Source organism: Callorhinchus milii, unplaced genomic scaffold (assembly GCF_018977255.1).
Source record: "Callorhinchus milii isolate IMCB2004 unplaced genomic scaffold, IMCB_Cmil_1.0 Scaffold11, whole genome shotgun sequence".
Lineage (NCBI taxonomy): Eukaryota > Metazoa > Chordata > Chondrichthyes > Chimaeriformes > Callorhinchidae > Callorhinchus > Callorhinchus milii.
Genome location: NW_024704752.1, coordinates 5,420,438 through 5,481,385, shown reverse-complemented (window position 1 = coordinate 5,481,385; position 60,948 = coordinate 5,420,438). Strand labels below are relative to the sequence as shown.

Genomic DNA, 60,948 nt, shown 5'->3' with positions numbered 1-60,948 from the left:
TCTCTCAATCACTCTTTCCCCATCCTCTCTCTCTCGCACCCCTCTCTCTCAATTATTCTCTCTCACTCCCACTCTCATCCAAACACATTCTCGCACTCTCCCCTGACTCAGTCATTCTCCCTGCTCTTTCTCTCTCTCATACACACTCTTTCTCCCTTTCCCTTTGTCAATCATTCTATCTCCCACTCTTTCTCTCAATCATCCGCCTGAGTCACTATCAGTATGAACGTTTGGCTAAATGCAGTGCAGAGCGTGTTTATACTTGAAGATAAGTTGGCACATAGAACAACAACAACAATAACAACATTACATTTGCATAGCGCCTTTCACATCGGGAGGGCGTCCAAGGCGCTGGACAGACAGTGTTACGGACCCAAGCTGAGGGTCGGGGTGGGGGAGGACGGGGGTGAAGCAGGGAGATCGAAAGCACGGTCGAAGAGGAGGTTTTCAGGTGGATCTTGAAGGTGGCGAGGGAGGGGGCAAGGCGGAGGAACTGCAGATGGAGATGGAGGGACTGCGGGATGGAGTTCCAGAGGGTGGGTGCAGAGTGGCGGAAGGCTCACCCCCCGATAGTGGGGTGAGCAAGGCGGGGGACATGAAGCAAGCCAGAGACTGCTGAGCGGAGGGAGCAATCAGGGTGGTAGGGTGTTAGAGGTCAGAGAGGTAAGGGGGAGCAAGACCGTGGAGGGCTTTGATAGTGAGGACCAGGATCTTGAACTGTAACCTTTGTGTAATGGGAAGCCAGTGGAGGTGGGCAAGCATGGGGGGTGATAGGGTCACAGAGCCTAGTGCGGGAGAGGACACGGGCTGCAGAGTTCTGGATGAGTTGCAGCCTATGGAGGGAGGAGATGGGGAGACCGACAAGTAAGGTGTTTTCATAGTTGAGCTTCGATGTAATGAAGGCGTGGATGAGGGTTTCGGCGGCCTGCGGTGTGAGACAGTGTCGGAGACAGATGATTTTGCGTAGGTGGGGGAAGGCAGAGTGGATTCATGACACAGATGTGGGGTAGAAAGGATAGTTGGGGGTCAAACAAGACCGCAAGGTTCTGGACTGGCTTAGTAAGGTGAAGTGTGCAACCATGGATGGTGATGCTGTCAGCGCCTGAGGTGAGGAGGTTGTTGACGTTCAACGGAAGAAAGTTAGCTCTCATCCAGGACTTGAAGTCTTCCATCAGCACAGCAGTGATACTGGAATCAAGGGTGAAGGCAGAGAGGTAGAGTTGGGTGTCATTCGCAGACATGTGGAAGTTGACCCCATGTCTCTGGATGATGTCACCAAGAGGGAGCATATAGATGTCAAAGAGGTGGGGACCAAGGACAGAGCCCTATGGAACGCCACACGAGACGATCCGGGGGCTAGAGGAGAAGCCATTTGAGGAGATGAAGTGTAGGCAGTGTGAGAGGTACGATCTGAACCAATCAAGGACTGCACCATGGAGATTGAGGTGAGAAGAGAGGCAATGGATAGAGTGGTCGACAGTGTCAAAAGCAGCAGCAAGGTCAAGGAGTACAAGGAGGCAAAGGGAGCCCTGGTCGCGGATGGACAGAATGTCATTTCTCACTTTGACCAGGGGTGGTCAGACCACTTCTGTGCTGTGGGCGGCACGGAAGCCCAATTGGATGGGTTCAAGAAGGGAGTGGTGGGAACGAAGCTGAGAAGCAACAACTCGTTCAAGAACTTTGGAGAGGAAGGTTGGAGATGGGGCGGTAGTTAGGGAGTAGAGAAAGATCCAGGGAGGGTTTTTTAAGGATAGGAATAATAACAGATGTTTTAAAGGGGTGAGAACAGTACCAAAGGACAAGGAGAGGTTAACGATGTGGAAACGTGAAATTTCATCAGCACATAATAAAGGAAGCATGTTTGTATTTCCTAACCCTCGCTGGCATATCATATTCTAACCACATGGCACCAATGCACCACTTCTAAGCAGACAAAAGCCCCTGAGAACTCCAGAATGGTAAGTGGAACTTAATGCTGTTCAGTGAATGTCAGACTCATTTGTTAGTGATGGAATTTAATTGTACAGCGCCTTGGGACATCCTCCCGACGTGAAAGGCGCTCAATAAATGGAATCTTGTTGTTGTTGTTGTTAATATCTGGGCTTTGCGAATGATCAGGGAATTGGATTTACAGCAGGTGGAGTCCCATAGCATAGTGCTTAGTGTGCTCTCCTTCCAAGCAAGAGGACCTGGGTTTAATTCCAGGGCAGGGCATAATCATAGGCAAGTTTCCTTACAGCTCATGTCTATGCTTACCTAGCGGATTGGCTGATCGCTTTCTAGGGGTAACAATCCCTTCAAAAAATGCATATATAAATATTTGGTTACTCAATCCACAACTGTTTGTGGGATGCTGCCGTCCCAATAGAGAAAGAGCTGTCTAAATTAATTCTACTCCTCCGCGCTCTCCCATAGTCCTGCAAATGTGGCCTCCCTAAATATCTATCTACTTCTATCTTGAGATGCATATCATTTTAAAGGAGATTAAAAAAGTAAACCCAGATCGATGCTTTAGACAATAGAATGAAAGGACACAGGTTTAGAATTGTAAAGGGTAATTTCAGGACCAATACCAGGAATTGCCTGAGGGCAATTAACGACTGGAACCGATGACCAGGAAGGGTGGCTTAGGGCAGGACACTGAGGCTCATTTTAAAGCATAGATGATTGTTAAAGCCCAGCACTATAGCAAAAAAAAAACATGCTTTGTGATAAGTATCACCATCCCACCCCAAAAAATTAATTCTCCCCTTTATTTTATCCCTTGCACTGCCCTACCTTTCCTACTTGCTCACCGCCCACTCGAACTACCCGCTACCTTTGCTCGGCTGGCTCTGGCCCCCTGTTCGTCCCTCACCCCTCTGGCTCCACCATCGGCGGCCGTGCTTTTAGTCATTATGCCCTGAAGTTCTGGAACTCTCGCTCCCAATCCCTCGCCCTGCCCCCTCGCGCCCCCCCCACCCCAACCCCCACTTTCAAATCCCACCTAAAGACCTTCCTTTTTGATCAGGCTTATGGTCACCTCCCACCTCGTTCTCCCCCTGGCTCAGGGTCAGACTCCACCACTGGTAAGCGCCCCGGGATGCTACCCGGTGGGAAGGGAGCTACATAAATGCAAGTTGTAGTTGTTATCTGGCTCAGGGTTTGGCCACTTTCTGTTTAAGGAACTGAAATAGGAAGTCAGAACCACAGTATTTGAGCAACTTTTTTGCACGGTTCCTGTTGCGAACACACAACAAACGATTCCGGTCACATTTACAGTAACAGACAGAGTAGTTCTAATTATAATAATATTTACGTTTGATAGAGCGCCTTGTCTGTAGGTTTTGCCATCCTTTGGATAAGACATTGAACTGAGGTCCCATCTGCCCGTTAATGTGGACGTTAAGTATCCCATGGCACTATTCAAAAAGAGGAGTTTCTCCCGGTGTCCTGGCTAACAATCCCACAGATAAAATTGGTCACTCATTCCATGGCTTTTTGTGAGACGTTGCTGTGCGCAATTGCGCTGCCACATTTGCCTACAAATACACAGTCACTCCATTTCACAGTAAATTCTGCGAAGCGCTTTCGGATGTCGTTCCGATGTGTTAAAGCACTATGCAAGGATTATTATTCTTATTATATATGATATGGTACCTTATCACGTCGTTGAGACTTCTTAAGGTGCTTAATAATAATAATCCTTGTTTTTGATATAGCGCTTTTCAAGTCTTCTAGATGTCTCAAAGCGTTTCACAGAATATACTGTAAAGTGAATTGACTGTATGTTTGTGGGCGAAATGTGGCAGCCAATTGCGCACATCAGTGTCCCGCAAACAGTCATGGATTGAAATGTTTTTTTTTTGAGGGATTATTATCAGGCGTGTGGAGTAAGAAAACTTTCCCAAGGTTTCGCCCTGCCGGCAATCGAACCCAGGTCTCTCGCTTGCCAAGCGAGTGCCTCTAACCATTGAACTATAGGACTCTTCACAGGTACAGTGACAATGTAGCACTGCACTGGACTGCACTAGAGAGTCAGCATGGACTATCAGCTCAGAATCCTCAATGTGGGGCTGGAACCCATGATCATCTGACTCAGAGGCAAAAAAGCCGCCAACTGAGCCAGACTGACACAGATTAGATACAATGGCAAACACAAGCGTTGTTACAACCCATCCAACATTCAGCCAGTGTTTGTTTCAAACCTACAGAATTCCTGTCCCAAGATAAACGAAGACCTGGAGTGGGAGTACCTGCCGATCATGTACAGCATTGAGTTCTTCGTGGGGCTGATCGGAAACCTGACCGTCATCTTTGGCTACGTGTTTTGCCTGAAGGAGTGGAAGTGCAGCAACATCTATCTCTTCAACCTGTCCATCACCGACCTGGCATTCCTCTGCACCCTTCCCCTCCTCGTCAACCAGTACAAAAACAAGAGCCAATGGCAATTCAGCGACTTGCTGTGCAAGTTTAACCGCTTTCTTCTCTACAACAACATGTACCTCAGCATCCTCTTCCTCACCTGCATCAGTGTCGATCGCTACCTACTGGTCATGAACCCACTGAAGATGTACAAGTTTCAGAACAAACGGGGAGCCATGCTTGTGTGTTTCCTGCTGTACATGTCTGTCACCTTGGCTCTCATCCCCATGTTTGTCTTCATTGGTCCCCAGGACATCACCCACGATGAGGAGAACATCACCGCCTGCGTGGACTTCGCCAGCTCGGGAAATGCCAACCACAGCCTCATCTACAGCATGTGCCTGACCATATTCTGCTTCATCTTTCCTCAGTGCGTCATGATCTTCTCTGGCATTCAGACAGCCAGAGCCTTGAAGAAGATGAGCAAACAGCATCGTAGGAACATCTCCCTGGAGAAGCCCCTCAACCTGGTCATCCTGGCTGTGGGCTCCTTTACCGTGTTCTTCACTCCTTACCACATCATGAGGAATCTCCGCATCATCTCTCGGATGAAGAGCCTGGGCTTCTTGAGCTGCACCAAGTCCTATATAAAGGCTGGATACACGGTCACCCGGCCCATAGCTTACCTCAACGCTGCCACCAACCCCATCTTCTATTTCCTACTGGGAGATAAGTTCAGGGAGACACTGATGAGCAGCATCAAGTCAATATTCCACCGAATGTTCCCATGTTTCGGGAGACGGGACACCCAGGCAAGCTGCAGCTCCTATGGTCTGGGGGGGAGGCGGGAGGAGGAAAGGGGGAAGACTAGATTATTTTCTGACTCAAGTTGCAAGAATCCGTCTCAGAGTTGTTCCCAGTTGCCCACTCGCTCGCTAGCTGTTGGCTCCAGTTAGGAGCTGAACCACTCAACTCTGGTGGCAAACACAACAGGATGTGACAATTAACACTGGTAATCTTCAGCATGGCTTCAAACCTGGTGTCAATTCAGCCAGTAATAAACAAGATTAACTATAATCCTTGCATTTGACCCAGTGGCTTTCATTGTCAGTAAACTGGCTCAAAGCTTCACAGGATTTATTGTAAAGTGCAGTGTATTTTGTAAGCAAATGCAGCAGCCAATTTGTGAACAGCAAGTCCCACGAACAGCTATGGAGTGAGTGACCAATGTTATTTGGGGGATTGTTGGGCAGCTGAGAATACGAGCGGTGGAGTTTTTAATTAATTGGTTGAATGGTGGAGCTGGGGAGACCAGAAATCAATACGGATTGTTGACCAGAACCTTGGGAAAGAGAATGGTGGGGCTTTGGTTTAAAATCTCATCCAAAGGTTTACATCTCCCACACCATGCTTCATAATCTATCACCCACCCTCTCCTAACTCCCCATCCCCCTGAGTATCAAGTTTAAAATCCTTGCCTTGCTCCACCCTGCCTTCCTGCAAATTCCACGCTGACCTGTCCGTTCCCTCCGCTCAGCAGACTCTGGACTGCTCCATGTCCCCACACCCTGCCCGCCCCACCATTGGTGGTCAGGCCATCAGCCTTTCTGTCCCCACCATTTGGAACTCCATCCCACAGTCCAATCGCCTCACCCCCTACCTTGACTCCTTGAAGGCCCATCTCAAGACTCTCCGCTTCGACCTTGCCTTCGGCCTCTCTTTTATCCCCACCCTCCCTGCCCTCCATCCCTCATGATCCCAACACCCAGCTCAGGTACAAATCCTCGATTGTCCAGCGCCTCGTAATTTATCTTTGATATTGTTGTCTTCATACTGTAGCTTATGCTGGTATTTGCTCTGTTAGAAGCTCAAAAAAAATTCAATAAAATGGAGCAGTATGTCAACAGCTTTGTTTCTCACAGTACCGGAGGGGGGGGAGTGGGGGGATACCATAAAAATTGACAGAAGAAGGCCATTCAACCCATACTGTCTGTGCTGCTCCCTCAAGAGCAATCCTTTCAGTTTCATTTACCTGCCCTTTCCTCTCCACACCCCCGTAACTGGCTCTGTTTAACGTATGTATCTAGTTCTCTCTTGAAAGTTGAAAATAGATTGAAAACATTTCTCCTAACCTCCGCTATTTGCTCGTTTACTGGGACAAAATGGCAATGGGCAGAAGGAGGATGGTATCATGAGGACGTCCCCAAAAGAGGATTGCAAAGACAGGGGGGGGGGGGAAAGCGTCCAGACAAGTGGGAACCACAGAGTGTGACTGGAGTGGCACAGGGAGCCTGGAGCCTGGAGCTTTTGAGCTCACAGCCTCCCGCGGGGGACATCTGGAGTGGGGATCGAGGACAACACTGGCGTAGAGTCTGAAGTGCCAACACCCAACCTCACTCCCAAACCCAATCCCTCGCCCCTCCCAGCCCCCCTGCCCCCCAAATACCCTCCCCCCCCAAAACTTCCTCCCCCCCAACCTCCCCTGCCCTCCAAAACCCCTCCTCCCCAACTTCCCTTGCCCCCAAACCACCCCTCCCCCAAACCCCTCTCCAATCGGGTTTCCCTGCCCTGCACAGAAACAGCTTTGGTCAAAGTGACAAATGACATTTTGTCCATTTGCGATCAGGGCTCCCTCTGCCTCTTCGTCCTCATTGACCTTTTTGCTGCCTTCGATACCGTTGACCACTGCATCTGCCTCCACTGCCTCTCCTCTCACCTCAGCCTTCATGGTTCTGCCTTGAATGGTTCAAATTCTACCTCCCACACTGTCTCCACTTCATCTCTACAAACAGTTTCTCCTCTAGCCCCCACACCGTTTCATGCGGCATTCCTCAGTGCAAGGTCCTTGATCCTCTCCTCTTCAATATCTATATGCTCCCTCTTAGTGATATCATCCATAGACATGGAGTCAATTTCTACATGTATGCAGATGACACACAACTCTATCTCTCTGTCTCCACCCCCAACTCCAGGACCACTGCTGTCCTGACAGAATGTCTGTCAGACATCAAGTCCTGGATGAGAGCTGACTTTCTTCAGTTGAACGTCAGCAAGACCGAGACTCTCCTGATTGGCTCCCGTCAGCGCCTCCTCACCTCAGGCGCTGACAGCATCACCATCCAAGGACGTACACTCCACCTCACTAAGCCAGTCCGGAACCTTGGCGTTTTGTTTGACCCTCAAATATCCTTTCTACCCCACATCCTTGTCATGACCCGTTCTGCCTTCCCCCACCTCCACAACGTTGCCCGGCTCCAACACTGTCACACGCCGCGTGCCGCTGAGACTCTCACACATGCATTCATAACATCCAGCCTCGACTATGCAAACTGATTGCTTGTCGGCCTCCCGAACTCCTCTCTCCATAGGCTGCATATCATCCAGAACTCTGCAGCCCGTGTCCTCTTCTGCACTAGGCTCCGTGACCCTATCACCCCTATCCTTGCCTGACTCCACTGGCTTCCCGTCACACAGAGGATACAGTTCAAGATCCTGGTCCTCACTTTCAAGTTTTGCTCCCCCCTAACTCTGCGACCTTCTAAACCCCTACCAACCTGCCGGCTCCCTCCGCTCAGTGGGCTCCAGCCTGCTTCACGTCCCCAGCCTCGCCCACCCCACAGGCTTTCTGCCACTCTGCCCCCATCTTCTGGAACTCAATCCAGTAGTCCCTCCCTTGCCTCCTTCAAGACCCATCTCAAGACCCTCCTCTTCGACTGTGCCTTCGGTCACTCTCCTACCCCCACCTATCGTCCACTCTCTCCAATCCCAACTCCCAGCTCAGGTCCGAAACACTGAGTGTTCAGCACTTTGGGATGTCTTCCCGACGTGAAAGGCGCCTCACAAATGTCAATTTGTTGTTGTTGTTTACTAACTATCTTAAATTGATGCCCTTGACCAGTGGAAATAATTCCTCCCGATTGACTCTATCCAAAGTCCTCGTAATGTTAAAACCCTGGATCAGGTCACCCCTCAACCTGCTTTGTTCCAGTGGAAAAAGTCCCAGTTTCTCTAGTCTCCGCTCATTGCCCAAACCACTCATCCCCGGTGTTATCCTGGTAAATCTCTGCACCTCCTCTGTTGTCTCTTTCCTAAAGTGGGATGACCAAACCAGGACCTAATAAAAAAGTCACACACAGAACACACACACACAATCACGAACCGACACGAGAACATCGACAGTAATGTACATCAATTTCAGATAGTTGGTAAACTAAGTAAATAGGATTGAATGGCTGAAACCAAATAAGTCTTCTTCTGTGCTGAAAAATTCTATGGTTTTATGGTTTACTCTTATTCAGTGTGTCCAGAATTTGGCAAACTCTTCAGAACAGCCTTAATTTCAGAGCCGTTCTTCTGAAACTACAGAAAAGTGATTTCAAAATCAAGGCTGAATTCAGCAATTTACCAAATCAATGGAGTAAATCGAGACCCGGGTGGGATTTTGTTCATTTATTAAAAGGACCCAATGCCAGTGAATTCCACTGGAGGGCATCCTGTAGCTGTGTTAACAAAGTAAAACGTTTACTTAAACTTCTAAGTGAGGGGCTGTTGTTCTGATGAACAATATGATTTGGAGACTTTTCAGTCTGACCGTGAGGGCTCAGTGTTAGCAAAGCTCCTCCGTGTTATTTTGCTGCTAATGTCAGTGAGCATCATCAGTTCCTCTACTGCACAGCTTTGTCCTGTAATTTCCTTGCAAGCCCCTCATACAAGCCAATCCACTAATGGCAAAAATAAACAGACATTAAAGCCACTGTGGGTTAAGCAGGGAGGACAGTGCTTACACTAAGAGCTTTCTGCTCCATTATCTCATAATAATCTTTACATTTGACACAGCGCCTGATCACGTCATCGAGAGATTCCAAAGCGCTTCACAGGATTCACTGTAAACTGTGATGACTGTGTATTTGTAGCTCCAATGGGGAGCGATTACCAGCACAGACATGATGGGGAGAAAGCAAGGAATGGGGTTAGAGAGCTCCAGTGGTGGAGCGAGCACCAGCACAGACCAGATGGCTGAATGACCTAGCATTAGATTGTTACAGTATAGAAGGAAGCCATCATGCAGTGACTATATTTGACAGCAATTACCTGCAAGACTTTGAGACATTTTGACTGGAGTCAATTATAGGAATAATATAATGAGACGGTCAAGGTTGATGTGATGGTAACTTGACTTTAGCATTTGTTATTAGCACAAAAAGCAAATATCGGAGGGGGCAGAGCAAGCAATTTCAGAGGCTGTAACACACTGAGACGTGAGAAAACTCCACAAACTGAAATAAAGTTCCTGTTATTGAAGCATATCCATCCTTGGAAGATGTATGTGCCTTCACACCCTCTGCTCTGTGTTTTATGTAAAACCCTCATCATAACAAGTGCCATTAGGCTGAAAGCAGTGGACTGGGAAAAATTTAATGACCAGAGGACACGACTGGTAAAGAGCAGGTGATGTTCGCAAACATCTCAGCTCCATCTTGGCTGTAAGCTGCACAATAGCAAGGAGAGAGCAAAGGCCTTTTAACCCATCAAGAGCTCTCCTCCACCGACTCATAAACGTTGAGAAACCTCTCACCCCCCATCCCTGACCCACAACCAAGCCCTGACCCACACCCCCAACCAAGCCCTGTCACTGCCACCCCCCATCCCCAGCCCTGCCCCCCCGCTCCTCAGCTGTGACACACTGCTGAAGCCTGAAGGCAGTTTTTACTCTCAAATTGCCACTGTTCAATCCCTTCCAAGCTTTCCCCCAGTCATAGGCATCCCCAGCTCACCAACACGGAATCCTCCTCTCCCTACCTCCCTCCACAGCTATTTCAGTCTTGAAGCTCCCCACCCATCGTGAAGGGTGCAAGTTGTTGTTGTTGCCCCTCCCCTTACCCCTCCCCTTCATCCCTGCCCTGTACCTAGCCCATCGCCTGCTTCTCCCCCTGCCCTTATACCTGTCCCTCCAGTCTTCTGGGACTGTGTATCCTACGCTCTTACCATCCTCCTCTGTATGAGGAAATGGTTCCAATCTCACTCCTTATCTTCCTGTCTCTAATTTTAACAGCTCCCCCCAGGTTTTGGATTCATCCACCAGAGGGAAGAGTCGTCCACTATCTCGCTCATTAGTTACATAGAATTAACATAGAATTACACAGAATATACTACGCAGAAACAGGTCATTTGTCCCAACTGGTCTATGCTGGAGTTTATGTTTCCCATGAGACTCCTCCCGCCTTTCCTCAACTAAGCCTATCAGCATAACCTTCTATTCCTTTCTCCTTCATATACGTATCTAGCTTTTCCTTAAATGCATCTATGCTATTCGCCTCAACTACGCCCTGTGGTAGCAAGTTCCACATTCCTATCACCCTCTGCATAAAGAAGTTTCTTCTGACTTCCCTATTTGGTTTATTCGTGACTATTTTATATGTATGGCTTCTGGTTTTGGTCTATCCCACAAGTGGAAATATCTTCTCTATTGCTACCCTGTCAAAATCTTTCATAATTTTAAAGACCTCTATTAGGTCACCCCTCACCCTTCTCTTTTCAAGAGAACAGCCCAAGCTTGTTCAGCCATTCCTGATAGGTATAACCTAGCAGTTCCAGGATCATAAATCTCTTTTGCAGCTTATCCAGTGCCTCTATATCTTTTCTATAATATGGGGACCAGAACTGTACATAGTACTCCAAGCATGGTCTAACGAAGGTTTGATTTAATTTTAACATAAATTCCCTGCTTTTCATTTTTATTCTCTAAAAATGAATCCCCAACACTTGGTTTGCTTCTTTTATGGTCTTATTAACCTGCATTACTACTTTTAGTGATTTGTGTATCTGTACCCCTAGATCCCTTTGCTCCTTTACCCCATTTAGATTCTTTTTTTCCAGGCAGTATGTGATCTCCTTATTCCTCCTACCAAAATGTACCACCTCAGTTATCTATATTGAAATTCATTTGCCAATTAAATGCCCATTCAGCAAGCTTATTAATGTCTTGTAATTTGTTGCAGTCCTCCTCAGTATTAACTATAACCTCAATTTGGTGTCATCCGCAAATTTTGAAATTGTAATTTCAATCCCCGAGTCCAAATCTTTAATATAAATTGTGAACAGTGGTCCCAATATCAATCTTTGTGGAACATCACTGCCCACCCTCTGCCAGTCTGAGTAGCTACCCTTTACCCCTACTCTCTGTTTTCTATCTTGTAGCCAGCTTGCTATCCATTCTGTTACTTTTCCCCTGACTCCACATGCTCTGAGCTTATTCATTAGTCTATTATGCAGTACCTTATCAAATGCTTTTTGGAAATCCAAATATATTAGATCTACTGCATTACCCTTGTCTACTCTTTCTGTTACCTCTTCAAAGAATTCAATGAGGTTGGTCAAGCATGACCTTCCTTTTTGAAATCCGTGCTGACTATTTTTTATTATATTTTCGTTTTCTAGATGTTTTTCTATTACCTCTTTCAATAAGGATAATTCCATTATCTTTCCTACCACCGATGGTAAGATGACAGGTCTATAGTTCCCTGGGCTTGTTCTATCTCCCTTTCTAATATAGTTATAACATTACCTATCCTTCAGTCCTCTGGCAGTACTCCCTTTTCTAATGAATTATTATATATATGTAATAGTGTCTCTGCTATCTCTTCCCTCGATTATTTTAATATACGTGGATGCAATCCAACTGGACCAGCGGTTTTAATCTGAGTTTAGTTAGTTTATCGATGATCTCCCCACTTTTTATCTTAAATGTGTTTATATCATTTTTGATCTCTTCTACTGTTATGTAGATCCATTTCCCTGGTAAATGCTGAGGCAAATCATTATTCAATATTTCTGCCATTTCAGTGTCGCTGCCTGTGAGCTTATCTTTTCCATCCCTTAGTAGCCCTATTCCTATTTTGATGTTTCTTTTGTTATTTATATGTCTGTAGAATATTTTAGTATTTCTTTTTATATTCCTTGATAATTTAATTGCATATTTCTTCTTTGCCTTCCTAATTGTTTTTTTGACTTTATTTCTAACTTCTTCCTATTCTTTTTTGTCATTCTCTCTCTTGTTGTTTACGTATTTAGTGACACCTCTTTCCTCAATCTCAACTTTGCCCTTATGTCTTTATTCATCCATGGTGACTCATTATTGTTTAGCTTTCTCTTGTTTTTAGCGAAATATATTTCTCCTGGACTCCATTGATCACTGTTTTAAATGTTTTCCACTGCTGCTCTATCTTTGTTTGCCAATATTGTTTTCCAGTTTATTTTCCCAAGTTTCATTCTCATCCCTCAAAATCAGCTTTTTTGCATTCTAGTACCCTTTTTTTGACATACTCATGTCCTTCTCAAACTTTATCTTAAACCTTATGATCGCTATTGCCTAGATGTTCCCCTACTCTTCTCTTATCTACTCTGGTTAATTTCTCATTACTAAATCCAGCAGTGATCCCTCCATTGTTGAGCCTCTTTCTTTTTCTTTATGAGTGAGATTGGAAGCATTTCCTCACACAGAGGGAGGTGAGAGTGCAGGACACACAGCACCAGGAGCCAAGTTGTCCATAGAAATGTTGCATATCACTAAGGGGGAATGTTAGCCAAGACTTTGAAAGAAACTCATTTAGCAAACATGCAAGAGGAAGTGGTCAGAACTTGAAGGAGAAAGGACGGAGGTTACAACAATTGCACAAAGCAAGCTTTCTGCTTAACTGAGGCACAAGACATTTGCTGTGTGCAATTGACTTCTGGTTTCGCCCACAAAATATTCAGTCAATTTACTTTATATCCTATGAAGCTCTTTGAGATATCTCAATGACGTGATAAGGCACTATATCAAATGCAAGGATTATTATTATGATTATCACTACCGAATTTGCCAAGCCTTCTGGAAAGCCAAATTCACATCTAGGTAGCTTGTCTACAAAACATTCTCCACACTTTACAATAAATCCTGTGACGCTCTTTGAGACAACATGGAAGGCACTGTGTCAAATACAAATTAGTGAAGGAAATAAGCTGAGCAAAGCTCAGGGCAACCCAATCCTTTACCATAACTATAACTACAGCGAATTATAAATTCAGTCTCGCTTTTGAGTCAGAATATTATGGGTTCAAGCTCCACGTTCGGGACTTGAAACTCATATAGTTTTGGTTGACAACAGTACCATGGGAGTGCTACATTGTCAGGGTGTCGTATTTCGGATAAAACATTACATCAAAGTCTGGTCTGCCTGTTCAGGTGGAAGTTAAAGATAATAATAATAATGATAATAATAATAACAATCCTTGCATTTTATTTAGTGCCTTGTCACGTCACCGAGACCTCTCTAATTATTTCAAAGGATATGCTGTAGAGTGGATTGACTGCGTATTTTGTGGGTGAAATGCAGCAGTCAGTTGCACACAGCAGCGTCCCACAAACAGCCGTGACAGAACTGATAAGGAGAAGGGAGTTTCTCTCTGCTGGTGTCTTGGCCAACATTCCCCCAGATAAAATTGTTCATTCACTTCATGGCTGTTTGTGTGACATTGCTGTGTGCAAATTGTGACATTGCTATTTGCCTACATAAATTGGAGTCCTGTAGCTCAGTGGTAGAGCACTCGCTTTGCAAGTGAGAGACCTGAGTTCAATTCCAGGCAGGGCAAAACCTTGGGCAAGTTTCCTTACTCCACACACAGCCCTAATAATAATCCCTCCAAAACCAAAAACAATAATAAATTGGTCATTTTCAATCTACGACTGTTTGTGGGACATTGCTGTGCGCAATTGCTGCCGCGTTCGCCCACAAATATACAGTCAATTCACTTTACAGTATATTCTGTGAAGCGCTTTGGGACGTCCTCCTGACGTGAAAAGCGCTATATCAAATGCAAGGATTATTATTATTATAAATACCATCACTCCACTTTCAAGGAACCCTGTGCAGTGCTTTGAGTTGTTCTCCTAACATGAAAGGCAATATCAAACTATTATTATTATAACTTCTCATCCAAAGGACCTCTGACAAGGCAGTGCTCCCCCAACACTACACTGGAGCATCAGATTAGATTGTGAGCTCGTCGTCTATTGTGTTCACCAACAAAATACAGTCACTACACTTTACAGGAAAACCGCACTGCAAAATATATCAGGACATTGTTAACTGATAAAGTGCAGCATCAAATGGAAGGATTGTTATCATGCCCATCACCGAGATGTGTGTGTCTGTAAACAAGTCTTGATAATAATGGTTCACAGTCAGTTGGGCCAAACAAAATAACAAAGGGAAATTCCTCAGAATGAGCTGACATTGACCTGCTGGCTCCCACTGCTGCTCACTTAGTGCTGCTGGCAGGGCCGAGTGCAGAGCAGAGAAACAGTCATGTAGCTTTTGCGAAATAGAACAGCAACACTGGAAACCCTGCCTCAGATTCTTTGTTCTACGTTGCGAGTGTTTTTGAGAATTCTCGCCTCTGTGTCTCTCTCTGCCTTTACTCTACTGAGCACCAGCAGGTGCTCTGAAGCTCACATCATTATAGTGAAGGGCTTGAGACTCACTGGTTAATGTCTGTTTGATAAAGGTCAGCGAGAAACTATACACTGGGGCAAGAGGAGGTTCAAGCCCGCCCCGACCCCAAATCTATCTACAGTATCAGCTTAGACTATGTGATCCCAAGTTCCCACTATAGGATACAGCGTTTTGTCCACAAAATATGCAGTCCATTCACTTTACAGTATATTCTTTGAAGGGCTTGAAGATATCTAGAAGACATCTAGAAGACGTGATAGGCGCTATATCAAATGCAGGGATTATTATATTATATATTACTATATATCGCTATCAGGAAAGATTGGACAGGTTAGAGATTTTAAGGGGAACTGGGAGGGGAACGCCCTGAGCCCTGAGGAGGATAATGGCCTTCTAAGCAAACTCAACCAACGGCCTTCTTTGGGTCAGTTGGGTGCCTGACATATTTGGAAACTCATTACCATGCCTAAGAGTATCAAAACAAAATTGATAATTCCATGCATCCCACCTCCACGTGGAAATTCTAGATGAATGTTAAGGCTTTGGTCATCTTTACTCCCCAGCCCCAACCTCTTGGCCCCCACCCCTCTCGCTTCCCAAATTCAGCTTGGGTGCGAACCACGGACTGTCCAGCGATTTGGGATGTCCTTCCAACGTGAAAGTATAAATGTATAAATGTAAATTGGTTGTTGTTCCAGCATCTCCCACCCTGTCTCAGTGAAAGGTGCTGCACACAAGCAATTCAGAGATTAAAATGCTACTCTCTAGCCAAGTTTTAGCTGGAGGATTTGGTGCCAGGACACAAAGAGAGATAAACTCCTTCTCTTTCCAAATAATGTCATGGGATCTTAAACAGGCAGACAAGACCACGGTTTAATGTCTCAATGTACTATGGGGACATGAACCAGGATCTTGTGTTTAGTGGGAGAAATGTCAACTAAGTCATAGTGTTTGACACTGCTTTGGCAACCAGTGCTGAGCTATGCTTCATTGTGAGTCATGTGGGTTTGTGTTGACGTGTGGGTAGGGAGGAGGGGACGAAGAGGAGACTAATAGGGTCGGGAGTGGGGGGGGGAAGGAAAGAGGAAGTTACGAGTTTATGTTTTTATTGGCAGCAGAACTAAGTGAAGCTTTCTCTGACCTGGCAGACGCCCGTGGCTTACTCTGGGCCTGGGTTTGATCAGTTGCTTTGCAAAAATGTGTGTGGGCACAGCCATGAAGCTCAGGGGAAAGAATTGAGAATTTATTTTCCAACAAAGTACCTATCAATGCCTTCTTAAGTGTTCAGTATGAAATCTAACACTCCACCCAGCCATGAGTAATAATAATTCTTCCATTTGATATGGCGCATTATCATGTTGTTGGGACTTGTCGATGCGCTTCATAGATTATACTGTGAAGTAAATTGAATCTCCGCTCCCCTATCACCCCAGTCCTTGCCAGACTGCACTGGCTGCCTATCTCAGAGAGGATCGACTTCAAGATCCTCACCCTAGTATTCAAGTCCCTGCACTCCTCTGCACCCGCTTACCTCTCTGACCTCCTCTCTCCTCAAAATAGCATCCGTTGCTTTCGTTCCTCCAGGTCTGGCCTCCTCCTTGACCCCCGAGTCCTCTGCTCCACCCTCGGCGGCTGTGCCTTCAGTCACTATGGCCCCACGCTCTGGAACTATCTTCCTCACTCCCTTCGTCTCGCTCCCTCCCTTCCCATTTTCAGGTCTCTGCTGAAGACCTTTCTTTTCAACCGCGCCTTTGGTCACCTTCCTCCCCCTCTCCGCTGGCTCGGCCCCGGGATCCGAAACTGTAAAGCACTCTGAGACGCCATCCAGCGTGGAGGGCACTATATAAATCCAAGTTGTTGTTGTTGATTGTGTAATCTGTGAGCAAAATGTGACAGCCAGTTGCACACAGCAGTGTCCCACAAGCAGTTGTGGATTGAGTGACAAAATTACTATTATTCGTTTTTTTGAGGAATTATTACCCCTGTAATGCAATCTGCAATCAAATAACAACTTAGGTAAACAGAGGCACGTGGAGTAGGGAAACATGCCTAAGGTTTCGCCCCACCTGAGAATCGAATCTGGATCCTCTCGTTTGCGAGTCGAGTGGTCTAACCACTATACTACAGGACTCCATATAATTGAGTGAGGGCAGGGCAGTATGCCAACACACTGTCAAAGCTCACTCATTAAAATAGACCACTTGGATGAGGTGCCCAGTCCAAAGGTGTGGAAGGGAGAAACCTCTGATAGGGCACAATAACAATCAATAATTAATAATCACTACAATAAATCAATACTCAATATTAATCAATAAATAATGATAACAATCCTTTCATTTGATACAGCCCTTTTCATGTCAGGTGGAAGTTTAAAAGCACTTCACATGATTCACTGTAAAGTACAACAACTGTGCTTTGGAGGCAAACTATTTGTGTTCGTCTTTCTGAACTAACCATCTGGAAAGATTTAACATATGTGGTTCCCTAATTATCACGTAGTCAAGGCAACAGACTATTATCAGGGACAATATGAAAGAAACTAAGGGCTGATTTTTCCAGTGATTTGTTTCATTGCGTAACACTTACATGCACACACACACAATGTACACATGAAGTGAGGGTCAAATTTTATCTGGGGGAATTCTTGGCCAAGACACTGGCAGGGAGAAACTCCCTTCTCTTTTTCGATAGTGCAGAGGAATCTTTAAGGTCCACCTGAAAGGTCCTTCGACAACACAGCACTGTACTGGAGTGTCAGCCCAGAATGTGAGCTCAATGTCCTGACTAGGGCGCTTAAACCCACAACCTTGTGACTCAGAGGCGAAAGCGCTACCGACTGATCCAGACTGACATCTTAAGGGTCAAATCAGATGAATAATGGAAAAATATCTTGTTAAAAGAAATATAACAATAAGTTTGTTCAGCTAACAAACCAGACAACCTCCTCCCCCTCACCCCCCCCATCATTAGCAGTCAGATTCAGAACACAAGGTAGGTGGGGGGAGGTGGGTGGAAGGGAACGGGGTTTTGTAGTGACTTACCAAACCCTACATGTGATAGTTTTTTTTGGTCAGCTGGGGGTCTAACACACGTGAACCCCATCACCATGATTAAGAGTGTCCGAACCAAACTGAGAATTCCATGCATCCCACCTACACATGGGAATTCCAGAGATAGATTGTTGGAATGAATACGCTCTCTCTCCCTGGAGGAAGATAGCTTCAATTTATTGTCAACCGGGAACCCCTGGTCCTTTTCATTTTCCGAACGCATTAGTTTTCTTGCCCTTTAAATAATAGTCCCTTCCTGGATTTTTTTGTCCCCATGTGAAGCACTTTGTCGTTTTCTACATTGAATTTCATCTGCCATCGATCTGCCCAATTCCCAAGAATGTTCAAGTGCTCCTGTAACCTATTCAACAGCAACAACAACTTGCATTCATATAGCGCCCTTCAAGTGGAGTAGCGTCGCGGAGCACATGTTCATCTTTGTAGTTCATCTTTCATCTATCCTTTTCACCTTTGCAGTCTACCGCCTACAATACCTTTGTCTCATCTACAAATTTAGCCGCTGTGCTTGTGACTCCTAGCTCCAGGTCATTTATAAAGATGATGAATGAAAGATGTACCAAAACAGACCCCTGTGGAACTCCACTGGTAACATTCTGCCAGCCTGTTGATATTCCCTGTGCTACCACCTTCTGGGTTCTAACGGTCAGCCATTTGCGTATCCATTGCAAGATACTTCCTCTGATTCTCAGTTTCTTTATTTTCAGTGCCAGCCTTTCATGAGCAACTGTATCAAAGATCTTACTAAAATTCAGATATACAACATAATAATAATAAACCTTGCATTTAATAAAGCGCTTTTCACGTCTTCTAGCTGTCTCAAAGCACTTCACAGAATATACTGTAAAGTGAATTGACTGTACATTTGTGAGTGAAACGCGGCAGCCAATTTCCTCCCCAGCAGTGTGCCACAAACAATCGTGGATTGAAGTGACTAATTTATTATTGTTTTTTTTCTTGAGGGATTATTAGGAGGTATGTGGAGTAAGGAAGGTTGCCCAAGGTTTTGCCCTGCTGGGAATCAAATCTGGTCTCTCGCATGCGAGGCAAGTACTCTAACCACTGAGCTACAGAACATCTACTACCTTACCATTATCAAGCTTTTTTGTCACATAGTCAAAGAAAACCAGTAAATTAGTTTGGCAGGATCTCCCCTTATAAACCCATATTGGCTATCTTTTATCATTTTAATACTGTCCGGATGCTCCATGATCTTATTTTTAATAAGAGTCTCCATAATTTTACCCACAATGTGTCTTACTCACTGGTCTATAGCATCCTGGATGACTTTTGCTATCTTTTTAAAAAATAGGAGTAACATCTGCTTTTCACCAGTCCCCAGTATTTAGTATGAAAGCTTTGTGCCAGAGTTCCTGCAATTTCCTCCCTAAGTGCCTTAATAATCTGCGGATGCAATTTATCTGGCCCTCGGTATTTATCTGTATTCAGTTTGCACAGTTATTTGCCAAACCCTAATTCCTTATTGCATAAGTTCCAGCTCTCCAGAATTAGGGAAGCAGGGTGCGTTCCTTCAGGAGAGAGTGTGCATTCCATTCCCGACAGCGGAAAATTTCCATGCATATGTGATTTGGTTCGGAGACCCTTAAGCATGGTGATGGGTGTCCGCACTTGTCAGATACCCAGCTGACCAAAAGAAATTAGTGGAACTATACACCTGTATCCTCAAAGCTACCAGCTCCCCCCGCTCAGCGGGCACTAGCCTGCTTCACATCCCCCGCCCTACCATCGGCAGTTGGGCTTTCAACCTTTCTAAGTTGGTGTTCACACAGAGGATCTATGGCAGGAACAAAGAATACTCTGTAATGTTACGGTATGATCTGATGACCACTCTGCAAAGTCTCAGCAGCTATATACAACAACAACAACTTGCATTTATATAGCGCCCTTCATCCAACGTAGGGTCCTAGAGTGCTTAAATGTACGGACACCAAGTGTAAGGAAAGAGTTATTATTTTAACATGATAACAAAAATAACTTGCATTTGATATAGCAGCTTATCACGTTGTTGAGACATCTGAAAGCACTTCATATAATATATAATATATATAATAATCCCCTCAAAACCAAATACAATAATAAATTGGTCATTTTCAATCTACGACTGTTTGTGGGACATTACCTTGCGCAATTGGCTGCCGCGTTCGCCCACAAATTCACTTTACAGTGTGTTCTGTGAAACGCTTTGGGACGTCCTCCCGACGTGAAAAGCGCTATATCAAATGCAAGGATTATTATTATTGTATGTTGTAAAGTGAATTGACTGCGGATTTGTAAATAAAAGGTGGCCAATTGCATACAGCGGTGTCCCACAAACAGCCGTGGTTTGAGTGACACAAAAGGCTAACAACCATAATCCTACTTACTGCTAGATAAACAGAGGCGTGTGGAGGATGAAAATTTGCCTAAGGTTTCTCCCCACCCGGGAAACAAACCCGGGTTCTCTTGCTTGTGAGAAGATTGTGCTAAACACATGTTACAGGACTACACTGCTATGGGACTCAACAAATTGTACAAGAAAAGAACTGGAACAGGAATGTGGATTATCCCACTCGTGGTTTGAAGGTCAGGAGAGTCCCAATGGTAGGGAACACTTCTAACAATAGCACACATTGTGATTCAGATTCAGGATATAATTGAGGGTGTTGTAGCCAGTGTTCGTGAGATGCACATCTGACCAACTCCCAGTTGCTTTCTGCTCTCCCAGGAGATATGGTAACTGATCAATACTTATTAGCTGGGTTCAATTCCCGGCAGGGCGAAACCATGGGCTTGTTTCCTTGCTCCACACACCTAATAATAATCCCGCAAGGAAAAAAATTAATAATTTGGTCACTCAATCCACGACTGTTTGTGAGACACCGCTGTGCGCAATTGGCTGCTTCATTTCGCCCAAAATACACAGTTAATTCACTTACAGTGTATTCTGTGAAGCGCTTTGAGACGTCTCGAAGATGTGAAAAGTGCTATGTCAAATGCAAGGATTATTATTATTATTGTTTGAAAATCTGGCCGTTCCTATTATCGTGTCTAGTGGTCGTAGGTCTTTGCATAATCATTGAATGTGGAAGGACAAAAAATCAATTGCTTAACATCCAAACTGGGTGTATTACTTCATCATTAAACAATAAAGGCAAAGTTTGCATCGACTGAGGCAGTAATATACATTGTATAATTTTTTGTGGTGAGTAAACTGCTGGTCTTTGGTGGTTAAAAATCAGGATCTGAGAGTAACTTACTCCCTTTCTATTATTGCAGCATCTACTCACTGTGTGCTGTACTGATAGAAAGGAAGCTTTTTACTTTCAGATCTTGATATTTGGCCCCAAAGATCAGCACAACTTGGCTCACCACAAAATATTAATATAATAATTAGCTTTTGGTGCAGCACCTAATCACATTGTCAAGATGTCTCAAAGCGATTCACACGATTATGCATGTAACAATGTCCACACAAACAGCCATAAAGGAAATTACCAGTTTTTAACTTGGGGATTGTTGGCCTGCACATTGGAAGAAACTTCCTTCTCTTTTAGAGTAGTCCTACGGGATCTTTAATAGGCATATTATTGGTTTAAGATCTTATCTGAATGACAGCAACTCTGACAATGTTGTGTTCCCCCCAGTACTGCACTGGAGATCAGATTAGACTCTGGGACAATTTTTATTTAGTCAGAAACATTCAGAGACCCATCGCCATGCTTAAGAGTATCCAAATCGGACAGAGTTCCACATATCCCTGAAAATGTGCATCTGAAATCAAGTCCTACGAACTGAGCAAGGCTGACACTCTGACCTCCATTCCATCCATTCATTGACTGAGGTGTGTTTGTAAGATGGGCAGCAATTCAAAAGAACATATGAACATAAACAGTAGAAGGCTATTCAATCCTTGAGCCTGTTCCGCCAGTTTGTTAATACCCGATGCTTCGTCCTTTCGGCATTCCCCCTTAATATTCTACTGCTCAAGTCTGCCTGGCTCTTTCAAACATCCCTATTCATTCTCCCTCTTGAGCTGGGCATTCCACATCCTCACACCACTCTGAGGAAACGCTTCCTGACCTCAACTCTAACTGTCTAGGATCTGATTTTAAGGCTCTGCTCCTTGTTCAGTGGCAGAGAATCTATCAGAAGGAAGAGGCATCCACTGTCTAAGAGTAATGTGTCAATTCTTTTCATTATTATAAACACCTCAATCCCATCACCATGTACTCAGTCCCTTCAGCCCAGGTATTGGTGTAGTAATGGCTCATCCTTACATTATAAAGTTAAGGAAGAGATCAGCCATGATTAATAGAATGGCAGAACAGGCTGTAGGGCTGAATGGGCTCCTCCTGTACCTATGTTCCTATTTGATATTGGGATTTTCATACAGTAAAGCTTCAAAGGGTTTACTCTAAAGTGGAGTATCTGATTTTGTAGGCAAATGTGGCAACCAATTTATGTAAGGTGACGTCCCACATAAAGCCATGAGGTGAATGACTGGTTTGTACTTGGGGGATTGTTGGCCAGGAGACAGGGAGAAATGTCCTGCTCTCCTTCAAGCAGTGCCACTGGATTGTACCAAAGAGCTAGGGGAAGAAAGAGGCAGAAAGGAAGAAACAAATAGCAGAAATTGAGTTAAATTATGTGCCACATCTCCCAGTCTTAAGCTCACAGAGCCCAATGCAGCCCCATACCCCAGCACCAGATTCTCAGACCCTGGAGACTGCTCCACGGGCTGTCCAACTTCCTGAATGAAATAATTATCCTGAATTGTGTTGATTTCCACATCCTGTGGTCTTGCCAATGCCCAGCTCCCCTGATATTGTAACATGAAGAAACTACCAATAAAAGCTGCAGTGTAAAACCCACGTGCGCATTAAAAGTAAGGACCAAACTGCCAGTCAATCCGCACTTAAAAACTCATGTGTCGAGTTGATGGCATGTATTTGCCTGTCACTGTTAATCTGAGGTTTTGCTGGTGTGCTTGTGCTCTTATCTGTCAGATGCAGCACTGGGAACCTCTAGTAGCAGCGGCGCTCAGCCACTTGGTGTTCTTGACTGTGTGGGTGGCATTTATGTAGATGACTAGTTCATCTATAAAAGTATCGCTGTAATGCACAGCAGAGTGACAGACAGCAAGCGTTAAGGAGGAGTGGACAGAGACAGAGACATAGCGACAGAACAACTTTGCAAGTTTACAACAAAGGTCAAAGGAAGAGTTACAGGTAGGTTTGATTTGATGTGTACAATAAGTGTTGTATAGTTACTTGAAGTAACTGTTTTTTTAAGGGTGAATGTAGTAGTCAGTTTGCACACAGCAATGTCGCACAAACAGCCCTGAAGTGAATGATAGATTTTATCTAGGGAAATGTTGACACCGCAAGAGAGAAACCCCCTTCTCTCCAGGATCACTGCTGTCCTGACAGACTGCCTGATGGACATCAAGTCCTGGATGAGCACAAATTTCCTACAGTTGAATGTGAACAAGACTGAGGCCCTCCTGATTGGCTCGCGCCAGCGCCTCAGCACCTCAAGCGCTGACAGCATCAACCTCCATGGTTGCACAATTCAACTCACCAAGCCAGTCAGGAACCTGGGTGTCTTATTCGACCCTCAACTGTCTTTTCTTCCCCACATCCAAGCCATGACCCGCTCTGACTTCCATCACCTCCGTAACATCGCCCAACTCCGCCACTACCTCACCCCTCAGGCCACTGAAACTCTTGTTCATGCCTTCATCCCTTCCAGGCTCGACTATGCAAACGCCCTGCTTGTTGGCCTTCCCAACTCCTCCCTCCACAGACTGCAGATAATCCAGAACTCTGCAGCCCATGTCCTCTCCCGCACCAAACTCTGTGACCCCATCTCCCCCACTCTCGCCCGACTCCATTGGCTCCTTATCCTTCAGAGGATTCAGTTCAAGATCCTGGTCCTCACCTACAAAGCCCTCCATGGCCTCACCCCACCCTACCTCTGCGACCTCCTACCCCCTACCAACCCGCCCGCTCCCTCCACTCAGCCGGCTCCAGCCTGCTCCACGTCCCCCGACCTACCTGCCCAATCATTGGCAGGAGAGCCTTCAGCCACTCCGCCTTGCCTCCTCCTTAGCATCCTTCAAATCCCGCCTCAAGACCCTCCTCTTCGACCATGCCATCGGCCACCCCCCTTCCCCTCCCCTCCTTTCTCCCCCCCCCCCACCGACCCCAGCTCGGTTCGAAATGCTGTACATTGTCCAGCGCTTTGGAACATCCTCCCGACGTGAAAAGCGCTATACAAATGTAATCTTATTGTTGTTCTCTGTGGAATGTTATTGAGCTCCAAACCCTGTCGTTGTTCTTTTCAATGCATTAAATATTAATTCCCAAACTAATTTCTCTCCTTCGGAAAAATTAAAAAATTCTTGTATTTGATAAAACATCTCAAAGTGCTGCTCAGATTTTTGTAAAAGGTACGTATTTGTAGGCGAATGTAGTAGCCAATTTATGTGCAGCAATATCCCACAAACTTTAAGAAGTGAACAACCATTTTATTTGGCTAAAACTAGGTGCAAGTTGATATTCAAATTCTTGGCAAAATAGGCTTGCAAATTAGCTACAAATAACAGGTTCCCCAACTCAGCCACCCATTATTTATTCCATGACGATAAGAGTGATGTGTTTCGCTTCCCCCACTCTTCTCAGCCCATGAAGTTCAAAGAGAATTGGGCAACATATGGGGAAGTTGCAAAGTAGACACACACAGTTTTGAAAATAACTTAGAAATATCATGGAGAGAAAAGAACTTGAACATGCATTTTATAGTGATTCATCTCACAAAATCACAAGACAAGCTTTGCAGTTTTCGTTGGTTTGACTCTTGCAATTTGTGTCCTCAGGCCTTGGCTCTTGCCAACCTGTGCCTAATACTTTCGCAAATAGGTAAGCAGGATGAATCCCTCCAGGGAGAGAGTGCACATTCTAACAACCTATCTCTGGAGTTTCCATGTATAACTGGGATGCATGGAATTCTCAGTTTGGTTTACAAACTGTGAGGCGAATGACCCATTGATAATAATAATTGATTAATAATTAGTAATTGATTATTGTTGCATTATAATTACAATTGATCTGGAGGAATGTTGGCCAGGACATCGGGAGAGACTCCCTCTTTATTATTATATTAATCCCTGAATTTGATTATGGCACCTTTCACATCAGGACATCGCAAAAGTGCTTCACAGAATTTTACTGTAAAGTGAAGTCACTGTGTGTTTGGTAGGCAAATGTGGCAGCCAGTTTGCACAAGGCAATGTCCCATAAATGGCCAATACTTGGCCATCTCCCATTGAGAATGCAGCGTTCTCCTGCGCCAGGGCAGATTCAAAGGGCAGAATGGCCTCCTGCGCTGTAGATGTTGATGAATCTACGTACTTCACAAAGTTGTGATAAACAGCACGCAGACCAGAGAATCTTCTCACTAAACCCTTGCTGTACGTTTCCTGGAAGTATGCTAAAGTAACAGTTTGGAACACAGCTAAGCTATCTCAGTGGAGTATTTTGCACAGATAAGATAGCGGACAAACCTTCACACAGGAACTGCGAAACTCTCTCTGCTTCTGTGTTTTGGGGAGGAGCTGTCAAACGCAGTTCTCGTCTGCCTCTTCCGGTGCTGTGAACATTAACGGATCCTATTGGTAAAGAGTTTCTCCTGGTGTCCTGGACTGCAATCCCTGAATAGTATTGATCACTCACTTCATGGATGTTTGTGGGAATTTGCTGTATAAATTACTTGCGCATTCGCCTACAAAGCACACAGTCATTCTACTTATAATGCAATTAATGTAAAGCACTTTCAGATGGCAACAGTAAATGCAAGAATTTTTAAAAATTATTTCCATTTTTAAGAAATAAACACTTGAACATTGTGGTTATTTTGGACACTGGCTTATCTGAACCGTGATCCTTCTCTTTGACCTTGGCTTTGGTCACGCTCCTACTCCTATCCTCCCTGCCCTCCTGATCCCGACTCCCTGCTCGAGTCTAAATCTCTGACTGTCCTGCGTCTTGGGGGATGCCCGCTGACGTGAAAGGTGCTATACAAATGGCATTTGTTGTTGTTGTTAACCAGTCCTCATTGCCAGCTTTCCCAACTCTCTCCCCTCAAACCTCAATGACTCAGAGGGTGAGATACTGATCCTCACATCTGCTACATTGTCAATGACTCAAAGTGCTTCACATAGTTCGCAGTAAAGTGGAGTTACTGTATTTGAAACCAATTTGCACACAGCAATGACTCACAATTCCAAGGAGTGACCAGTTTTACCTGTGGGAGCGTTGGCCAGGACACGGGGAGAGAAACTAACTTCTCTTTTCCAATAGTATCATGGGATCTTTAATGTTCATCTGAACAGTCAGATGGGACCTTTAATAGCTTAATTTTAGTTAACAGTTTAATAGCTCATGTAAAGGATGACTTGAACCCACAACCTTCTCAGGCTCAGTCGTCACTGAGTTAGACAATTGTGGATTCACGGCACAAGTTATGACTCTGAGCTCACAGTCTAAGATGATGGTCCTGTGCAGTACTGCTTTCTACTTCGCAGGATTTACTGTGAAATGGAGCGACTGTGTTTTTGTAGGCAGAGGCTGCAGCACAATTGCACCAGCAAAGTCCCACAAAAACCTTGAAACAAATGACCAATTTTTTATTTGTGGGTTGGTTGGCCAGGACACCTGAGGAATCTAGGTTCTCTTTTCGAATAGCCCAATGGATCTTTAACATCTGCCTGAACAGTTTAACTTCTCATCTAAATGACATCAATGCAACAGGCCCCCTCCCTCCCAACCCCCACCCCCAGCATTGCACTGGAGCATCAGCTTAGGCCATGTTATTCCAAGTCTTGATGTAGGGCTTTAACTCACAAGTTTCTGACTCAGAGGTGAGAGTGCTAGTGACAGAGCCAGGCTGACACACATGCTTCAGTTCTCTGACCTTGTGCTCGGACCTTGTGTTAGAGCTACCCAGAGTTACCCTGAAGCAATGCTTATCTACTTTATCCATTATCTACTTAGAGAATTATAACAGTTGTTTTATCATTACCTTGATCTTGCTGACAAATTGCTCACTATATCAAAACAGTTTGAGACAGCATTAAACAAGACAAACAGGATGCTGAGTTACATTACTAAATCAGATGGATTTAGATCTCCAGAAGCGATATAGTGCTGGTCAGGCCGTAGGGCATAAGGTTCTAGTCACCATGATGTAAGGGGGCTATCCAGTCCTTAAGGCTGTGCAGAGGAGAAAGGTGGGATTTAAAGATAGATAAGGTGGAGGGGTGCAGGTGAAGAGGTGAGGTGGAGAGATCAAGAAATAATTTCCAGAGGTTAGGGGCACAGTGGCTGAAAAATAATAATCCTTGCATTTGATATAACACATCATTGAGTTGTCTCAAAACACTTCACAGAATATATTGTAAAGTTAATTGACTGTATTTTGTGGGCGAAATGTGGCAGCCAATTGTGCACAGTAGTGCCCCACAATCGTGGATTGAGTGACCTTTATTTTAAAGGGATTATTAACCCTGGAAAGCAATCCACCAATTGACTAGTAACCGGGTTCCAGGTACATAGAGGCGTGTGGAGTAAGGAAACTTGCCTAAGGTTTTGCCCCACCCAGGAATTGAACCCAGGTCTTCTTGCTTGTGAGCCAAGTGCTCTAACCAATTCACTCCAGGACTCCGCACGGCATGGCCACTAATGGTGATGCAGACAGAGGCAGGGGATGCACAGCCAGCCTGTGTTAGTTGAGTGAAAGGAAGTATGTGGTACGAGCAGGCTCTGAAGGCCTAGCCTCCAACGGTAGGGTGGAGGGGGGAGAGGAGAACATCCCAGGACTGAATTTACTGGGCAGAAGGGCAGGCAGGAAATCAGCAATAAAGGTGGATATATTTGCAATCAGATTCAAACCCAAGGATGTCAAAGGTCCTTCCACAATAATGTGTTCATTTGTCAAAGTCTCTGTGAACAGAGAGTGATAAAGCCTGATAATAGGTTGCCACCTACACATTCTCCAGAGCCTATGCTCTCAATTATGATTACATAGAATGAGCAATGCTTGATCAAATATCTGCTGAATCCCCCAAAACGTCTTAAAGCACTACAGGGACAAGAGCAGGAATTTGGGATCAAAAGTAAAGAGCCTCATATGGTGAGGAAGCACCAGCACAGACATGATGGGGAGCCATAAAAATTTATAGTACAGAAGAAGTTTGTTGTCTGTGATGGATCCCTTAAAAGCAATCTTTTCAGTCCCATTTACCTGCCCTCCCCCACCCCACATGCCCCATACCCCTGTGTAGGAGGATGGAGGACAAACATGAGCACAGAACGGTTGGGAAAAATGGCTTAGTTTTGTGCTGTACTGTCGATGTAAATCCATGTTTATATAAATTTTATGACTGACACAAAAAATAATATTTGGCGCTTAAACCGTTGATTGTGAGTCTCGGTCTGAGGATATAGAGTTAGTCGTCAGGTCCCTGGAGCAAAGCCTCTTGCGTGACCCAACAGGGAATAGAGAGGGCATCCTCCACACTAGAACTACACTGTGATGGGATGCGAGTTTGTACAGAATGTACATCCCCAACACTGACAAGACGTTAGCCTGGGTCAGTTGGTAGCACTCTCGCTTCCGAGTCACAAAAACAACAACAGCTACTTGGATTTATACTGTACAGTGCCCTTCATTTGAGTAGCATCTTGGAATGCTTCCCAGCGGTATCTTTTGACGGGGGCAAGATGGTGGGATTGAGGCAGGGAGCTCCAGAGATTTGGAGCAGAGTGGCTAAAAGCACAGTCGCCAATAGTGGAGCAGAGGACAGGAGAGATATGCAGAAGACCCAGGTCAGCTGAGAGAAAGTGGCAGGTAGTGAGTGGAGTGGGGATTCATCAGATGGGAGAGGTAGGGAGGTGCCAGACCGTGAAGTGAGGATCTAGATATCAATCTGTTCTGCAACAGGGAGCCTGGCAAGGACTGGGGACATGGTGTAGAGTCTGGTACTGGTGAGGATACAGTGGTGGTGAGGGGGAGTGGTGGGGAGAGCATTGAATCATTACATTCTGAGTCATTTATATCAGAAGGTTGTGAGCTCAGGCACCATGTCAGGGACTCTGAGCTCATTGTTCAGGCTGACAGTCTAATGCAGTGCCGGGGGAGAGCAACATTTTTGGAGGTGCCGTCCCTTGGGTGAGAAGTTAAACCGAGGTCTGGACATTAAAAAACCCAATGGCACTATTGGAAAAGAGAAAGGAGTTTCTCTTTTCCAGTCTCCTAGGCCAACCTTCTCCAAGATAAAATTGGTCACTCACTCCATGGTTGTTTGTGGGACATTGCTGTGTGCATATTGGCTTCTGCGCAGTCAAAGAGGGGGCAAGACGGAAGGATTGAGGCATTCACCCACAAGATATATAGAGACACCTCAACAATGTGAAATGCTCAATAGCAAGTGTCCTCTGGTTGCTGGCTATGCACAGTCTGTACATGATGAGCTAATAGAGGTGTGACACAATATATATCTTCTGCAATTTACTTGCTGTTTACTGCCTTTGAGGTTAGGGTGGTGACGAAAGCTTCTTCTCTCAGGAGCTTAAGCCCAATGTAGCACAGGGTAAGGTTTGTGTTTTCAGCTTATTGGTGTGTTCCTTTACAACAATGTAAACAGCCACTAGGTGGCAGCTCTGCTCTCCCAATCAGATCGCCGCCATCTTTAATTTCCCTGAAGCAGAGACAAAAATAATAATAATAATAATCCTTGCATTTGATAACACGTCGTCTTTCGAATGAGACATTAAATCAAGGTCCCGTCTGCCTGTTCAGGTGGAGGTTAAAGATCCCATGGCACTATTTGAAAAGAGAAGGCAGTTTCTCCCGATATCTTGACCAACAAACCCCCAAATAAAATCAGTCGCTCGCTTCGTGGCTTCACTTGTGGGGCATTGCTGTGCGCCAACTGGCCGCCGCATTTGCTCACAAAACACACAGTGCCTCCATTTTATAGTATTTCCCGTGAAGCACTTTGAAACGTCCTCCCAACGTGAAAGGGCTTATGCCAAATGGAACGTGAGGGGAGCGCTAACATAACATAACAGTAGGAGCAGGAGTAGGCCATTCGGCCCTTCGAGCCTGCCCCGCTATTCAATTATGGCTGATCTTCTAATCTAACTCCAGCTAATACCATAACCCTGCCTTATCCCCATATCCCTTAATCCCTTTTGCAATAAGAAATCTTTCCCCTAGTGATCATTGATGCTGGTGTAAAGTAACACAACATAAGACTCAACATACCACAACTTAATCCCATTGCAGACAGTCTGTGGAAGGAGCCAGCTTGATGGGTCAAATAGTGTCTTATATGACTTGTAGCCTCAAACAGGAACAGGAGGAGGACAATCAGCCCAACAAGCCAATTACAGTTTATTAGGTGTAGTCAGATCTTCTAATCCCAAAGCCTTGCTCTTTCACCACCCCCTCAATATCTCCACAACCTCACTATCTCTTTCCCTCACTCTGTCGCACCTTTAAATGGAATTAGTTTGGAAGGAGGAAAGTTGTCTGACTATTTGTAACCTTACTTTAAGTTGTAATCAGGTTGGCAGTGGGCTCGGAAGCAAAAGCCATCTGCTCTCTTTTTTTTGGAAACAAAATAAATTACAAAGATTACAAAGAATGTACAACACAGACACAGGCCACTCAACCGAACCCATCCGAGACTCCACACAAGTCTTCACCCATTCCTCACTCCCTCCCACATCATATATTCATTCCCCTCTTATATTTGTGTCCCTTGGTTACAGACTTCCCAACCACTGGGAGCAGCCCTTGCATGTTAACCTTATCGAACACTTTTACAATTTTAAACACAGAGACCAGTTGGCTGCCCCATTTCGCCCACAAAATGCAGTCAATCTATATATTCTGTGAACCACTTTGGGACATCTCAAAGACACGATAAGGCGCTATATCAAATGCAAGGGTTATTATTATTATTAAATTCAACATCACCTCCTCTCTATAGCAACGCAAAACTGTGCTTGTGTCAATAAGAATAGACAGTGTATTCATTTTGTTATTTTCATCCTAAATTGTCCATCTGATCCTTGTAAATCCAGTCCCCCTTACCTAGCTCATTTTCAATAAAAAATAAGTGCCCAATATTTAAAAGTTATTAAATGTCAACATTGCTTTTTAATGCAGTTATCTTTTGATATTTTTGTTAAAATAAGATTCAGAATAATAATGCAGGAGAAGAAATAGGACTAATAAACTTGTGATTGATTAAAAGCACAAGTTAGCGTAAGTTTAACATGTTCTATACTAGCAATGCTAGGTAAATGTGATTCAGCTATCATGTCTATCTCACTGCTTCTGAAAGTGTTCTTCTGGGTTTACTGGAGTCCCGTAGCATAGTGGTTAGTGCGCTCTTCTGCCAAGCGAGAAGACCTGAGTTCGATTCCCAGGCGGGGTGAAACCTTGGGCCAGTTTCCTTACTCCACACGACTCAGTTTACCTAGCAATAAGTAGAAAGGTTGTTAGTTGATTAACGATCACGTTCCCAGGGTAATAATCCTACCCCATCAAAAAAAAATTGATCAGTCAATCCACGACTGTTTTTGGGACAATACTGTGCACAATTGGTTGCCTGTGGGGGAAGAGATTGTAATATCATTTTATTGATTTGGGCAGAGACGGCCAGATGGCGAACGGATCTGCCGAGATTTTGATGAACACGTCAACCATCAATGCCATGACCTGCCTGGTCAGTGACGAGTACAAGTACTCAGTCTACTCCATCGTGTACAGTATTGTGTTTGCGGTAGGCTTCATCTCCAACTTGCTGGCTCTCTACATCTTCTGCTGGGTCACTCGGAACAAGAACGCCTCCACTGTCTACCTGATCAACTTGGCAGTAGCTGACCTGCTCTTCGCGTTGAGCTTGCCCCTCCGCGTCACGTATTACCTGAACGGGCTTCACTGGCCCTTTGGGGATGTGATGTGCAGGTTGTCCTCCTACATCTTCTACCTGAGCATGTACTGCAGCATCTTTTTCCTGACCTGCCTCAGTGTCTCTCGCTACCTGTCCATTGCGCAGTATTTCAAGCTGCAAAGACTCTTCACCTTCAGACGCTGCACGCTCACCTGTGCCTGCATCTGGCTTTTTGTGAGTGTGACCTCGTCCCCTTTCCTGCTCTCAGGCACCCACGTGATCGACGGCAAAGTCAAGTGCTTCCAACCGATCACTATGAGCAACTGGATACGTATTGCAAACCTGAACTACTTAGCGCTGGTAATTGGCTTCCTGCTCCCCTTCGCAACCATTCTGGTTTGCTACACTCTGATGATAAAGCACATCATGAGGACCAGCTGGAGCAGGAAGAAGGTCAGGAGGGATGTGGCCACCATAGTTCTGGTCCTGGGGGTGTTTCTGATCTGCTTCCTCCCGTATCACATCCAGAGGACAGTGCACTTGCACTTCCTGGTGCACCACCACACCAACTGTGACCTAGAGAACACCTTGCGCAAATCTGTGGTGGCCACCCTGTGTCTAGCCACTGCCAATAGCTGCTTTGACCCTTTGCTTTACATTTTTGTGGGCCAAGGGTTCAAGAAGTTTGTTAGAACACGGTTTATGAAAATAAACCCCAACATGGTCTCCAGCTCCTCCAGCACTAAGATCAACACTAGTGAACTTTACTCACCACAGGCCAGAGATTTGGAGCTATGTCCTATGGGACCATCTGACGTGGCTCAGACTCCTGCTTATGGAGGAAGGGTTGGAGATGATGAGGAGCAATGTCAAAGGGAAAACTTATTTAGCAATAGGCAAGATATTTCGCAGTAGTCTCTTAACACCACACACTGGGTTCAACTTTTGAAACGGACCAAGAGTGATTCCTATCAGTTAATCTTACAATCGGCATCTGTTCATTTTATTACTAATTTGTGCTTGAAAAATGTTTCACAGAAAGTAAATCATTTGAAAATAGAATTGATTAGAACTCAAAGCAAATATTTATAAGCAACAGATTGGAATCCTGTAGTGTTGTGGTTAGAGAACTCGCCTTGCAAGAGAGGACCCAGCTTCAGTACTCGGGCGGTGCAAAACTTTAGGCACGTTTTCTTACTCCACACGCCACTGTTTACCTAGCAATAAGTAGGAACCCAGTTGTCATTCGATTGGCAGATCGCTTTTTGGGGGTAATTATGCCTTAAAAAAAATTTATAATTTGGTCACTTCAATCCACAACTATTTATGGACCACTGCTGTGCGCAACTGGCTGCCACATTTCACCCACAAAATATAGAGTCAATTCACTTACAGTATCATGTGCTCCTCACATTTGATCATAAAGAATATCAATGCAGAATCTTTCAAACAAATATCTTCCTGTAATATCTAGGCACCCCATCTCTGTCCTGCCTCTGTAGTTTCTGCTAAAGCAGCAGAACAAGAGAGCACAGGCTCAGGGGCATAAAGGGCAGTTTTAGAACAGACCCCAGGAAATATTTATTTGACATAGAAGTTAATTAACCGGGTTGCCAGGAATGGCAATCCCCTCTCGACTCTCTACCCCCTCCTCGCTCCCTCCCTTCCCTCCCCTCACCCTGACCATTTCCCCCCTGCTTGGGTCCTGATCCAACTGTACAGCGCCTTGGGACGTCCTCCCGACGTGAAAGGCGCTCTATAAATGGAATCTTGTTGTCATTGTTGAATGGTGGTTGATTGAGACCAGAACATTGGAATCATTTTAGAAATACAGTAAACCTCACATCAGTTGTATCAGTTGGGTCCATACATTTAATATGACTTATGCAAAGGATGAGTTATGTCAAACTTGCACAGAATATAAACCCTTGAACAGGACTTGGCCAGATTATACAATTTATACAGTTCAGACTTATGTGGGTTTTACTGTAGTTTGATGCCGTGGTGGGAAGATGGTAGGGGGGATTCTGGAAAGATGAGATCAGATGAGACGAAGGGGGAGTATCATCCCTCTGGGGAGTATGAAGTGTAAACTAGTCGAGTCCCATATTAGCACATCAGCCTGGGATATGGTAAAAAAAACAAGACCTCAGGCTTTAGCTGCTGCTCCTGCTGAGCTCTGATATTTCATGTTCCCTAAGCAGCTTCCAATATTTTTTGCTGAAAATTAAAATCTTTTATTGCTACTTTTTGCATTCATCCTGGATAAATATTTTTTTCATAGGCTCAATGACCCCATGTACTTATTTCAAATAAAACTGCATCTATGATATACCATAATTGCTTGTTTAAGACTGTCAATGAGTGTGAATACATCTAACTTATATTTTGTGCATCGTCACAGAGTCAGCCTGGCCCATTTGGTTGCATGCCTGCTCAAAAAACACACAGTCACTACACTTCACAATAAATCCTGTGAGGTCTTTTCAGACGTCATCCCAACATAAAAGGTGCTGAATCAAACGCAAAGCTTATTATTATTGTTATCTATCTGCACTGGGCATCAGACACCGTCTAATGCTATTAACTTGTTCATTGAATTATTCCAAACTTGCTTTACTCTTTGAGAAACAATAATCTTTACGAGCATCTGGTTCAAATTTACTTTTCATTAATTTCCAGTACACTGTGTCCATTTTTTAAAGTGTCTTTATGTTAGCTGTGCAATTTGTTATTTTATATAGTTCACTTAGAAGCCCCTGGTATAACAGGGAGAGTGGCAGTATGGATCCAGAACTGGCCGGAAGACAGAAAGCAGAGAGTTGTGGTGAACGGCTGCTTTTCTGACTGGAGGGAAGTGTACAGTGGCGTCCCCCAGGGATCAGTATTAGGACCACTGGTCTTCTTAATATACATAAATGATCTGTACTTGGGTATAGCAAGCATCATTTCCAAGTTTGCGGACGACACAAAGTTAGGTAGGGTGAGAAGGATAGGAGTCAACTGCAGGAAGACATAGACAGAATGGTAAAATGGGCGACACATGGCAGATGAGTTTCAATGTAGAGAAATCCGAAGTAATGCATTTTGGTAAAAAGAATGAGGGGAGGCAATGCAGGCTGGTAATACAATCTTAAGGGGGTTAAAAGAACAGAGAGACCTGGGGGTGCAGGTAAATGAATCCTTGAAGGTGGCAGGACAGGTAGATAAGGCTGTAAAAAGGGCAAACGGGATTCTAGGCTTTATAAATAGGGGCATAGAGTACAAGAGTCAGGAGGTTATGATTAACCTATGTAAAACACAGTTGGAATACTGCGTCCAGTTCTGGGTCCCATACTATAGGAAGGATGTTAAGGCATTGGAAAGGGTGCAGAGGAGATTTACGAAGATGGTACCAGGAATGAGGGGCCTTGATTATGAGGAAAGACTGGTGAGGCGAGGATTATTCTCATTGGAGCAGAGAACGTTACGAGGAGACCTAATAGAGGTCTTCAAAATCATGAGGGGATTTGATAGGTTAGAAAGGGAAAAACTGTTTCCACTGGTGGGTGTGTCAGTGACTCGAGGTCACAGATTCAAAATAGTATCTAAAAGAAGCAGAGGGGAGGTATGAAGAAATTTTTTCACGCAGCGAGTTGTTCGAATCTGGAACGCATTGCCTGAAAGGGTGGTCGAGGCCGATTCGATAACTACTTTTAAAAATGTGGTGGACGGGTATTTGAGGAGGACGGGTTTGCAGGGATATGGGGAAAAGGCTGGGGAGCGGCATTAATTGCTCTATTCAAAGAGCCGGCACAAACTCAATGGGCCGAATGGGCTCTTTTTGTGCTGTACAATTCTATGATTCTATGATCCTACGATTTAACAGCCTTCTCTCACAGATTGTTGAATGTCTCGATTTGTCTATTCATGGTTTGTCACCTTTTTATTGAACATAGTTTCACATTTCCTCCACTATCTTTTTCTCCTCCAATGTTCTCCCTTACCGCTGGGGTCTGTCCAGCTCTATTACTGACTCTAGTGACCAGGTCCCAGTGAGCAGAAACCCTGGCTAATTGCCCCCGTTACTCTGAACCCAGAGCTGATGCTTCCTGTAGCCCCACAATATATTCTTGCTCTGCGACCTGCTAACTCCATAAAGAGCTGTACACTCCCTCAGTTCAGCAGGGTCTGGCCTGCTCCACATCCCCCGCCCAGCCTGCCCCACCATTGGCAGTTGAGCCTTCAATCTTTTTGCCCCCACATTTTGGAACTCCAGCCCACAGTCCCTTCGCCTTTCTCCCTCCCTTGCCTCCTTCAATAACAACAACGGCAACTTGCATGTACATAGCACCCTTCACGGAGGCAGGGCAGGCTTAACAGAGACGCATTTCAAGGGCCGTCTCAAAACCCTCCTTTTCGACCACACCTTCGGTCACCCTCCTACCCCTACCCTCCGTGTTATATTATGTTTTTGAAAAGTATTGCTTATGCGGCCCGCGGATGTTTCTCAAATAAGGCATCCAGCTCTCAGCAACAACAACAACAACAACAACCACAAATTACATCTGTAAAGCGCCTTTCACATCAGGAGGACGTCCCAAGGCGCTGGACAGTCAGGGATCAGCACCCGAAAGGTTGGAGCACCTTAGGCTATATGAGTTAAAGTCCTGACGTGGGGATGTGAACCCATGACTTTCTGACTGACAGGTGAGAGTGCTACCACTGTGCCAGGCTGACACTGACAGCATTACCAAGACAGAGTGCCATTCTTGCTATAAGTCTTGGATGCTGTTAATGGCTTGCACTTACATTCCCCATGAGATACATTATTCCAAACCAACTGAAGAGTTGAGGGATGAGTTGTGACGCTGATGGGTGTGTGGGTGGCTGAGAGGTTGATAATGGCAGTGAGAACTCAGCTGTGCTTAATTGCTGCGTGTCACCGGGGCTCAGGCTGGCAGCCTACAGAGACTGCAAACATTCTCAAGGACTCTGAAAGCTGGCGAATTTACTACTTGCGGAGCATTGGATTGGGAAAGAGAGGGGGAGAGAAGGGGAGTGCAAGGGGGGGAGAGAAAGAGGAGGGTAGAGCTAGGAAAGAGAGCAAGAGGGAGAACGAGGAGGTCAGTGTGAGGTTTAAAGTCGGAAGCACAGGATGTGTTCCTAAACCTTAGTGCACAGATGTGAGGACATTTCATGATGGTATTGGGTCTGTGAAATGAAACAATCCGCTTAGCCTATAGAAGCACAGAAGGAGGCCATTTGGCCCAGCATGTCCGTGTGGGATCTCTGAACCAGCACTCTGTTTAGTCTCTTTGTCCTACCTTTGCCTCCTGCACACCTTTTAATAGTTCCCGTTTTCAGATATATATCTGATTCCCATTTAAAGCTAATACAGACTCTGCCTCCAGATTGAACATTCCATGTCCTGACAGCCCTCTGTGTGAATCATTCTAACCTCTCCCTTTGCTCGTTTAGTAATTACTTTTGTCCTTCAGTTGAGATGTTAAACTGAGGTGGATGTTCTGCCTGATTAGGTAGATGTCAAAGATCCCATGGCATTATTAAAAAGGGAAAGGTATTTCTTTCTCCCCGTGTCCTGGCCAACAATCCCCCAAATAAAATTGGTCATTCGCTTTATTGGCTGTTTGTGGAACATTGCTGTGCATGACTGGCTGCTGTGTTTTGCTCACAAAATACACAGTTACTACATTTTACAGTGTATCCTGTGAAGCGCTTTGAGAATCTCAGCAACGTGATAAAGCGCTATATCAAATGCGAGGATTATTATTATTATTATCTTAAATTTGTGCTCTCCAGTCACTGACTCACTGACCAGTGGGGATAACTTCTCCCTGTTTACATTATCAAAACCGTTCATCATTTGAATATTAAACCTTTTTAATGTTATTGTCCGACGAGTACATTTGGATTGTCAATCTGTCGTATCAATTGTGTCCCCATTCGCTTGCACTAGGCAGAAACTGTGATAATGTCACCCAATTTAAAATGTCCTTGATTACAACACTAACAACAGAATGCATTTATATAGGGCCCTTCACACGAGGTAGCGTTTTGGAGCACTTAGCAGCGGTGGAGCCTTACGCCAAGCCAGGGACAGGGTGGAGGTGGCTGTAAGGATGGGCGAAGAGGAAGGTCTTCAAGCATGATCTGAAAATAGGGAAGCAGAGGGCAAGGCGGAGTGATTAAGTAAGAGAGTTCCAGAGCTTTGGGGCGTACTGGCCAAAAGCACGGCTGCTCATGGTGGAACGGGCGGAATGTGGGACAAGCAGGAGGCCGGAGACAGCCGAGGGGAATCGGCGGCTAGTGGTGTGTAAAAAGAGTGTGAACATGAAGGTGGGTGTAAGATTCAGCAGCCGAAAAATAAGTGCTTTGGGGAATTGAGTGACATTAGCTATTTCGGGATTGGAATGTTTGAGATTTAACCAGAGATGACAGGAACTCAGCTTCGTTTTGCAATTTAGTAGCTTTTAAAGTTGATCGGAGGAGACAGCGGGCAGGAAGGACGTCAGATGGTGCGTCAGGGTCTGTACAAGTCGATCAAAGGGGAACCTCGAACTTCCCACCTTATAATCCTTGCATTTGATACATCATGTCATTGAGACGTCTCAAAGTACTTCACAGGATATACTATAACGTGGAGTGTATTTTGTGGGCAAAACGCCAATTGCGCACAGCAGTGCCCCTTCTCTTTTCGAATAGAGCCATGGGATCTTTAACGTCCACCTGATAAGGCAGATGGGTCTTCGGTTTAGTGTCTCATCCGAAACCTGGCACCTCCGACAATGCAACACAACCTCAGCACGGCATTGGATTGTTAGCTTCCCTGGAAAATCACATAGTGATCAGCATTCAACCCTCCGCTAAACCGCCCAGCAGCTAAAAGTCTAGCAGATTAATTAACATCGATGTGCTTTGCCCACATCATTAGGCTCACAGAAAAGTGGGCAACGATATGAATTGACATTAGATTTGAAACACAAATTTCTCACACAAAATACAGTCAATTCACTTTACAATATATTTTGTGAAGTGTTTTGAGACGTCTCAATGACATTATAAGGCGCTGTATCAAATGCAAAGATTATTATTATAATATAAATTGCAGGATCACATCTGCTATCTCTGAGCTGTGATCTCAATCTATCTTTATCAACAACCTGAATCAAGCAGCTTCTCTGTGCTGGCAGGATTACAGTCCAATTATACAACATTTCCCACAGCTAAACAGATACAGAATCCTGCTTCTCATGCTTATTGTCATCACTAAGCAACACCAGCCGAAGCAACTGGCAGCCAAACGAGTGCTCGTCTCAGGCTCTGGGAAGTTTGTGTGTGTTTGTTGGCACCGTTTTACTCTGATCTCTGCACAGGTTCAAAAGCAAACACAATAAGCAGTTTGACAATGGTGAAGGCACCCAAAAGAGTTAGAATAATCCAGTAAACTCCCGATAACTCAACACGGCCTTAACTTGTCACTACCACTTAAGTCATAACGCTGTCAATATCCCGGCCGTATTTATATCATATTTAATAGCATATGCCTAATTCGCTTCCCTTTTCCTTTGGAGTGACGAGTTATCAGGAGTTTGCTGTAATAATAATCCTTGCATTTGATACAAGGCCTTTTACGTTAGGAGGAAGTCTCAAAGTGCTTCACAGGATTTACTGTAAAGTGTAGTGACTCTGTGTTTCGTAGGCCAACTCATTAGCCAATTTGAGCTTAGCAATGTCTCACAAACAGCCATGGAGTGAGTGACCAAATTTTTATGGGGTAATATCAGTTAGGACACCGGGAGAGAGAAACTCCCTTCTCTTTCCCAATTTATGCCATGTGATCTTTAACGTCCATCTGAACTGGCACAGACGGGATCTCAGTTTGACTCCTCATCTGAAGGATGGCACCTCCGACAATATATCATTCCCTCAGCACTCCACTGGAACATCAGCATAAACTGTACGGGTTAAAACAACAACTTGTATGTATATTGTGTCCTTCACATGGAGTAGTGTCTCAGAGTCCCGAGTCCCGATGTGGAGCTTAAACCCAAAGCATTCTGACTCCAGTGAAACTTTGTTAGACATTCTCCAGGTCCTTCCTGAATCTGGGTGTCCAGGACTGAACCCAATCTTCCAGAGGTCTGACCGATGCTGTATATCGCTGGAACAATGAGTCCTAACTTGTATATTCCAGATTCTGTGCTGTGAAGCTCAGTGTCTCATTGGTTTTGTTGATGGGCTTCTATGTTCACAAGCTCACAATCCTACTGATTTATGGGCTTGGGAGAGACGCTTGAATCTTCATGCTCACCGGCCTCCTATACAGTCACCCTGGGTAGCCCGAGATGGACTGGAGACACGACACTGGGTGATGGACATCTGAGATAGACACAAAGATAGAGGGGATTCCACTGGGTCTATCTTTAATAATAATAATCCTTGATTAATTCCTCTCTCAAAGCGCTTCACAGAATACATTGTAAAGTGTAGTGACTGTCTACTTTGTGGGCGAAACACGGCAGCCAATTGTCCACATCAGTGTCCCACAAACAGTCGTGGATCTGACAAGCGTGGGAAATGTATTTTGGGGAGGGGCAATTGGAAGAGCATCTTATTATTTTGTTCTGAAATACAAGATGGCAAAATCTCTGAGAGGAATTTCACTCAGTGCCCCTTCTCCCTATATCTCTCTCTGGCTCTGAGCCGTTAGCTCTGAGCCAACAAACCACAGGCAGTAATCTGCATTTTCGCACGCTGGTACCATTCGCTAATACTGCCATAGACAAGAGTATTAACTGGGTTCTTTTTAAAAGACCAGTTTATTCCAAACAAGTCAAATCAATGAAGTTCAATTCATTTCAATTCTTCCGCCTCATTACGCTAACTCTCTGCACTCAAACACTGGGCTGGATTTTATACATGACTTAACTCTGTTCTGGCACAAGACGAAGAAGTGAGATTCTCTCTCTCGCTTTCTCTCTCTATTTTTCTCTCTTTCTGACCAGAAATCGGAACGGTTTCCATTCTCAGCACCTTGCCCTCCAAAGACTTGATTTGCAAAAAGGCGATAAAAGTCGTTTGCGAGAATCAGTCCGGTTAGTATCTGATGGGACGCATGTCTCATATCTTTGTCACTCTGTGAATTTCACCTTGATCACAAAGCCGGACCTCCCTCCATTAGCTGATGTACCCTCTGATCTATCAGCTAACACACGTCAACTCCCAAGTCAGGGCAGTTGGGGTGTCAGCTGATGAATCAGCCTAAATATATAAGTTCCTTTCTCATATTTCAGAAAAAAATAAAGTGTAGTGACTTGCATTTTGTAGGAAAGCACAGCAGTCAATTTGCACAAAGCATCACCCGACTGACAGTCACAATGACGGCACCTCCAACAATGCAGCACTCAACAACAACAAGATTCCATTCATAGAGCGCCTTTCACGTCGGGAGGACGTCCCAAGGCGCTGGAGAGTTGGTTCAGGACCCGAGCACTCCCCCCCAGCACTGCACTGGAATGTCAGCCTAGACTGTGAGATTAAAGTCCTGACATAGGGGCCTGAACCCACAACCTTCTGACTCAAAGACGTGAGCGCTACGGACTGAACCAGGCTGACAGCAGGACGGCAACACTGCCCCAACACCGCACTGAAGCCATATGATCCTGTCGGGTAAGTGCGGACCCTGGTCAGAGAGCCTGTTACTTCGTTAGGAAGGGCTGTCCCCAGTCGGAAGAACGGAACACAATTATATTGGAGGCCGCATTTTAAAACAGTTTTTTTTATTAGTTATTTTGGTATATGGGTAGGGCAAGTGACAAAGTGATATACATGTTATGTGCAAGCATTATGTAAACAGAATAACTTACAGAAACAGGGCTAGTACATGATTGCCATACTTGATCCCCAACACATTACAAATGCCCCCAGGAGAACAGCCACACACACAGGCAGACGTGATATCAAAGTGTGCAGCAAGAGGGAGCGAGCAGCAGAGAGCAACAACAATTAGGGAGGGGGATTCCATTCAGGTCCACATCATTTCTAAGCATTTGAGAATGCCCAAAATTTGTCAGCTTCTTAAAACCGGCATGACTTCAAGAACTCAGGAACACAGACTTCAAAGCTAAGGCTGAACTCAACAGCTTGTGAAATTGTGGATAAACTCAGCAAAGTAGAGTAAATATACATTCTGGGGTCAGGTTGTGAGGGCATAGAGGATGTGGAGCCATAGTGGGACACCCCAACTTCCTTTTCCCCCTACCCTCTCTGTTCCCGCTACCCCTACCGCTGCCCCTCACTGCCCACAGCCCAATTACTTGATTCCCTCTGCCCACCCTAAAAAAAAACACAATATAAGAGCATTTTTAAAAATCTATAACTTAAATTGACACAGGCCTGGTCATACCCCCCCTCCCACCCCCAACTCCGCCCCAGCCCCTCCCACCCCTCATCTCATCTCCCCTTCCCTACCTTCCTCCCTCGCGTGCCCACACCCTCCTTGAAGAGCCATTCTAAATCCACAAAGAATTAATCACAGTGAAGTTATTAACAGGGGGGGATGAAACCAGAGATGGGAACAGTCAGCCACAGTTCATGGTGTGGGCCGTGTTAGAGGGTGAGGGCGACAGTGTGGCTGGCCTCACAGGTTGTTTCGGAGCCAGTCAATGTAGTTGACCATCATTTTCTGGCCAATGGCGAAATCGGTGGGCCAAGTGACAAACATCAGGGCTCCGTGAAAGCTCTCCTCGTAGTGCTTGTGTGTGACCTGAACCCCCACCCTCCTCAGTCTAGCAGCATACATGGCCCCGTCATCCCTCAGCACGTCGTACTCACAGGTCACGATGTAGGCCTGAGGGAGGCTCCTCAGCTTGTCATCCGCCACCAGCAGGGGAGCTGCCCTGGGGTCAAATATCCCAGGAACGTTCGTGGAAAGTTCTGGGTTGGCATTCCCGGGCAGGGCGTATTTGTAGTCCTTCTTGAACTTCTCAGGCAGGAGGACGCTCCAATTGACAAAGTCCGTCAGGCGCCTGGACTCCAGGGTGGTGTGGTTGTTGGACATCATGGTCTCCAACAGGTGCTTGTCCCGGCTGAAGTACTCACTCCAGAACCGGACCATCAGGGACCTGGGCAGGATGGGCATGTGCTCGTTCTGCTGGTATGACGGCGTGTTGAAATCGATGGTCTGAAGGGCTGGGTAGATCAATGCTTGGATCTTAATGTCAACCTGGACCTCCGGGTCTTCCTGCATCTGTAACAAATTGCTTCTGTCAGTCAGCCCTGTAAGGTTGTCTAAGGGATTAGTTCGTTCACAAGAGCAGGGGAGAGCCCCACACAGTAGAGCCCAGGTGTCTGACACACACGGAAACCCATCACCGTGATCAGCCGGGTATCTGACATATACTATCACTGTACTGTAATTAAGAGTATCCAAACTAGACTGAGAGTTCCGTGTATCCCATCTACAAATGGAAATTCCTGTGTTTAGAACATGCGCTCTCTCTCCCCAGATTACGGAGAGTATTCGGAGTAGGTTGGCAAGAGCCAAGGCTTGGGGACTTCAGAGTGTGCATTGGGCACTGCTGGAATCAACCAACTAAAACCGCATTGCTTGCCATTGAGAGGCCTGTCTGGTAAGCTTTCCTGCTGTTTGACCAGCTAGAACCACATCTTACAATATCAGTATTACTACACTATGACTGTGCCTGCACTGCTGAGCTGTTTCTGCACCGTGACTGCACTACTGGCCTGTGACCTCACAACTGCCCAGTGGCTGCCTGTACCTGCTGAACGACAGCAGCTGCTAAATTGCCACCGGCGCTATCTCCTGAGATCGCAATCCTGTCCGGATTAACCGAATACTGAGCCAAAACTTCCGGCCGGAGGAAGAACTTTGCCACTGAATAGACATCATCAAATTGGTCGGGAAAGTGATGTTGTGGTGCCAGACGGTACCTGTGTGAGAAACAGAGAGACGCTGGTTACCAGCCCACAAACACACCCAGGACTCACTGGTAGAAATCAGCGCAGTGTCATACAATACAAACTTACATTTACACCGCGCTTTTCACATCTGGAGGATGTCCAAGACGCTTAACAATAACTGATTTAATCCTTGCATTTGATATAGCTCCTTATCAGGTAATTGAGACGTCTCAAAGTGCTTCACAGGACATGCTCTAATGTGGATCAACTGTGTATTTTGTGCCCGAACATTTGACATTTTACATTCGACACGACGCCTTTCATGTACACTCTCGACATAGGGTAACCTTTAAGTGCTCCAAGATGCCGTCCGGCGTGAAGGGAGCTATATAAACACAAGTTGTTGTAATCTGGAACGAATATTTGCCGCACTTCACATTTCCACTTTGTACACTTTTCACATTGTCACATTCAGGATGAGTGAGCCGAAACCCAATAAGCATGCAAAGCACCACTTAATTGAGCTCTTAATTGACACTCAACTGGCAGCATCTCATTGGAGAGGTTACGGAAGGCGAAACGGCAGGCGCTCGACTGTCACAGTAGAGGGCACTGTTCGGGGTCGTGATCGAGGCACGGAGTTGGGAGTCAGAGCTGAGGAGCATCACTCAGATGGTACAGAACCTGACTGAGAATCATTAATAATAATAATAATCCTTGCATTTGATATAGCACCTCGTTGAGACATCATTGAGACATCGTTGAGATGTCTCAAAGTGCTTCACAGAATATATTCTCAAGCGGATTGAGATATGTTGTTGGCAAAAAGTGGCAGCCAATTTTACGCAGCAGGGTCCCACAAACAGTGGTGGATTGAGTGATTAAATTACCAATTTTTTTGAGGGATTATTACCCCCGGAAAGCGATCCGTCAGTTGACTAACAACCAAATTCTTACTTACTGCTAGGTAAACAGAGTTGTGTGGAGTAGGGAACCTTGGGAATCGAGCCCTGGTCCTCTCAGTTACTTGGCAAACATACTAACAAATATTCTACAGACAGCCAATACAAGAAATGACCAATAGCGCTACAGATTCCACCAAGTCTGTTAATGTCCATCCAGTCTTGGCCAGACTGAGTGAACTGGCAGTGAACTGCTGCTTTGCTGACAGAGAGTGTGTGTGTGGGGTGGGGGGGGGTTGAGAGGCTTAGGGTGATGGGCTTCAAAGACTCATTCATGAAGTAGAGACTGGGTGAGGGATAAGCAGACTAAGGGGATGTGACAGCCCATCTGCTAAGGATAGGGGGAGAGTAACATTAGGAATTGATTAGATTATCAGTTTAGAACCTGACTGCCTTGTGATTCACGGGGCAGTCTTTCTCTCCTGCTTTATCCCATTTTTCCCTCTTCACCCCCAATTTACTCCCAAATTGAAATGAATCGACTGCTTTGTCTCATTGTTTATGGAATGTTTTGCCTATAAAACACACAGTCACAACAGTTTACAGTAAAATCCCGTGAAATGTTTTGAAGCATGCGACTAACATGAAAGGCACTGTATCAAATATTAGTTTGGATTCCTATTAACCCTGAAGCCCAAATCCCTCATGCGTAGGCAGGTCCTAGCTGGACAAGCAGTGGGAAAGCTTGCCAGACAGTGCGCTAATAATAAATAATAATAATATAATAATAATAATCCTTGCATTTGATATAGCGCTTTTCACGTCGGGAGGACGTCCCAAAGCGCTTCACAGAATATACTGTAAAGTGAGTTGACTGTATATTTGTGGGCGAACGCGGCAGCCAATTGCGCACAGCAATGTCCCACAAACAGTCATAGATTGAAAATGACCAATTTAATTATTGTTTTTGGTTTTGGAGGGATTATTATTAGGCTCTGTGTGGAGTAAGGAAACTTGCCCAAGGTTTCGCCCTCTGCCTGGAAATGAACTCAGGTCTCTCGCTTGCAAAGCGAGTGCTCTAACCACTGAGCTACAGGACTCCGCTAAATGGGAAGCTGTGTGGGTTTAGCTGGTTAGACTGCAGCGATTACTCCGATCCCAAGCCAAGCCTTGGCACCTGCCAACCTGCGCCTAAAATTCACTGGAATTAGATAAACAGGGTTCCTTCTGGGGAGAGAGTGTGTATTCCATTCCAGACATGGACATTTCTGTGTATTCAGGGTGTCGTCCCCCAACCCCCCCCCCCCCCCCCCACCGCCGTCAGCCCAGGCTGGATGCCAGACAGATGGTGACAATCTAAGGGGCTGATCCCTTAACCAGGCAATTCGGGAATGAAGCTCAATGCCCGAGTCACTGACCGAGTCAATAATAATAAAAAAATAATCCTTGCAATTAATATAGCGCTTTTCATGTCTTCTAGATGTCTCAAAATACTTCACAGAATATACTGTAAAGTGATTTGACAGTATATTTGTGGGCGAAACACAGCAGCTAAAAATGCACAGCAGTGTCCGACAAACAGTCGTGGATTGAAGTGACCGATTTTTTTTTTCACGAGGGGTTATTATCAGACATGTGGAGTAAGGAAACTTGCCCAAGGTTTCGCCCTGCCAGGAATCGAACCCAGGTCTCTCGCTTGCGAGGTGAGGATTGACTATATTTTATGAGCTAAAATGCAGCATCCAATTGCAATGTCCCACAAACAGTCATGGATTGAGTGACCAAATTATTACCCTGGGAATGCCATCGACCAATTGACTAACCACTGGGTTCATATTTACCGCTAGATAAACAGAGGCATGTGGAAACTTGCCTAAGGTTTTGGCCTGCCCAGGAATCAAACCTGGGCTCTCTCCCTTGCGAGGCGAGCAGCTTAACCATTACGCTACAGGACTTTTGGTTTCGATATCACGCCTTTCACATCAGGATGACATCTCAAAGTACTTCATAGTGCTGCAAAGTGTATTATGTAGGGGAACACAGCAGCCAATTTGAGCACAGCAACGTCCCACATGAAGTGAATGGCGAATTTTATCTGGGGATTATTGGTCAGGCCAACGGGAGAGAACAACTCCATTCTCTTTTCGATTAGTGATGCAGGATCTTTAACGTCTACCTGAACAGGCACAAACAGGGACTCGGTTTAACATCTTATCCAAAGGACAGCGCCACTGACACTGCAATGCTCCTTCAGCACTCCACTGGAGTGTCAGCCTAGACTGTGATCTCAAAGTCATAACCTGGGGCTTAACTCCAAAATCTTCTAACACAAGGCGAGAGCCCTATCGACTGAACCAGACTGACAGCTGCCCCACTCAGTCAAAGCACACATGTGAATAATGGTCACTTTATTCTGATAATACTTTTATTCAGCCACCAGAGCCCTCCAGCTGTATCCTGCTAGATTTGATACGAGTATAGTTAGGAGATAACTAGATAAAAACACATTGAATTTTTCCAATCAAGTGGTTTCATGCCCTCGGTTTCCTGTTGTTGGGTGTCTTTCAGATCGTGGGCAACAACTGACTCATCGTTGTTCATTATCCAATCGTCTAATTAAATGACACTTAGTAATTAAGTTTAAAGTCATTAAAATTGCCTGAAGAAATACTTTTAGTTTCTCAAATTACCCCTAATCAGCCCGTCGTAATGAATCGTAACGTCAGCCTGTGCCTTAATTCTCTACCGCGTCAGCCTCCACACACCCATGATCTTAAGATCCTTGTCTTTAACTCCCTGCATGTCTCATCCGTAACTGTAATACCTCCCAGCCTCATATACTGACACATAAATGCTCTCCGCACTTCCAACTCGCTCCTCACTCCATTTGCTCCACCGTGAATAGCCGAGCCTTCAGCCACCATCTTCCTCTCCAGCTCGCCTGCAAATTTTGTCTCCATCTCTCCCTCTTTCATAGCCTTCAAAATTCTCCATATAATAATAATAATCCTTGCATTTGACATAGTTCCTTAATCACATCGTCGTTGAGACGTATCAAAGCACTTCACACAATATATACTGTAAAGTGTAGTGACTATATTTTGTGGGTGAAACGCGGCAGCTAATTGCACACAGCAGTGACCAAATTATTAATATTTTTTTTGAAACGATTATTACCTCCAGAAAGTGATCCGCAAATCGACTAACAATCGGATTCCTACTTCCTGCTAGGCAAACAGAGGCGTGTGGAGTAAGGAAACTTGCCTAAGGTGTCGCTCTGCCCGGGAGGTGAACCAGGGACTTCTCACTTTCGAGGCAAGAGTGTTCTGAAGGATTTATTGGTTAACATACGTTAATACAAAGCAAAAGGAAAGGTGGGTTTCTTACTCAACAGACACAATGACAGCATTCAGCTCAGCTGTACTCCTTCTCGACATGACATCGTACGGATGCATTTCTGAAATGGAAAAGGACAGACACATTCACACCATTTAAAACTGCTGCTCTCAATGCCAAATATTGTGGTTTTATCTGATTAAACACACAGTTACTACACTTCACAGTAAATCCAACACACACTCTGGGGTCCCCAAGCCTTGGTGCTCTGCCAACCTAATATTTTCTGGAATTAGGTAAGCAGGATGCATCCCTCCAGGGAGAAAGTGTGCAAATCATTCCAACAATCTTTCTCTGGAATTTTTATATGTAGACTGGGATTCGTGGAATTCTCAGTTTAGTTTGGAGACTCTTAAGCACGGTGATGGGTTTCCGCATGTGTCAGACACCCGGCTGACCAAAAAAACAGAAACCTACTCCACAGAAGTGCACACACTTACTGCACAGAATGAGACTGTTCTACTTGTGCCCACACCACTGCTCATTTTTATCTAAGTCACCTTTTATTATTAACCCCACTTCCCAGCTCTCTTCCCGCAATAGGGGAGATCATTCTCAGCTGCTACACTTTACAGTACATCCTGTAAAGCGCTTTGAGATAACCTCCTGAAGTGAATGGAGCAATATCAAAGGATTATGATAACGTAAGGATTATTTTTCCAGTAAACTCCTCACCACTCTAAGAGAAAAGGTTTCAGTTTGAGTTATCTGGAAGTGGCGAATTCGGTATTTTAATAAATAAATAATTTGCGATCAGGATATTGTTAGCATGATGATTTAAGTGGTAGTGGTAAGCTGAGCCAGAGTCGAATTATCAGCAATTTACTGTAGTGTCAGTGAGGAGTGTAAGAGAAATCAATATTGTGTGATTAAATCTTTTCTGCCAAACTAAACTGCTGCACTATGTAACTATAACACTCACTATTCATCATGTTCAGTGCAGCCATTTACAAAATAAATCATATTTTATGAACAAAACATTCCTCGTCTGTGCCAAAAGATTACCACAAAGAATGATCTGAATTGTGTTGCCTTGAATAGATGGAAAGGTTTCAGTAAAAAAAAAGGGCATGTTTATTACAATTATCAATAATTATTATTATAATCCTTATTTTTGATCCTTATTTTGAGCATCTTTCATATCAACAGGACATCTTAAAGCACTTCACAGAATTTACTGTAAAGTGTGGTGACTGTGTTTTTGTGGGCCCACAGGGTAGCCAATTTGTTCACAGAAACATCCCACAAACGGTCTTGAAGTGAATGACCTATTTTATCTGGGGGATTGTCGGCCAGGACACTAGGAGAGAGTTATTTTCTTTTTTAATATCCACTAAAGAGGCAGTACTTCACTGGAATGTCAGCCTAGTCTGTGAGGTCAAATGTATTCATTGCTCAGCTAGGTGTCTGAAACATGCAGAAACCCATCACCGTGCTTAAAAGTATCCAAACCACACGAAGAGTTCCAAGTATGTCATCTACACATAAAAATGTTCCTATGTCTGGAATGGAATGTGCACTCACTCACCGCAGGGATGCATCCTGCTTGCTTAATTGCAGAGTATTAGGCACAAGCTGGCAAGAACCCTAACCTTAAGTGTGCGTTGAAGTACTGATGTTAAGATAAAACGTAGCTTGTAGCATCAACAACAATGAATACGTATTTAGCACCTTCAATGGAAGTGAATGAGTTGGAACACTTCACAGTGGTGAGGTCGGACCCAAGCAAAAGAGAAGCAGGAGGTGACAATAGGTGAAGAAGTAGGTTTTTAAGTGTTATTTAAAGACAGTGAGAGGGGGCAGGTGGGTAGGGGAGGAGGTGGTTAGACAGAGGGATAGAGGCAAGAGGTTCCACAGGCTAGAGCTGCAGTGACTGAAGGCTTGGATACTGAGAGGGTGGGAGACACACAGCCGGCTGGATGGTAGGGCGGATGGCAGGGGAGTGGGGCAGGAAGAGATGAGAGAGATAGGGAGTTGCTAAGGTGAGCACAGATTTACAGAAGAGGGTGAGGAGTGTGAAATCGAGCAGTTGGGAGCCAGTGGAGCCGCCTGGCAAGAACGGCAAGGACTGGGGAGATGATCAGATACTCACTTGCACTGCCTAGGCACCACCCACCACCGTGCATGTAAATGATTGCTCTCCGCAGCTCCTGGGTGCGGCTGGTCGGCTCGTAGACTCGCACAGGGACGTTGCCGAACGCAGTGTCAGTGACGGTGACGTTCTCGTCCGACGCCGGAGCCACCATCTCGGCTGCAGTGATCACCATCATCATCTCCATGTAATGCTTCAGTCCTATCAACTCCGTCAACTCCGCCTGCATTCAGACATAACAGAAAGATAACCAGTAAGGCAAGCAGTAGCGCTCTCACCTCGGCCTCAGTAGGTTGTGGGTTCAAGCCCCACATCAGGGTCTTTGAGCCAATACTCCAGCGCAGTGCTGGGAGGAGAACTGCAGAGGGTGCCATCCTTCAGATGTGACGTTAAACCAAGGTCTCATCTGTGCCCACACAGGTGGACATGAAAGATCCCAGGCCACTATTGGAAAAGGAAAAGGAGTTTCTCTCTCCAACTATTTCCCCAGATAAAATTGGACACTCGCTCCACTGATCTTTGTGGGACATTGCTGTGTTCAATATGGAGTCCCGTAGCATAGTCCTTAGTGCGCTTGTCTAGCAAGTGAGAGGATCCGGGATCGATTCCCAGGCGGGGCGAAACCTTGGGCGAGTTTTTTTGTTTACCTGGCAGTAAGTAGGAACATGGTTGTTAATCGATTGGTGGATCGCTTTCCAGAGGTAATAATTTACTCACGCCATGACTGTTTGTGGGACACTGCTGTGCACAATTGGCTGCTGCGTTTTGCCAACAAAATACCCAGTCAATTCACTTTACAGTATATTCTGGCGTAACAACGTGATAAGGCGCTATATCAAATGCAAGGAGTATTATCATTATTATTAAATTCGCTCCATGTTAGCCTAGAAACTACACAATCACCATACCTTACAGAGATGTATTGAGATATGCTTCTGATGTGAAAGCCACTGTATCAAATGTAAGGATTTATTCTTTTTATTAATTCCATCCAGTGTCCCACACAGCCCACGAGATCATTTGTCTTGAAATTGAAGACAGCTGTCAAAATTGCCCCCTGTTGCGAGCTAACTCAGTGCGCTTGCTCTCTTTTGATGAATGGTTCTGTTAGACTCACATTCTGTTCACACTATTTTTTGGTCCGCAGTTTGTCTTGCACATGTGGAAACCTATCACCATGCTTACGAGTATGCCATCCAAAGTAGAGTATTGGTTCCTACTAATTGTACCATCAATCAGCTAAACAGCAGGAGGCTCAGATCAAGAAATTGAATTACTGAGAGCTATGATCGCATGCACGCATCTCAACACTGTTAGTATACTCGCATCAATCTCCTGATATAAGCACATCATTGCAAGGTGCGTCTTTTACTCCAAACATAGCAGGGCAGATTTGCAGAACCCACACGGCATAAAATGGGGCCATTCGGCCCTTCATGTCTGGGACGACCTTGGGACATCCTCCCAATGTGAAAGGTGCTATATAAATCAATTTCTTGTTGGCGGTGATGCTCATTCCCCCACTGGAGTTCTCCAGTCCCATTCCTCTGCTTCCCATTGTGTCTGTGCTGGAGCTCTCTACTCGAATTCCATTCCCTGCGCTTTCCCATAATTAGTAATACAGTATTTTTCTTCAGATATTTACTCAATTCCCATTAAAACCTGTTAAAGACTTGGTGAGCTATTCATGATAATAAATTCTACATTAAAAGAACTTTCAGTACAAATAAAATTCTCACTCTGTTGACCTTTATGCACTGTCTGAAAGGCTGGTGGAAGCAGATTCAATAATAACTTTCAAAACGGAATTGGATATTTACTTGAAAAGAAAAAAGTTGCAAGATTATGAGAAAAAAGCAGGGGAGTGGGACTAGTTGGATAGCTTGTTGAAAGAGACAGCATAGGCATGATGCACTAAATGGCCTCTTTCTGTGCTGTAGGATTCTATGATTATACATTACATACTGGTGTGGTTCTCACTAAATATCTCATTCACTCAGGTTTGCAAGGAAATAAAACCCAGCCGAGTGGGCAGAGGTGGAATTGAGTGGAGTCTAGTTGGCATAGGTGCAGTGCCCTATGTGGGTGTATTAAGTCTGAGTGTTGATGTCAATGTGAATGTAGGCTAAGTGAGTGAGTACTAATGTAATGCGGCTGGATTGCACGGCTCCTTGGCTGTGTGTCACTGAAGCTCTGATGACACTGAATATACTCTGAATTACTGCCCAAACGGATATATTGAAAGTCTAGCCTGCTCATTCTTGTGAGTGAATTTCACTGCAATAAGTGAGACGTAACAGAGACTGGCCAGCACATCATTACAGGAGCTATGAAAGCCAGGCTCCAAGGCAGCCACACAGCCATTCTCTTCAAGCAATAATAATCCTAGCATTTGAAACAGAGCCTTAACATTTGTTAAAATATCTGAAAGGGCTTCACAGGAAATATTCTAAAGTGCAGTGACGGTATTTGCATTGCCGAGCAGCCTGGAAGTAAATATTATGCAGTACTCAGCATTAAAGACATCTATGCCATACATATTCACACTCACAAGCAGTGACTTTAGGCTAGACTGAAGCAGAATGCAGCAACCAATTTGCACACAGCAATGTCCCACGACAGCCATGGAATGAATTATCAATTTTATTCCAGGGGGTTTGTTGACCAGGACACGGGGAGAAACTCACTTCTCATTTCAAATAACACCATGGGATCTTTAACATCCACCTGAACAGGTAGACAGGGCCTTGGTTCCAAGTTTGAACGTTGGGCTTGAACCCACAACCTTTTGACTCAGAGTCGAGACTGGTACCAATTGAGGGTGTCCAGATGACACACATTCTTAGTTTAGAAGTAAGTTTCTTTGTAAAAATTGCAAAAAAACACACAGCTGGCAAATTAAGAGCTAATTGATGAATTTTCCACAATCAAAATTCTATTTGCTTTCCCCTTTCCCCAGGGGTAAAATTATGTTGATTTTACCCCTGAGTGGGAACCGCAATGATGTATTCTGATTGTCTCTAATAATAGTTTGCCAAGCAGCCTGGAGGTATACATGATGTAGTGCTCAGTATTAAAGACATCTGTGCCATACATATTCACACTCACAACCATACATATTCACACGTTAGGCTACACTGAATCAGAAAAGTCTCTTGTAACTTCTGGTTCACATGCATAGATAATCACCCACCTCTCACGAAGAAACAGGATCCCATGAGTGTTACTGAAGTGATACCAGCTCTCTTCCTCCCCTGCACCCTGCCATGCTTTCAAGTGAATCACAAACCTCTCTCTTTGACTGTGTTCAGTCACATTCATATTCAACAAACTCCCAACTTCAGTGATGTTGAAACAGGTACCCTGTCCTGATTCCCTCCTCCCTCACTCAGCAGACAAACACACAACAAATCATTCCAGGGATCATCACATCACCTTAGAGGAAATTTGCTAGAGATTGATAGCAGCTTCCTGTCTGGGCTATAACGGCTGATCTTCACACACAGGTGATTGGAGGGCTCACAACATCACAAGATTGGTATGGATGAAGACCCTTTGGCCCATCTAGTCTCGTTCCTCCAGAACATTCGCCATACCATCAGCACCAACAACAACTCACATTTATATAACGCCCATCGCGCAGGATTGCATCCCAGAGCGCTTACCATGCCCTCATCACAGCACCAAACTGTTTTTTTAAATAAGTCCCAGTCCCAGTGTCCTGCTCTCAACCACCCTTCCTGGCAACCTGTTACAATTGTCAATGAAACACTTCCTGGTGTCTGTCCTGAAAATGCGCTTTACAACTCTAAACCTACGTCCTCTTGTTCCATTGGTCAGGTGTATCCTAAAGTATTGTTCCGGTGTTACTTTTACATTTGAACAGAGCATCCACACTAGATGAGGAATGTGCATTGTGGTGGCAGGTGAGATGCTAGCACATCCGTGTGGCATTGGTTGAGATCTGATATAAAGTCAGGCATTGTACTCAGGGGTCGGCAATAACTGCTGAGTGGTCTTTTCAGGCTGAGCTGTTGTTGTCATCATCTGCCGTTCCTTTGTTCTCTCACCTTTGATCTCAGATCCCTAGCTCTCTGTCTGCTTTGTTACCTTCCCTTTAGCCAATCTCCTGTGAAGCTTGCTGCTCTTTTGTTCTTCGGTAAAGACTATTGCTCTTTCAGCAGCGATAACAAACATGGAATATAACGCCATTGCCAGATTGCTTTCCGCCTCTGGCTCAGTTGGTGGCTCTCTCGCCTGAATGGCAAGGCTGTGGGTTCAAGCCCCTCGTTGGAACATTGAGCTCAGACTACGTTGTCACACCAATGCAGAGGTCCTATGGTGCTATACAAAACAACATTTATACAAAAATAAATGTCTTTATCATTTGCTTCAACAGAGTTTAGGTTGACATTAAAGATCCCATGCACCAATGGAAAAGGGATGTTTCTATGTTTCTCCTGGTGTTCTGGCCTCAGATAAAATCAATCTTCCATTTTGTAGCTGTTTGTGGGACACTGCCATATGCAAACTGGCTGCCACATTGCTTACAAAAATACGGTCACTGTACTTTACTGTATATCCTGTGAAGCAATTTGAGGCATTTTGACAACATGATAAGGTGCTGTATCAAATGCAAGGATTATTATCTGTTACCTTCATTTCAGATCAAGGCTCAAATTATTTTGCTTTACAGAAGAACATTCTGATGTCTCTCGTTGTGCCTTTAGCATTTGCTTCAGCTGAATATTTGGTCTCTTTGAAATGAGATTGCTATTATCTGGGCATCTGTCAGTGCTCGAATCCCCAACATAGGGCTCGAACCCCAAACTTCCTGAAGCAGAATTGAGAAAACCAGGCTGACACCTGGAATTAGGTAAACAGGGTGAATCCCTCTGGGCGAGAGAGAGTGTGTATTTCATTTCAGACACAGGGAAATTTCCATGGTGGCGTACATATGTGGAACTCTTAGTCTGGTTTGAACTTTAAGCACAATAATGGGTTTCCGCGTGGGTCAGACACACAGCTGACCAAAACAAAAGTTTTCTCTTTCCTTACCCCCCTCTCCCACAACAACACGCTTTAACTCTGTCCCTGTCAGCAGCAATCTGTCATTACCACTTTCCCATCAGGCATTCAGAAGGCTTCAGTGAGGAGTTGCCAAGTAAATGCCAAAACAAGGGAGATCTGTTTCGTAAGCCCACAGCCACAGCTGTAGGGTGCGTTGGTCACAGAAGCAAGCAAAAAAGAATGAAGAAATAAGAGAGTTGTTATTGTCAGGAAGGAGGCGTGGCACGACGTGACTTTGGACTGGTACGCGTACAGCTGTACTGACTGTCTGGCTGTGTTGGCAGCTCCATGACTCACAGATGACCCTCTGAACGTGTAAAAGGCAACATATCAGACCTTCCAATCCACCCATCGCACAGCGATGTTTCAGCCTGGCCTCAGCCGGAAAGATGTTCAGTCAAATGTTCTAAACTCGCGGCAACACGTTGCCATTGCTTAGGGGTCTCTAGACGTTCCACTCTGGCCACCACACTACAGAAAGGATGTCAGGGCCTTGGTGAGGGTGCAAAGAAGATTTACAAGAATGATACCAGGATGAGAGTCTTCAGTTACGTGGGGAGAATAGAGAGGCTGGAATTGTTCTCCTTATAGCAGAGTAGGTTAAGGGTAGATTTAATATGATCTGGAATGCACTGCTGGAAAGGGTGGTGGAAGCAGATTCAATAATTGCTTTCAAAAGGGAATTGGATATGTACTAGAAAAGGAAAATTTGCAAGTGCTATGGGGAAAGAGCAGGGAAGTGGAACTAGTTGGATATCTCTTTCAAATAGCTAGCACAGGCATAACAAGCCAAAAGGCCTCCTTCTGTGCTGTAAGATTAATGATTCTATGTGTATGCCACCTATACACAAAAAGGCAGCTGCTTGATATCCCATCCTGCCAATGTTATGGACAGTTTGAACCAGGGTCACATGCCAACATGAAGAGGACAGAGGCTGAGAAACAGCCAAGCCAGTTTTTCTAAAAGTAACAACAACAACAAATTAAATTTATATAGAGTCTTTCACTTCTGGAGGACATCCCAAAGGCGCTGGACAGTGAGGGGTTTGTACCCAAGCTGCGGGTTCAGATCAGAGAGGTTTGGAGGGAAAGAGGGATGGAGGAGAGAAGATGATGTTTGTGTTGAAAAGGAAGGTCTTGAGCCAGGTCTTGAAAGAGGCAAGGAAGGGAATGAGGCGAAGAGACTGTGGGATGGAGTTCCAGAGGGTGGGGCAGAAAGGATGAAGGCCCAACCACCAATAATGGAGCAGATAGTGCAGGGGACATGGAGGGAGCAGGCCAGTGCCTGCAGAGCGGAGGAAGTAGATCATTTGGTGAAGTTTTAATAGTCCACAGAGGTAGGGAGGAGCAAGGAGCAAGAAAGCCGTGGAACAGAGAATCATGACTGATCAGCAGAGAGAAACTTGTTTCCTTACTATATTAATGGAAACGCAAACCTAAGTTAGCATTAGAAATCTCGGGTTAAAGTTTAGTTAAATCTGGATAGAACGCTGCATTATCGAAGGTCGGATGAGATGTTAAACCGAGGTTCTGTCTGCCTGGTCAGGTGGATGTTAAAGATCCCATGGTGCTATTAGAAAAGAGAAGAGAGTTTCTCTCTCCTGGTGTCTTGGCTAACAATGCTCCATTGGTACTCCATGGCTGTTGTGCAACATTGCTGTGCCTAAATTGGCTGCTGCGTTTGCCTACAAAATACAGTCACTCCACTTCTACACTGCAGTCTGTGAATAACTTGTGCTGTGATGAGGCACTCCCTATCAATAGTAAACATTAGGTATTTATTTACTGTGTCTGCCTCACACAGCCACAAATAAAGTGTTGTCTCCATTCCAGGTCTCAGTGTCAGTGAGGTCTCAATCCAGCCAATGAACTTTCGCTGTCATTAATTCACCCACATACTCAACAGTTATATTTAATGTGATCATTTCAGAGCAGCTATTTGCTTGTCTTAAGCCAATACTTGGCTCGAAATGACTCACAGTGCCACATTCACCTAAGGAACAAACAGCCACATGACATTAAAATCCTGCGAAGGCTCCAAAATTTAAGAAATATTATTATTAGTATTAATATCCTCATTGGATTGGCTTCATGGTTAATTGAAGGATGTTGCCTCATGCAAATTGGCTACTGCATTCGCCCATAAAATACACACAGTAGCACCACTATTCAGTAGATCATGTGAAGTCCTTTTGATTTGATGACTAATTACTTCATCCTTTATTATAAATCCCAATACCTTGCCCACAGCTAGGCTTCTTAACCGCTAAGATGTAGTTGCCTGGATTAGCTCTGTCACCCTTTTAAAAACAGATATTACATTATCCATTCTCTAGTCCCCCGGCACGATTCCTTTCTCTACAGAATTCTTAAATATATACTACAGCCTTAAATGTATATACACTACAGCCAAAAATATACTTGAGGCAAAAATATATATCCTAGAGCCTTAAATATACTACAGCCAAGAACAAGTCAATATGGGTTTTTCAACAACAACAAATTACATTTGTACAGCGCCTTTCATGTTAGGAAGACATCCCAAGGCGCTGGACAGTCAGGGATCCGCTCCCGAGTTGGAATCAGGAGGGGTGGAGGGAAGGGAGGGTAGAGGTAGCAGGGTGAATGAAGGCACGTTTGAAGAGGAGGGTCTTGAGATGGGTTTTGAAGGAGGCAAGGGAGGGGCGAGGCGGAGGGACCGTGGGATGGAGTTCCAGAGGGTGGTGGTTTCAGCAGCAGCCCTGTTGAGAATATTTTGAGGGGTAACAAAATGGTTGATGAGGGTCATGGAGTAATGTGATGTACATGGATTTTCAATAGGCTTTTGAGAAGCTACACACATACACACGAAAACGTATGGCTAAGATTATGGGATGAAGGGAATGACAGCCCAATGGACAAAGAAGCGGCAAAGGGGAGAAAACAAAGAGGAATGGTTAAGGGCAATTATTCAATATGGAGAGATGTGATGAGTGGTGTTCCTCAGGGATCTGTTCTGGGGCCATGACTTTTCACCGTAACTTGGACATATGAATAAAGGAAGAAATCTCAAAGTTTGCAGATGATACAATGTAGTGGGAATAGTAACCCAAGGAGGGTCAGAATAAAATACAGGTTGATATTAATAGGTAGTTTTAAAATCAGAGCTGGGAGGTTCCAGAACAGAGATTAGGAGGAACTTTCTCACACACAAAAAAGGCTGAACACATGGTTAAGAGAAAATAAAGTTGAGGGATATGGGGGAGTGGGATATGGGACAAGGGATGGTCACTCAGATGGAGTCTAAACACCAGCCAGTCTGGATGGGCTGTGTAGCCCGTTTCTGAGTTGGACCTTCTATAAATCTATGAAAAATGACCACAGCAGAGAGTGCAGGACTCTAACACAGGCAATTCCAGCTGGATGCTTTAACTAAAACTAAACGTCAGAGTTGTTGCAGGTCAGAGGGACATGTCTCTCATATTTCTGGACCTCTCTCAAATTCCCAACAGGTGTCAGCTCGGCTCAGTCAGGAACGTTCGCATCTCCAGGTCATAAAGTTCTGGGTTTACAGCCCCTACTCCCCATGCCACATTGTAGCTCACAGTCTGGTCTGATGCTCCAGTGCAGTGCTGGGGGAGTGCTGCAATGTCAGGGATGCCATCCTTCAGATAAGGCTTTTAAGCAAAGCTACCAGTTTATGACATTAAAGCTCCTGCAATCTAATTAGAGAAGGGAATCACTCACTGTATCCTGGACAACAACTGTCCAGATAACGCCCTTTCTCGTCCGTTTGTCAATCAGGAACCTAGGTGTCTTGTTCGATCCTAAACTGTCTTTTCTTCCCAAGCCATGACCCGCTCTGCCTTCCCTCGCCTCCGTAACATCGCCCGACTCTGCCACTACCTCACCCCTCAGGCCGCTGAAACTCTTGTTCATGCCTTCATCACCTCCAGGCTCGACTGTGCAAATGCCCTCATTGGCCTTCCCAACTCCTGCCTCCACAGGCTGCAGATAATCCAGAACTCTACAGCCCGTGTCCTCTCCTGCACCAAACTCTGTGACACCATCTCCCCCATTCTCTCCCGACTCCATTGGCTCCCTATCCTTCAGAAGATCCAGTTCAAGATCCTGGTCCTCGCCTTCAAAGCCCTCAATGGCCTCGCCCCACCCTACCTCTGTGACCTCCTAACCCCCTATCAAGCCGCCCGCTCCCTCCGCTCAGCGGGCTCTGGCTCTGGCCTGCTCCACGTCCCCTGACCCACCTGCCCCACCAATGGCAGGAGAGCCTTCAGCTACACTCTGGAATTCCATCCCCCAATCACTCCGCCTCCCCCCTCCTTAGCCTCCTTCAAGTCCCGCCTCAAAACCCTCCTCTTCGACCATTGCATCGGTCACACCCCTTCCCCTCCCCTCCCTTCTCCCCCCTGACCCCAGCTCGGGTCTGAAATGCTGTACGCTGTCCAGCGCCTTGGGACGTCCTCCTGACATGAAAGGCACTATACAAGTGTAATCTTGTTGTTGTTTATGTAACTTCCCATTATGCTGGTACGCTAGCTTGCAAACACACAGTCACTACACTTGACAGCAATTTCTCATAAAGCACTTTGAGAGTTATAGCCTCAGATTCACAGTGTAGGATAGTTAACTTTGCAGATGACATAGAATCAGAGGAGGCAGCAAAGGTCCTACAAAGAGAGTTTGGTAGGGTTTGCACATGGGCTTATAACTGATAATGTAGTTTAATATTGATAAATGCAAGGTGCTACATAAAGAAAAGGAATCACAAGTCCTCCATGGATGGGAAATAGTTTGCCAAGGGGATGTTAAAGATCCCATGACACAATTCAAAAAGAGAAGGGAGTTCTCCCTGTATCCTGGCCAACAATCCTGTCCTGTTTTATACAAACAAAATTGGTCATTCATTGTGTGGCTGCTTATGGGACATTCCTGTGTGCAAATCTAATGCACAGTTACTGTACATTAAGATAATACTAATAATAATCTTTGCATTTGATATAGCGCCTTATCATGCTGTTGAGAAGTAATAAAATAAAATGCTGTGAAGCACTTTGAGACATCCTCCTGATATGAAAGGTACAAAAAGCAGGAGACCATTTGACCCATTGTATCAGTCTCGATGCCTGTTCCTCCTATGAAGAAATTTATCCAAATCCCATTTCCCTACAAAGACTCTTTCCACAGTTTAACCTGGTTTACATTCTCCATCTCAACCACATTTACCACTAAATCCCAATTAACCAACTCAGGTCAGGAGGTTGGGGGTTTAGTGCTGTTTACAAGAAAGACATTGGCACAGATTAGCTGTCATGTTTGCCTCCAGAATACTGTTATGAATAATAATAATAATCCTTACATTTAATACAGCACCTTTCATGTTGGGAGGACATCTCAAAGTGCTTCCCAGGATATAATGAAAGTGGTAATGTATTTTGTCCCATCAATTATATTTTTTAAAGTACTTTAACATGTTCACTTTTATGTGAACCTTCTGTTTTTTTTGGCTAACAATCTCCCAAATAAAATTGATCACTCACTCCATGACTGTTTGTGGGATATTGCTGTGTGCCTGGCGCATTTGTGCCTATAAATATACAGCCACTCGATTTCACAATAAATCGTGTGAAGTGCTTTGGGATCTCCTCCCAACATGAAAAGCTCTATATCAAATGCGAGGATTATTATTGGATTA

The 60,948-nt window shown here is 44.9% G+C and overlaps 3 protein-coding genes across 3 annotated transcripts in view; 2 read left to right on the top strand and 1 right to left on the bottom strand.

Moving 5' to 3' along the window:
* Nucleotides 1-1,901: 1,901 nt before the first annotated feature.
* LOC103184482 (succinate receptor 1-like) lies at nucleotides 1,902-5,300 on the top strand. The gene is made up of 2 exons (XM_007902495.2): nucleotides 1,902-1,958; nucleotides 4,194-5,300. Exons 1-2 carry the CDS (start codon nucleotides 1,956-1,958, stop codon nucleotides 5,298-5,300), a joined length of 1,110 nt encoding a protein of 369 aa, XP_007900686.1. The 5' UTR covers nucleotides 1,902-1,955.
* Nucleotides 5,301-22,868: 17,568 nt separating this feature from the next.
* On the top strand, nucleotides 22,869-33,105 carry LOC103184469 (cysteinyl leukotriene receptor 1). Its single transcript, XM_007902484.2, has 2 exons — nucleotides 22,869-23,133; nucleotides 31,631-33,105. Exon 2 carries the CDS (start codon nucleotides 31,641-31,643, stop codon nucleotides 32,784-32,786), a length of 1,146 nt encoding a protein of 381 aa, XP_007900675.2. The 5' UTR covers nucleotides 22,869-23,133; nucleotides 31,631-31,640; the 3' UTR covers nucleotides 32,787-33,105.
* Nucleotides 33,106-41,636: 8,531 nt separating this feature from the next.
* Nucleotides 41,637-60,948, bottom strand: part of aadac (arylacetamide deacetylase) — a 29,750-nt gene continuing 10,438 nt past the window's right edge. The window contains exons 2-5 of the mRNA XM_007902483.2: nucleotides 50,187-50,409; nucleotides 48,086-48,155; nucleotides 43,655-43,826; nucleotides 41,637-43,122 (exon numbers count right to left, since the gene is read on the bottom strand). Coding sequence (XP_007900674.1) covers nucleotides 42,514-43,122; nucleotides 43,655-43,826; nucleotides 48,086-48,155; nucleotides 50,187-50,409 — 1,074 coding nt within the window. The 3' untranslated portion in view covers nucleotides 41,637-42,513. The remainder of the gene's footprint in view (nucleotides 43,123-43,654; nucleotides 43,827-48,085; nucleotides 48,156-50,186; nucleotides 50,410-60,948) is intronic.

What these genes read in the sequence shown, in the direction of transcription:
- LOC103184469 (XM_007902484.2), top strand. Translation starts at nt 31,641, where the DNA reads ATGGCGAACGGATCTGCCGAGATTTTGATGAACACGTCAACCATCAAT.